Below are 72,089 nucleotides of genomic sequence, written 5' to 3'. Positions count from 1 at the left end.
GTCCATTGGATGAGATCTTGATGCAAATTAGTACCACATGGAGGTTCTATCTATTGTATGTACAGAAAAAGTAGATATGCTATGGGTTTTGCTTGAAACTTTGCACAAGTATCCAACATATGGAGACATAATGTGTGAAAGGTTTCATGTCCATGGTAATAGGCGGGATTTATATGACCCATTGGGGGACTTTTGGACTAAAAAAGGGCCTCAAAACTAGTGGATTAAGGAAATGGATTACGGACTAAGAGGGAATGAGTCCCAAGACTTTTATAAAGTGCACTTCTTCAGGCATGGGTGGACAAAGGCCATTGTCCCTCAAAATGTGCATTTATAGATCGAATAGGCCCAATTTCTCATGCGCCCATAGCAATTTTTTGAACTCTAGAGATGGAGCATTTGGACCCAACCATTTGATGTTACTAAGTGGCCATAAAAATTGTGTAAAAGACCCTTGCAAAGTTTCAAGGCCATTACAAATGTTGCATGGGTCAATGATTATCCAAACGAGAATCTTACAAAGTGCCATTCCTTAGGCGTGGGGTGAGCTTTTGTCACCACTGCAAGTCAGTAGGATTGTGATTTCTTGGCAGGATTGTTATGAGCCTGTGCTTGGCTCCCTTGTCTTCTCTTGTGCATGATTTTTGCATGGTTGGTTCTTTTTGCGTAGCCTTCTCACTCTTGGGGTGCTTAATAGCTTTCCTTGCTATGTGATTCCTTATTTTGCTTCTCCTTTGTTATGATCTAGATGCTCTCACAGTGTTCGATTGTTTTCTGCATAGCCTTCTTCTTTCAATTCTTTGATCTATTTCTTAATAAGTTGTCAGTTGAGCTGCTAGCTATTACCTTTCTTCTCAAAGATGCTTTATTTTGCTGGCTTCATCTTGAGGCTAGCCTATGCTTCATTTCATGAGTTGATTATTAATAGTTTTGCATGGTTAGTTAGAGTTGGTATCCTTCATCATAGGATCTGTGTAATGCCTTTTTTGTAGCTGGCTTATTATTATTGCTTGTGTTTCTCTTGCGTAGCTAATAAGTGCTTTATTGGGACATCATTCATCTTCTCCTACCTTCAATGTTTTCATGGGTATTATATCTTTCCATTGTCCCAAACTTGTTTCCATTGATGCTATTTTATTCTTTGAACTGATCCAAGGCCTTATTTCTAAATCCCTCTCATGGCTCCATTGGAAGATCGCACCAACAAGCCACGAAAAAGCACCTTGCACATCGAAGTTGCACCAGAGTATGCCACAACCACTCGTCAATGTTATGGCCACAAGGTTGCTGGCAAAGATACACTAGATCAATTACGACAACAAGGAACAAAGCATGTCGACTTATGGAGTGTTGGTGGACTCTATCCAGTGGATCCTTTGATAGGTGCTCCACCTTTGTTTGAAAATGTGACGAGTTTGATTCAATACGTAGGTGATGGTCTTCAACGCTTACTAGGATATTGTAAACGCATCGGCCATTCCAATGTTGAAGCACACTTTGTGAAGGTTCACTTGTTGAGAATGGAAGGAGAGACAAAGATACTTAGAGTTACCATGCATAACTTCCAAGAACAACTAACCCAAGAACAAAAAAAACTTGCTGACTCAGAAATTGCAAAAGAGAGGTCACAGGAGACAATCACAAGATTAATAGATGACAAGAACAAATTGTTGAAAAAGGCTTGGTGTATCCAACAAGAGCTTGCTACATTGACTAGGAGATTATAAAGCATAGGATCAAAGCCCGTGCAACCAATGGAGAGCTTGGCATATGGTGGTGGAGCAAGGAAATGCAAGGTGAAAGCTACAAGGTATGTATATTTGGACTATTTTGTAATTATGAAGCATTACTTACAAATGAGTCATTTATTTTTCTAATGCTATCATGATTTCTGCAGAAATTTTATGGAGGAGGTTATTGGAAGAAATTCCTCTGACAAACTTTGTGCTGTAAAGAGTGTAATTAAGAAGAAAGAATTCATTTCTCTTCTTAGGGACCCTCATTGGCGTGCATTGCGACATGCAATATTACAAGACGTTGCAACTGATTTAGAGAATCTTGTAGATCCATTGGAAGTTGTCCATGCATGTGATGCTACTGGCATTAGTCAGCAAGGGTACTTAGCTGTGTATAATGTCTTTGTAAATGCACTTCGAGGTCAAAGCATTAAGAACCCTCTATTGCCGAGACCAGTATACGTTAGAAATGCAAGGAAAGAAACAAATTTTGCTGTTCAAGATTTGTTGGGTGGATTTATACACATCTCAGAAAGCATGACGTTGGAAGCACAAACAAGAGAAATGTCCAACATAGCAAAAAGAAAGGAGGACCAAATACCAAAGGGGCAAAGCAAGGACCAAGAACCTTTGAGTACACAAAGCATAATAATGCTTTTTTGGATGTACGTAGGGTCCAAGTTGCAATGGCGGAGTTTTACAACATGAAAGCATGGGGTATGTTAAATTTATATTGTTTAGAGAGCTCGAATTTTTATTGAAATCTTTTCTAATCATGTAAATCTTTTAATCTTTTAGATTGTGAAGGAAAGTTAGTATTTATTATCAAATTGGATGAGTGTGAGGTTGTAAAAGACTATAAGTTGGAGAGGGTTAGTATTACTTTGATGAATAAAGCCCTCGGACATGCCAAAGATAAGGAAATTAGGGAAGATTTTAGTGTGCAATCAGAAAAGCACATTTGGTGGCTTGCCACGTTTGAACTTCCTAAAGAGACACACTCATTCTTGAAATGGGTATTTGATAGATCTCCAATTCCAAGTGTGATAGATGTGCAAAGGAAAGGAGAGTTGCTTCAAGTTGAAGGGTTCAGATCATTTAAAGTTGAATGGCACATGGCAGGAGATCTTAAGACATTGAAGTGTATGTTTGGAATGGAATTGAGTGCAAATGCGACATATCAGTGACTTTATTGTATGCACTCACACCAAACTCGAGGTAGTAACATAGGAGCACATAGAGGGAAAGAGCAAGTAAAAAGAGGAAAAGACTTTGGGAATGCTAAAGATGTAATGAATGACATCACAGATGATGAGGCTAACAAACGGATGTATTGGAGCAATGGAGTAATGAGCTACAATCAGGATGCTGCACCCAACAGAGATCAGAACGATAAAAATTGGGATCCAATTTTAAACATTCCATTACAAAGAGTGCTTTTCTGTGTGTTACATGCGGAGATGCGGCTCATTGATAAATTGCTTTACTTGCACATTGTATATGCATGGAACATGAAACCAGAGGAGAGAGCGGCATCATGTATAGCAAGGGTCAAAGCTTTACTCTCGAGCATGGGTCTACATGGGGGGAATGTAAAGCTAATCAAAGACGCACAATTGTCAAGAAAATAAGGAAATCTTCCAAATAAAGTGTCCATGGGAGGCTCTAAGGCACGAAGGTTTTGTCCAATCATGGAAAACATCGATTAAATCTGCATTGGAATTATTGGAAAAAGTTATGTGATTGCACGACTAATTTGGAAGTTGATCCTCATGTCAGAACCTTGAGAATACGTGTTTGGAAAGAATTGGATACTCTGGTAAAGATCTTAAGGAAGCCTTCCATAGACGATGATGATGTGCAACTATATAAAGTCATCATGAAAGAGTTCATTGAAGCCATGATAGATGGATGGGGTGAATCACACATTACTCACTACATGGTGTGTTTGGTCTTTGCTATTTTCAAAATTTTAATTGCAATCAATTTATTCTTGTTTACCTCATGTGTTTTTTCTATGTATGCATCACATTCTTTATGCTCATGGTCCATGGTTTCTTTGTCAATATGGTTCCTTGAATGCTTGGAGTGCCCAAGGGATGGAAAAGTCTCATTATAGAGCTTGAGGTGCTTATTTCAAGAGTACGTGACATGGAGGGGGGATTAATGGAAGTAATGCTCTTCATGAGATGTTCGAGTGGTTCTATCGTGGTATAGTCGGGTCCTCCTATGCAAGGAATAAAGCTTTGCAAACAGAGTTAGCTCAAGTAGTTCATCGAACTCAAACGAGTAAAAGAAGGCATTCATGGATATCTTCGCAAGCTTTCCAAAAACATAGAAGTTGGATAGCAACCAGAAGTCGTGTTGGATCACTAAACCAAATGTACTTTGATGTTAATTAAAATTGCACTTAAATATTTCTCGTGGACATTTGATTAATTGGCTCTTTTTTTAAAAAACAAGCATTAAATTTTGTACTTGTGGACCCAACAAGGGCGGGCGATGAGAAAAGGTTGGGGGAGCGACCTCACGGGAGTTCAAGGGAAATTTCAAAAACCCCTTAAATAAGTTTTTTTCCCCAAAACAAACACCCCTCCTCCCATCCTGTGGTCGGGGTCTTCTCCTCGAAATACTTTGATGATCTCATCCATCCTGTGTGAGGAAGGCACCTCTCTTGTGATGTGTCAACCATCAGAAGACTTGCTGTGTCGCACGAGGTGCCAATTGACCCAGGGCTCGCTCTCATGTGAGGTGGGCTCGCGTCTCTCTGCACTCGTTGTCTAACCATAGGTTTTGAGTATCTTCCCATCTCGGGCCCGTGTGGATTGGGTCGTAGGGAAGGATCTAGTGGTGGTGTCCTGTACTACTGAGGCTAGGGTGTCCGAGGCACGGGTGAGGTCTAGATCATCTCCCAGTAGGATCATAAGCTCTCTGGCTAAGGATTCACATATACTGGATCAAGAGCACGGTCAAAGTGGATCTGGATGTGAGCAGGCATGATAGGAGCTCTCTCTGTGAGTGGCATAGTAGCAGAGACACGGAATGCCACATCTGAGTGGTCAGTTCCGAGTGGGGGAGAGGGTATTGTGAGGTCATGTATCCACGAAGCAAAAGCTAATGGGCCTAGTAGGCAGTCCACCGTGCTTGTCCCCTCTCCATATGAGAAACAGGTGAACCCCCCATATGATGGCCATCTCTGAAGGCCATTGTCGATGATGAGATCGTGGAATGCTCCCAACTCAAATAAAAATTGCCCGTATGCTATCACATGTAAGGCATGTGTAGAATGTCTCGAGCTCTGCTGCATCTAGATCTGGAACCATGTGATCTCTCTCGTATATAAAGTCTAGTAGGCCCACTTGTCTATCTCCTGTCCTTGCATTGAAGTCCCCTAGAAGGACGATGTCTCCCTGCCTGGAAAAACTCTGATGTCATCATGTATCATCTCAAATGGGTTGTGTCCCTTTGTAGTGACCTCATGGGCATATGTTGACGTGTTTGGGGGAAGTAGCACAGCACAATGGAGATCGGTTGGGCATCTGGCAGCTAGACTCGTATGTGATCATGAGGATTTATTTTTTATTGAAGAGCTACCACCCTTCTTCCTTTGTTTAGATGTAGATGAGGATGTGTGTGAGGTGACAAACTTTGATGATATGGTCATTAATATCTGGAATATGAGCACCCTTTATCTCCCCATTGCATCAATGTAATCCTCGAATTGAATACAGTAGTGATGGAGACCAATAGCTTCTTCAACCAACTCCAACATCAAAGGTGATGAGCATTTTCGAAAGGAAATGATGAAGCCCCATCCAACATCCCCATTCATAGGTATTTCTTTCTATGCACCTATTTACATAAGTACTCCATGTAAGACTTGATTTTTTTTGGCCATGTGGTGTAATTTCACCTTATGTATAAATGGGACTCCACTATATTTCTCTGTCAAATCCATGAGAGGTGCACAATTTCTAACTACAGGTGGGAATCTATTGATTGATTTACTACTTTACTTTATGTTTTATATCCTTTGTATGGGGGAAAATTGTATTGGGAAATTTGGGAATTCTAAAATGGGACTTGGGAGATTCCCAAATTTGTTCCTTTTGTTCAAAATACTATTGCGCTATTTGTTCCTCTTACAAACAATCAAGACATCGAAAAAATACATTATTCGCGTCAACCTTACACATCTTGTAAGCTCCTTAGCCATCGCTAAAAACATTTCCCATCCAAGTTCAAGCAGCTTTTCCATTTTTTAATGTCATTTGCAAATTTGTAGCATGCTTGGGAGGATATCACTCATGCAGTCAAGTGGTACACATGCAAGGGCAAGGCCTATCATTCCATGGATAACATATTATCTATTGATCATCTTTGCAAGTTGGATTCCCGTATTCTTATGCATTCCACACCGCTCGAGAAGTAGGAAGAAACCAAGGAAGAAGTTTTACCATCTGTGGTGGAAGAAGTGCATTGCCATGATGATTTGGCTAAGATTTGATGGATGAAGCATGCCAAGAATCATGAATGCCAAAAGAGCCAAGAAGAGTTCTCATATATACCCCACTTCCCATCGAATGGAACCCTTGGTTTGGTGAATGGTCCAAACTTCCTTGTGGCAACACAATCTTGGCATGGTCTTGCTAAAGTGCCTCTTGTTGTTTGTGAGTTTCCACCACATGTCTCTTTATATATTGATGATGATCTTCCTTACCTTAGTTGATTCCATTGGTACCCTACATGGTGACCTCATGTCAGATTCATCCCTTCTTTTGGAAGATGCCCCTTGTATTCTCCAGTGGTTTGGATGACCATATCCCTCCTTGATGCTCACTCTTTGTTTCCATGCCTGCCCCATTGTCACATGCATTATGATGCCTTCTCCATAGTTATTTTTCAAGGATGTGTGTAAATTTTCATATGAAAATGGTTGACTGACTATATTCATTTTTGGCTCTACGCATTCATCATTCACGTTGCTAAATACCCCACCTTTCTGAAGGCCCTCCTAGTGCTTTTCAATGTATTTGTAGGATGGACCACATCTTTTCAGAGTGACTAGGGTCCATGCATAATCCACTTGACCATGGTGATCTAGATGTTGTGCCATTGATAGCACATCACGATATAGCAGATGGTAGCACCTCTTTCATATACCCTTCGAATTATCGGCCACCCTGGGTTACTACGTAGCCAGCTCAACTGTCTAACTAGTCCAGCTATCCGGCCTACACACTTGGGATGTGCACTACATGCCCTTTGGTTTTATTTGTTAAGTTTACATGGTTTTCAATGGCTCAAATTATATTTTATGGGTTCTCACCCTTGGCTATTATGTCCTAAATTGATGTACCCCCTTGATTAGTTGGCAATAGGCATCTAACTTCTAATCAAGACTTGTGAGGTTCATGGATTTTCATCCATGCTTTTGGAGTAGAGTTGGAGTGCCAAGTGTTGTAGGTCTAGCTAGTCTAAGAGTGCTAACTGGATCTATCCAAGCATTCAACCATAGAGGTGAGTGTGTCACATAGATGTGGTACCTTTAGAGGGAATATTTTCATTCATGAGGGAATCCACTTATGCACATGGACATTAGAGGAGTTAGAGAGGCATTGGGGTGAACAATAGAGGAGCTAACCTCCTATATTACTGTATGTCCACCTTTTTTAGATGATTGAGAGATGCATGAATAAAGTTGATTCCCGGACTTGGATTCCTCTAGTTTTTTTTGTAAGTCTTTCTCTCTCCCTTTCTTTTACTTGCAATACATATTTTTGTTGAGGCATTATAGCCTCAAGTGTTGAGGATTCCTCAATAGAAATGTGTATCAAAAAAGAAATAAAGGAAGAGAGAGCATTGCAAAAGAATCTAGAGGAGCCCAAGTTCGAACATAAATTCAAGACATTCATCTCTCAATCATTGAAAAGAGGTAGATATATCATAATATAAGAGGCTAGCTCCTCTAATGCTCACCCCAACATCTCTCCAACTCCTCTAACATCCACTTGCATGAGTGGCTCTCTCATAAATGCAAATATTGCCTTCTAAGACACTACTTCTATGTGACTCACTCACCTCTATGGTTATATGCTTCTAGATCTTGTTAACACTCAGGGATGGCTATAGGGTTGGACCATAAGACTTGATGAACCTACAACAATCCTCTATTGCATGATGTCACATTTCAAAAGTGCGTAGAGTTGAAGACTTGTAAAAAAGTAATATAGTTCATGAAGATGCTATGCACTAGAGGATATATGGGAGTGAAATGGAAAGGTGATATATGCTGGCAAAAAGCATGCTCTTGGACAGATATAGGCTCAATCCTTTTAATGGGTAGCATTTTTGTGAAGCTTGAAGAATTGATATGGTAAGGCATTAAAAGGAAACTTGACACTTGATGAAAATTTTCACAAATCAACACTTATTTTTGCCTTATTTTAAGATGACTCCAAGCATATTCTTCAATCAAAAAGGATGAATTTGCTTCCATGTATGATGAAGAGAATCTCAAATTTTTCTCAAGTTCTCACAAAGGTAAGGGAGTAATGGATCAAGTGTGGTAGGCCACTATAAATAAAGGAAGGAGACTTGTAATAGAATCTATGGGAAAATACGGTTACTTCTACTGATGTTTAAAGGGTGTGGGTCAACGTTTGCTTGGGTGTAGCCAATTGCGAAACTATTTTCAGGGCCATTTTGGGGCCGCGACGCGATGTGCTCTTAGGGGAATATTTGAATTTTACGCGGAATTGTGCTCTCACCGAAAATTTTCTCGACGTCATGAAGGCGCATTGGCATAATAATGAGATGCAATCTATTTGTTCAGAATAATGCATAGCTCGACAAATGGCATCTCTGTACTACTTCATGCGGCGCAGTCTCTGGCCTATGCCGCCTGGCCACTTATCATCACGTAGCCTTTCGTTGCAGCTTTGTCGCCTGTCACTAGGCATGCACCCATGGAGATCATTAAAATTGAAGGTTGGCTTGGAGAGACCACCACGCTAGTTCTTGGCATAATAATTAGACGCAATCTGTCATTCTGAACACCACTATAGTGCAGTCTCTGGTGTGACCACCTGTCATTGTGTAGCCTCTTGCCACTTCTTTGCCCGTAGCCCATGCAAATCATAGGTTGGCTTGGAGAGACCACCGCGCTGGTTTTTGGCACAATAATGAGATGCAATCTATCATTCTAAGCATCGCCTCAGTGCAGTCTCTGGCCTGATGACCTATCATCGCCCAAAATTCAAGGTTATCTTGGAGAGACCACCGCGCTGGTTGTTGGAGTTATAGCTCCGTTACCTATTTTTACGTATTATAGGAGGAGGTCTATGATGACCAATGCATTGGCAAATAGAAGGAGATCTATGAAAGCCACCACGCTGGTTCTTGGAGTTATATATTTGTGTACCAAGGAAAATATTTTCCCTTGTGCAACCAAGCAAAATGCAATTGATGATATGGCCCTTGAGGGGTCCACTTTAGGGGCAAGGGCCATATCGACATGCCATTTCTGTCCAATGGGATCTTGGATATTGTATAATGCACATCAACATGGCCCTTGCCCCTAGACTGGACCCCTCAAGGGCCATATTGTCAATTGCATTTTGTGAAAGTTTAATTGTATTTTTATAGATGTATTAGTCCTTGTTGCAATAAATATAAAAGAGGGCAAAAGTACGATTTATCGAGTGAAAATTGAGCAAAAGAGATTACAATGTACATCTACGTCCAATTACAAGTTATATAAAAATTATTAACTTATAATAAGCAAAAATTGAACAGAGGATCTTATCCAAAAGATTACAGGTAGCGGCCATAACCATTCAAATACAAATATAAAAGTTAACAATAGTGCATATTGAGAGCCTCAAATTGAACAAAAAGAGATTACATAAATGCCTTATAGGCCAAAACATTACATCCAGTGAGCCAAAAGATCGTTGAGAGCCCAGAAGATTACATCGAGCCACTGTTGAGAGCCTCATCTGAGCAAGAGGGAATTTGTACAACTCAGTTTTTTGACATTCTAGCTTGTTGCATTATAAATTTTTAGGGAGCCAAAGGAGGATATGATGGAGAGGCCGAAGACCATACACATTGCCAGGACTCAGATTATGTCCCCCCCAGCATGTCGAGAGTACTCTGCTCTGAAAATACTGAGGCCTTCGTCGACATCTAGGGGGGACCCATACAGCACAGCCATAAAGAGGCCCTCTGTGAGCATGTCATCTAAGGTGATGACATTCATATGTGTGAGGAATCACCTGTAGGAACGAAGGGTCTCCACTAGTGCTAGCATTTCTACTCCAGGTGAGTGCAACACAATCATCTTATATGAGAAGGCATATATTATTGGGATCACAGAGCATCAAGGGGAGGTGGTAGTAGGCATGTTAAAGATGAGTGGGTGAGCAGCAGATGAGCAGGGGAGCGGATGCAATGAGGAGAGTTAGAGGGAGCATGGAGCAAAGTAGAGTAGAGGCGGAAAAGAGCTAGAGGGGTGTGGAGCAAAGTAGCAGAGCCTGTAGAGAAAAGTACCAGAGCATGGGTGGATCATAGCAATGTAGTAAAATGCCAAATGCCATGGATCTTATATATATATTATAAAGTTTTGAGCCACCGTAGTGGCTAGAGACTGGGGTTCCATCCATATTAATTTCAGGCCACCGCGGTGGAATCCCCAAGACGAGATGGTAATCATGAAGAAGACACCATGTGGTGCCACTTCGGTGGCTAGTAATTAAGTGCCAACCCAGTGGAATCTTAGCCATGACAGACGTGGCTGATGAGAGCCAACATCACCGGGCAATAATTCCCACAAAGGTAAACCATGAAGCTCTAATAACTTATTACCATGTCTAATCACTCATTACCATGCACTCTAGTTCTCTACTAAACATGCGAGCTTGGTGATTGATACTTTTTACTGCACTCGTAGTAATCATGCATGCTAAAGCGTGGTGGTGGCTAAGAAGTGGCACGGTGGAATCATAGCCATGATAGTTGTGGCTGATAACCACCACCATCGGGCACTAATTCCCACAAAAGTAAATCATGAAGCCTAATCACCTCTAATCCCTCATTGCGATGCACTCTAGTACTCTCCTGAGCATGCAAGCCTTATGACTGGTAATTTACTACATTCGTAGTAATCATGCATGCAAGCCCAGTGGTGGTAGCTGGAAGGTGAGTAATTGCAAGCCACTGCGGTGGCTGGTAATTAATTGCCATCCCGGTGGGTCTTAGCTGCCACCATAGACGTGGCTGGGAATCTTAGATTCCACCACCTCTAATCACTCATTACCATGCAAGGTAGTATTATCGCCTTGAAAGAATCAAAATTCGGGCCAACCATCGCAGTGGCTCTCACCTTGACAGTGTAGTCGGGCTACAAACTTAAGCCTCCGCTATTCCATTCCCTTAACTATTTCGTCCACCATAGATGTGGCTTGGAATCTTAGATGCCACCACCTCTAATCACTCATTACCATGCAAGTCAGTACTGTCGCCTTGAATTATTCAAAATTTGGGCCAACCACTGCGGTGGCTCTCACCTTGACAGTGTAGTTGGGCTACTTAACTGTTTTGTCTTGTATCCCTCTCAAATGTTTCATTCTCCCTTGCAATCTCAAGCCTCCACTATTCCATTTCCTTCACTGATTCATCTTCTATCCCTCTCGACCATTTCTTTCTCCCTTGCAATCGCACTGCAAACTCAAGTCTCCGCTATTCCATTTCCTTCACTGTTTCATCTTCTATCCTTCTTGACCATTTCTATCGCCCTTGCACTCTTCTTGCAACTTCTATCCCCACTTGTAATGGACCTTGCATAGTTTGGGACTCCTCACACAATCTTTCCTCCCCCTCTGGAGCATAGTGCGAGAGCCCCTCCTCCCCTGATCTTGAAATTGTGACATATGGGAGCTCCTCTCTCACTCTTCAAAAGCCCAATTTGGATGCTCTCCAAAACTTCACCAAGTTGGTACAAGAGGTGAACGTGAAGGAGGGGAACTAGTCTGTCAAGGTTAGAAGATTACCATCAATGAAAGCGTGATTGAAAATGCTCTAGGTATTTCTTGAGGTAGTTTGCAAGCACACTTTTTTGCAAAGGAGTGGAAGAGACAGGATATTCTAGACATATACCCAAACGCTCAGATTAGTAAAGATGATGGAGTCAAGATTTCGAGCTTGCCAACAGAAGACCATTCACTTCTTTCCTGATACGAGAGGAACTTGCAAGTTCTGACAGCTTCAAGCAGCAGTAAAGGATGTGATGTATCTTTCTCAAGGGCGATCTCCAAGAGCGTGTTAACTAACAAGGAGCTAGAAAAGATGCGAAAGGATCTTGAAGATCAGAGAGCTGAAAAGGAGGGTCTTTACAAATGGCTTTGTAACATGCAGAATGCATTGAACATTGAAAAAAACCAGATGATGGAGGAGCTTAAATGGGAGAATGCAGAAATCAGAAAGGTCCATCGGCCTTCCAAGTTCCAACTGAACGTCGGAGAAGTTCCATGTCGATGTGGCCTCACCTTCCACGGTTGATCAGTTGGTTGATTTGCTGACGCATCCCAGGCATCATTACATCTTTCCACTCCTGTGAGATGAAGCTCTTATGAATGAAGCTGCTTGATTCTAGAGATGTGTGCTATGGCTTTGGTTCATCATATTCTTTCCACTCCTTTGAGATGAAGGTCCCATGAATGAAAGGTGGGTATCCCACTAAGGCCCTTCATTTTGGAGTGTCATTTTGAAAAGAGAGAAAGCAAGGAAAAGAGGTGTGTGTGTGTGTGGTAGATGGACCATTAAATAAAAGTGGAGACATGCCTATTTTGGCAAAAACAATATAAAGATGGTCTTATACAAGAGACATGGAGAGCCTGAGGCCTAGAGGACTAGAGGACTAGGCCTCCATCTTTAGAGAGAAATACTTAACAAAAGAAAAAAGCATTTAGGATCTCCACAAGAGGTCAAACAAAACACAACAACTTTAGGACCTCCACAAGCAAACAAAAATCGTAAACACTAAATACATTAGAAGCCCTTAAACGACTACTAACCTACACTTAACCTCATACTACCCACAATTTGCATGGTCAAATTGACCAAATGAAATAACTTCAAAACTATGGACCTAATTAGCAACTCACTAACTAAGACTTCCCTTAGGATCCTTGCAGGGCCAATAACAAGCTTATGTATCCATCTACGTATCAGTACTTGAATCAACATCAGTGATTTTACAAGTCTCAATAGGCGAAGATCACTATGTGCAGACCAAGAAAGGTATATATTATCAAACAACGTAGAGTGATTATCATTGTCATGCTGTCTTCTATAATTGATACGATTTCTATCAACAATTAGTTATGATTAGCTGTATCTGGTAGTAGCCGGCAACGTTATTCAAATGATATTCACATCTACTAAAGGCGAATTCCTTGTGTACGTATCGGTTGATGAGCTTGCTCATGTAATCGATCGAGCAAGCATTCAACCCACAATTTAGTGATGGACTTGTGTATCGAGAGACGGTGTTTATAACCAACAATATTGTTGAATTAGGTAGCAAGGGTGTTAGATATCATTGCTCCACTCTCGTGTAACTATGTGGGAACCAGCTAACTCTACTTGTAAGCCCCCCATATGAGGAGAAGGCATTTGAGTAGCTTGGTTATCCGGTAGGACCTGGTTTGGACACTAGATGGGGGCCATGTGTGGCCTGATGGCTGGACGGCTTTAGATAGAGTTGGTACACCACAACCTAGGCTACATGCAAGTGCAGGAAGGCATCCCATGACTGACCGCACTGAGGGTAGACGGAGCATTTCCTGGGGCAGTCCACTCTAGGGTTGCGAGGCCCGTTTGGAGCCTCAGATGATCCCGGATGGCTCTGGGCTGAACGTTGACCATACGTCAGTTGCTCTATTTTGCGCACCAGTTCTATCGTGTGGTTGGTGGCCTATTTTGGGACCGACCCCCAATCGACCGTTTTGGGCGGACTGGGTCGGTCACCCAATTGGCTCCAACCAACTACTTGTGGTGGCTATATAAGAGCAAGCCCGTGAAGCCCATTTCATCACTGGCTACAGCAACCCTAATTCCTTAGCATCCAGCCTCCGTTTTCTACTGTTTCTAGCACGCCATCGAAGCTTCTTTCATAGGAGCGCACGGCTGGGAGGCAGCGCCATCTATTGTATCAGTTTTACAGTAATCAAATTTTTGATTCTCCATACTATCTATTTTCTCTCTTGCATACGAGATCCTGTTATCTGTTGAGCACAGACGTTGTATTGTTTTCTTACATTGTATTAGAGCTTGGACTCTAGCAAGAAGATTTGGTAGTGTGTTTCTGTTTGCGAGCAGATTGTGAGAGATGGCCCAGCCCACAAGACTGCGAATCCCACCGTTTGGCGAAAGCGGAAAGTTGGACGGTACTAACTACCCACTCTGGAAGTTCAAGATGAAGACCATCCTAAGCGCATATGAGCTTTGGGATACTGCTACTGGGGTGGATTTGAAACCGGTTCTGAGATCGAATCCGGCCAATGCAGCACAACAGATGTACCAACTGTGGATGAGATTCTCGTGTGGACAAGAAGAAATGCAGATGCACTGTGTTCTATTGTCTGCAGTGTAAGTGACTCTGTCATGGCGTTAATTCAACATGTCACCATGGCGGAGGAGGCATGGACGGTCTTGAAAAATCAGTACGAGACCACGAATCAGATGTAGATTCAAAATCTAGAGACTCAACTCGCAAACGAGAAACTGCCTGAGTCTAAAACGATAGAGTTGTTCATCACCAGGGTGAAGAATCTGCGCGATCAGATGACTACGATTGGCATCACCATCACCAGCGAGAATCTAGCATGGAGGTGCATACAGATTCTCCCACCACAGTACGATGGTCTTGTTACAGCGTTGAATACGCAGAACAGAAATCCACCCCTCAACTTTGAGGATTTCAGCACGACGCTTCTGGAGGAGGAGATGCGTCAAAAGACGAGGACTAGAGAAGATTCGGAAATTCATCTTTCTATGCTGGATCAAAGAAAGGTAAGGGTAAGGACTATAGTAACCCATCTTCTTCTGATGATAAAAAGAGAAAGAAGAAGATCAAGTGCTTCTATTGCAACAAGGCAGGGCACAAGCAGAATGAGTGCCGAAAGAAGATTGCAGATGAGAAGAACGGAGTAAAGAAAGAGTCCAACAACAGCACGCAAGCAGTACCAGTAGAGCTGTTCATAGCAATTGAGGAGATTTGCATGGAGGCAGTTCATGTACCTGCGGATGAATCGTGGATTATTGACAGTGGTGCATCACGCCACATGACCAGTTGGAAGGATTGGTATACCTCTCTACAGCCAGTAGGGAATGACATCCTGGTAGCAATCGGCAATGATGCAAAATGTCCAGCAAAAGGAAAAGGTACGATTGCTCTCAAGTCAGATGGAGTTGTAAAATAGTTGTCCGATGTTCTTTATGTACCAGATATCAAGAGGAACTTGTTGTCCGTTTTTGCGATCACAGATCGGGACCTCAAAGTTCACTTAGATAAGAATGGCACACAGATTTTGGATCTTCAAGGGAAGGTCATTGGTAAAGGTACACGGTGCAACAACATCTACGAATTCTCAGCTTTCAGTGCTCGAGCCGATGTGAAGAACACTAAGCTGTGGCATGAGAGGTTTGGTCATCTAAACCTTAGTTCTTCAAAGGAGATGCATAAAAGTGGAATGATTGCAGACCTACCAGAAATTGCAGATTTGCCCGATGTATGTGAAGCTTGCATGATGGGCAAGCAGCATCGGCATCCCTTTCCTAAAGAGGCCAGCAGGGCAAAGGCTCCTCTAGAGCTCATTCACATGGACCTCTGTGGAAAGATGGAGATGGAAGCTTTGGGTGGTTCCTACTACTTCATGACGCTGATCGATGACTACAGTAGAAGGATATGGATATACATTCTGAAGACTAAAGACGAGGCTTTTAGTAAGTTCAAGAAATGGCATGTAATGGTCGAGAAAGAATCGGGGAGGAAGGTGAAGAAGTTGAGATTAGACAGAGGTGGAGAGTTCACATCAAGTGAATTCGAAAGTTACTGCAAAAGTCACGGGATCAAGAGGCAGAAACCCCCGCCACATACATCACAGCAAAATGGAGTAGCAGAACGCAAGATGCGTGTCATCTGCGAAATGGGTAGGAGTATGATGAAAGGGAAAGATTTGCCAAAGACTTTCTGGGCTGAAGCATGTAACACTGCACTTACATTCTGAATCGTAGCTACACGAAGGCTATGAACGAGACCCGAGGGGTCCACTAGGGTTTATCGTATGGTACCACGTGAGTGTAAGGGAGGGGGGTTATATAAGGGAAGGAAGGTACATTTTATAGGGTAAGGTCCCGTAAATAGGGGTAGATAAGGGGAATTTTCATATATTTATTACACGCAGGTGACGTCTCCTTATTACTACTAGTGAATCCCCCGTGGAACGGGATGACTCCACTGCAGGCCTTTTCTAGTAAGAAACCTTCAGCTGCACATTTCAGAGTTTTTGGATGTGACTGTTTTGTGCATGTCCATGCTAATAGGACCAAATGGGAACCGAAGAGCCGGAAGTGTATTTTCTTGGGCTACAGTGAAGAGGCGAAGGGTTACCATCTCTATAACCCTGTTACCAAGAAGGTAATTGTAAGTCGCGATGTGGTCTTCTCAGAATAGCCGCATCAATTGGAGGAGGATGCTTCCTTCCTAGACAACTAGGACCAGGATATCCATCCAGTACCACCACCAACAGTAGGCCGAACTCCCCCAACGGTGCTTGGGAGGATTCAAGATAAAGAAGAGGAAGAAGAGCCTGCAAAACCACAATGGCAACGGCCATTCCCAAAGTGGGTAAAGCAGCTTTTGGACAGCAGAGAACCTCCAGGCATTGAGGAGGAACCATTCGAACACCACCGGTCCAAGAGATTAGAGGAGCAAAGAAGGGCCAGGAACACTTGGTCAACTACGCTTTGATGACAGAGGTGATCCGTGCTGAAGAACCCAAGTGTCTTGAAGAGGCACAGGGTGATGATAGGTGGATGGAGGCTATGCAGTCGGAGTATGGCTCCATAATGAAGAACAACACTTGGGACCTTGTGGATCGACCACCAAAATGCAAGGTAATCGACACCAAGTGGGTGTACAAGACCAAGTACAAGTCCGATGGCACGTTGGATAAGTACAAGGCTCGGCTCATGGCAAAAGGATTCGCATAGGTACATGGTTTTGATTATCAGGATACTTTTGCTCCCACAGCTCGACTAACCACAATTCGCAGTGTTTTGGCTTTAGCTGCCCAGGGAAGTTGGCCCATGTTTCAGATGGATGTAAAGTCTGCCTTTCTGAATGGAGATCTCAAGAAGGACGTATACGTGGAACAACCACCAGGTTTTGAGATCCCCGGTTCAGAAGGTAAAGTTTGTAAACTGAAGAAGGCACTTTACGGGCTGAAACACGCCCCACGAGCATGGTACCAGCGAATTGATGCCTACTTTCTGCAAAACGGGTTTAGGAGGAGCCCATCTGAAGCAAATTTGTATATCTTTAGAGAAGGAGGCAGGTGTATGATCGTGGTCCTTTATGTGGACGACCTTGTCATAATAGGGAACCATGAAGGGAAGATCTCGCAGACAAAGCATTTGCTAGGAAGAGAGTTTGAAATGATAGACCTCGGACTGATGCATTTCTATTTGGGGATTGAAGTTTGGCAAGAGGCGAAACAGATCTTCATTTCATAGCTGAAGTATGCTGGAGAGATACTGAAGGCATTTGGCATGGCTAAGTGCAAGATAGTTGGTACCCGTATGGAGGTTGACGTAAAGCTCTCAAACGAGGATTCATCACCACTGGTGGACGGCGGAGCGAAGTACAGAAGGCTTGTGGGCAACTTGATTTACTTATGCAACATGTGGCCGGACATCAGCTTTGCGACTGGTGTACTAAGCAGGTTTTCCAATAAGCCCCGGGAGAACCATTGGACGGTAGGGATGCGGGTGCTGAAATACATCAAAGGCACACTTGATTATGGCATCACCTTTACCAAGGGCAACATCTTGACCAGATTCTGTGACTTGGATTGGGCAGGAGACATGGACAGCAAGAGATCAGTGACAAGTTACTGTTTCTCACTTGGATCTGGAGTTGTGTCATGGGTCAGCAAGAAGTAACGCACAGTTGCTCTTTCTTCTACCGAGGCCGAGTACAAATCAGCATGCTTTGCTTCTTGTGAGGCAGTGTGGTGGAGGAGGATTTTAGGGGACATGGGTGCAGTGCAAAACAAGCCTACGCAGTTATCATGTGACAATCAGAGTTGCATGGCGATTGCAAAGAACCCTGTGTTCCACGCTCGTACAAAACACATTGAGATTCAATATCACTTTGTATGCGAGCTCATCATGGATGGAGAGTTCGACTTGGTGTACTATTCGACTACAGAGAATGCTGCGGACATCTTCACAAAGGCTCTTGGAAGAGACTTGCTGGAGAGGCATCTTCATCGACTTGGCATTGGACCAAAAAAGTAAGTTCACTTGCGGGTGGACATTGAGTGGGGGTGTTAGATATCAATGCTCCACTCTCGTGTAACTACGCGGGAACCAGCACCTTAGATGATCCTGGATGGCTCTGGACCGAACGGAAACCGTAGGTCAGTTGCTCTATTTTGCACACCGGTTCTATCGTGTGGTCGGTGGCCTATTTCAGGCCGACCCCTAGTCGACCATTTTGGGCGGACTGGGTCGGTCACCCAATTGGCTCCAACCGACTACTTGTGGTGGCTATATAAGAGCAAGCCCGTGAAGCCCATTTCATCACTGGCTACAACAACCCTAATTCCTTAGCATCCAGCCTCTGTTTTCTAATGTTTCCAGCACACCAGCGAAGCTTCTTTCACAGGAGCACACGGCTGGGAGGTAGCGCCATCTATTGTATCAGTTTTACAGTAATCAAATTTTTGATTCTCCATACTATCTATTTTCTCTCTTGCATACGAGATCTTGTTATCTGTTGAGCATAGACATTGTATTGTTTTCTTACAAAGGGAAGAGCAGCATACAAATACCAGTGAATTGACAAATTTCTTCAATTGATGAATGTCTCTCTCCCAAAACTACTTGTTGCAAACAATTGAAACAATGGCTCCACTTTTCATACACTAAGAGCAATTGTTCAATGCCCTCTGTCATTTTCGAGCACTATCTTTGTATAAATGAGAAGCATGACCCGTCTACACCGACTTAGAGATCCACCTCTTAGTGTCACATGGCACTATCTTAGGAAAAAAATAAGGACATATAGAGATTGTGTTGCATGAGTAAATTTTTAGTAATGTTGTGCACTTGTCTTTATTTATCTCTGTGTGTATAGCCATGTATGTACATGTATGTGTGTGTAGCCACATGTGTGTGTGTATGAGAGAGAGAGAGAGAGAGAGAGAGAGAGAGAGAGAGAGAGAGAGATCTTTTCTTTTCTACTCATTTAGCATAGACAAAATGAGGACACATGGCAGTTGATAATTGCCCACGTGTCCTGTAGATGCTTGATTTGTGATGCTTCATATTTGTGGCACTTCTTAGAAGGAAGTAATGTGACATTTGAAACCTTTACGAGATCTTGAAGTTTGTGGGGTGTGCCTGTGCAAGAGAGTGAAAGGTGGATTTGATGCTACGAATATCGAAGTTTATGAGTTGCTTGTGTGAGAGAGCAAAATGTGGATTTCTTGATACAAATATTCAAGTAAAGATTTAGAAGTTGAGAGATGGATGATGATGGGTTTACGGGGACTAGAGCGGTAGAAATTAGAACCTCTGGCTTCCATTGCTAACAAAACACTTGATTTTTAAAATCATCTCCTTGGGTATGGTGCCTGCTTTCTTCCATCACATGTGCCATTGCCAAGCTAGTGTTCATGCATTTTGACTTTAATGTTCAAGAAAATAATTTAATTTCTCAGAAACAACATTGATTTCCTAGATAACGATGCAATGTCATGTTAGATATGCTCAATGCCCCACCCTCTTGGTAACCACCAGTGGTCCAAGGTGCTCAAGTTGTAAGGCTCCCATATGAGGAGAAGCCATGCGTGAGCCCAAGACACTGGATGGATCCTAACTTGCATGTCAAATGAGGTCTATCAATGAGACTATTGATGGTAGAAAGGTGATTGTGTGGGAACCCCTTGCTCTCGCTGGGGTCTGGAGGCCAACTGGCCCCTAGCTGGGGAGTCGTAGGGGGGCCAGCGGCCCCCCTGGTGGGGGTTCGGGGACGAGAGCCCCAGAGGCGACAGTATAGGAAATATTCCTTGAATATTCCACGGACGACTAGTCGGTTCCACCGACTAGGTTGACTGGTCGGCTCCACCGACTAGGTTGACTGGTTGACTCCACCGCGACTACGTTGATCCGACTATCGCCCTCATAGCTATAAAGAGGCGACCTCCCCAGTCCATTGTATCAGATCAGCTCAAATCAGATTAGATCTTCTAGCTAGTAGCTCTTCACCTAGTATCTGTCTAAATCGCCATCTAAGCTCCACTGTGGGAGCGCACGGGTGGACGGAGCCATCATCTGTACTACATCAATATTGAAGGAAAAGTTTGTTCATCTCTAGTTTGCTGTGTACTCTATTCTTTGTTCAGTTTTTGTTCCGCTACGTCGTGTAATTTAACATGGTATCAACGGCTCTAAGGATCGAAGAGTAGAAGAGAGGCGAGGGCTTCAACAGCATACAGAGTGATGGCAACAAGAAGTGGCTCGAGTTCAGTAGCTGCAGCTGCACCAACAATCCAGGCATTGAGGACTCACCCACCAACCTTCACTGAAGGCAAGCTAGATGGTACGAACTACACTCTGTGGAAGTTTAAAATTACTGCTATTCTGGATTCATATGAGCTTCTGGAGGGACTAACCCAGAACCACAAGGAACCCTCAACCCAGCAAATCCGGGGAGTACGATATCTTGTAATGCTAACCTTCTACGAGCTTGGAAACACAAGAATGCAGATGCTCTATGTGCCCTGGTTACAAGTACTACTGATAGTGTTTTGACCTTGATTCAGCATACATCTAAGGCAACTGTGGTCTAGAACATATTGAAGAGTCAATATGAGACGCGAAATCAAACAAGGATCCAGAACCTGGAGAATCAGCTCACAGCTGAGAAGTTTAATGAAGGAGAGACAGTAGAGGTGTTCATAACCCGAATCAAAAATCTATGTGACTAGATGGCTGGTGCTGGGATACAAAAGACTAGCAAAGAGCTAGCTTGGCAGTGTCTCCGAATATGTCCACCAAGGTTTGATGGACTGGTAACAGCGCTTAACACTCAGGTGAGACCCCAACCATTGTCATTTGAGGAGTTCTGTGCTTTACTTATGGAGGAGGAATTGAGGCTTAAAGCTCAAGATGGAGGCGGCAATGGGAATGCTGCGTTCTCTACCACTGCGAAAGGCAAAGGTGGTTCCTCCATCAAAGGTGACTCCTCTACTAGTGGTGACAAAAAGAAGAAGGGCAGCAAGAAGAAGTTTCAGGGCGAATGCTTCTACTGCAAGAAGAAGGGCCATGTGATTGTAGATTGCTGGGCTAAGAAAGTAGAGCAAAACACCCTAATATTCTATGCCATCCATATATATGTGTGTTTGAGTTTTGTACATACCTAGGGTTAAGGCACAATGGCCTTTGACCCCCACACTAAGTGCATGGAGCTTTCCCTCAGAATGTGTGAAATAGTGTCAAACACGTTTGAGAGGACAACTAAGAACATGGACCAATTGCATCTTTTGTTTCATGTAGCATCTGATTCTTCTTTGGATTCTGATTCGGTGAGTCATATTTACAAGCTCCTATTTCACTCTCAGTGCTTTTGAGACATGATATCTCACTTTTTGCCAATAGGTTGATTGTGCCTTGCCTTTGGGGATCACTTTATTAATTATCGTACTGTGCTCTTCTTTGTCTTGCAGGTGATGAGACTCCACAATGACCGAGTTGCAATAATTCTTTGTGAGCAGGAACAGTCGCTTCTCTATGCTGTGGGACCCCACTTGGTGGTCTACAGATATGAAACTTTGATGGAGACTGTTAATTGCCCAAGGAGACACAAGGAGAAACAATGGGGAGGACCCTTAATTGCCCAATGAGTTTACCTTTGGGGGCAAGCAACTAAGGCTATTAGCTCAAAGTCTTGAGGGAGGAGTCTCAATGAGATTACCTTTGAGGCACAGCAATTAAGGGGAGACACAACTAGAGATAGAAAGAATTTGGAAAGAGAGGTTGTATGTGAAAATAAAGGCAATGACAAGGAGAATGAGAGGATGCATGGTTGGAAGGTTGTGGAGAGAATTATACAGGAAACTGGGGCATTAGAAGAGCTTGAAGTTATTTTCTTGCAACCTTTGCCAAGTGGTCATTTTGTGGGAAATAGCACAAGTTTCCCTGTATCTCTAAATGAAATTGCATGTTGTATCTATATCAAAATTAAAATCAAATAGTTATTGAAGGTTGTGGAAATCCACACATAGGTGTATTGAAGCCTGGACCTTGACGAGCCTCTACAAAATTGCACAGACATGAATACATTTGTTTGGTTTCACAACCACATAAATGGAGCAATTTGATGTCAGGTCACTCGTGCATCTTACATGTACACTATAAGGCTGCACTCTGAAAAGAGCAAAAATGTGGTGAAAGACAACAACACAAACATGGTAGCCTTTCAATCATCCCTCTCTCTCTCCAAGCTGGGTGCTACCATGGCTTGGACTACCTCCAAATCATGTGCATTGTCACATGTGTCAGATAGGGAGGTGGTGGTCACACAAGAGAGGGGTGGTTTCTATCTCTGTGACACACTCATGACACATCTCAACATGGTCAGGGAAGACTGTCTTTTTTTGCTATATATCCATGTCCACTTCATAGCGTTTGGAGTGTAGAGTAGCGCCCAAGTTTCATTACCCATGGACTTCTTTGTTCTTTCCATAGCATTGTGGTGGGTACTTGGAAACTCTTGAAACTCAAATATAGTGTGTCCTCACAACATCTCAAACAGCAAGACATTGTGTAAGATGCAAAAAAGAAGCAAGTTTTTCTTTTGGAAGAGCATCAGGAAGGAAGATGTAAAGCAATTCTATGAAGCTAATTTCTAGATCGACCATAGTTTCTGACATGTGGTGTTGGCTGAAAGTGCACACCAGGCCACCCATGTTGTAAGGGAAGCAGATGAGATACCAAGGTTAGTCAGTTTACGTAGAAGGCATTAAATAGATTGTATATGCAAGATAAAATTGTAATGAGAGAGTTGTGAGCAAGTTTGTAGATGCTATGGTGTTGATGGACCAATATTGTTGCTTTTATGGCATTTAAAGTCAAAGACAAAGCTGAAGAAGTTGTGAGTTACCACATCGACACAACCCTACGTAAACCGACTAACCCTCATATCTCATCTCCTTCCCTTACAACATGGGTGACCTGGTGTGCACTTTCAGCCAACAAAAAATGTAAGAAACTATGGCTGATCCAAAAATTAGCTTCATAGAATTGCTTTACTTCTTCCTTCTCGATTCTCTTCCAAAAGAAAAACTTGCTTCTTTTTTGCAACTTATACAATGTCCTGCTGATTGAGATGTTGTGAGGACACACTGTATTTGAGTTCAATAGTTTCCAAGTGTCCACCACAATGCTATGGAAAGCACAAGGAAGTCCATTGGTAGTGAACTTGGTTGATTCTCTACTCTCCAAACGCCATGAAGTGGACATAGATATACAATAGAAAAAGATAGTCTTCCCTGACCACGTTGCGACTTGTCATCATAGAGATAGAAACCACCCCTCTCTTGTCTGACTACCACCTCCCTATCTGACCCATGTGACAATGTACATGATTTGGAGGCAGTCCAAGTCATGGTAGCACCCAGCTTGGAGAGAGAGAGGGATGATTGAAAGGCTGCCATGTTCTTCTTGTTGTCTTTCACCATAGTTTTGCACTTCTTAGAGTGTAACCCTATAGTGTACATGTAAGATGCACGAGTGACCTGGCATTGAATTGCCCCATTTATGTGGTTACAAAACCAACCAAAGGTATTCATGTCTATCATGTCTGTGCAATTTTGTAGGGGCTCGGCAGGGGCCACTAGGCTACAATGCACCTTTGTGTGGATTTACACAACCTTGAGTAACCCTTTGATTGTTTCAAAACAGCCTACCACAATGCTCACAAATACTCTCCCCCAATTGATCCCTACTCCTATGATGAAGCTCATGAGCTGGGAGGAGGAGAAAAGGAACTCAACCTTGGACTTGTCATATCTGTACACCACCAAGTGGGGTTCTATAGCACAGAGAAGTGACTGTTCCTACTCACAAAGAATTGTTGCAACTCATTCGTTGTGGAGTCTCATCACCTACAAGCCAAAAGAGAGCACAATATGATAATTAATAAAGCATCCCCCAAAAGCAAGGCACAATCAACCGATTGGCAAAAAGCGAGATATCTTGTCTCAAAAGCACTGCGAGTGAAATAGGAGCTTGCTAATGTGACTCATTGAATCATAATCCAAAGAAGAATGAGATGTTTCATAAAATAGAAGATGCGATTGGCCCATGTTCTTAGTTGTCCTCTCAAATGCATTTGACACTGTTTAACACATCCTGAGGGCAAGCTCCATGTGCTTAGTTGTGAGATCTTTTGTTGTGTTGCTTCTGGCTTTCACAATTATGTCTCGAGTTCTAAAAAAGAGAGCGTGAATTTAATAGTCCGAGGAGCCAAAGGGAAACATAAATCATACGATTGATTAATCGATCATTGCTCACCTATTTACAACCCCGTTGGGTGTATTGAAGTAATGCAACTGCAATGTCTTGAAGATGGGAACAATAGGCTTCAATTGAATGCAGCTGGGACAAGCAAAAGCCATCATGAGTGTCTGCTTCCAAAACGTTGTTGAATCTAGATTCCAAGCCACTTCTAGGGTTCTCATTCGGAACTCTCCCTTGCATGGAACTCTCCTTTGCCTCGTCAAGCTTTTTTTGGTGCCTCAGGCCCTTGCACAACTTTATTATTATTATTACTTTTTACAAAAAAAGAAGAGCTCCATTGATTATGCTCATATGTCAAGGGAGATAAGAGGTAAGTTTGATGCCAAGAGTGAGAAATGCATTTTTGGCTACATAGAGGAACATAAAGCTTATAAGTTATATAACCTTGCAACACACAGAATGATGGTGTTTGATGAAAAGGTAAAGCAAGCTACTTGCCATCATGTTTATGTGAATCTGATGGGAGAGTAGAGAATCAAGTGGTTGACAATGATAGAGATTCAAATTTGATAGACATCCATGGAATTGTTTGATGACATGCTACCTAACAAGAGTAGGAGTAGACCATGGAATGGAGGAGTATCTTTTAGAAATTCTGCAAATTCTTAGGTGGAGAATGCATCTCATGATCAACATGAACAAGAAGCCACATCATCCAAGTAGATGCCAAAGTGGCCAAAGAAGCTAGTGGATGATGTAGATGATGTAGTCAAGGACATGAAGCCTAGAACGATGCAAATAGCCTATATGTGATGTGTGATACAAGTCAAAGAACCTAACAACTTTTGAGAGGCAATAAAGTCCAAGGAATGGGCTGATGCCATGGAAGAGGAGTATAATGAGATTCTAGAAAATGAAGTTTGGGAGTTGGTACGTGACAACCTGAAAACCTAGCCACGTCGACAGTGGAAACCCAATCTCAGCAGCTAGCTTATTAGCTCATGTGTGCAGCTGCGCCTCCCCATCGATGATCTGATGGACTCAACTCTTAGTGAAATCGTTAGTGTCTTGATCAACATTTAGCCATTGGAGCCATCCAGAAGCATGTCATAAAAGGTCAGCTTGTTGTTGAGTACGAGTAGCATGACCCATCTATGACGAGTTAGAGACCCGCTCCGCTGGGTCTCAAGGTGGGATCGGATGCACTCCCAGGTACAAAGGTCACTAGGCTTAGATAATTCTAAAATTTCCAAGTCATTAGGAAAAAGTGAGGACTCTAGTAGCATCTACACCAGCTACAAAAATTTAATAGTATACGTTATAGAGGGAGGTGACAGATGTCATGGTCCTCTTCAAACTTAAGGTCACCGCTGCTAGAAAGACCATTGCTAGGATGGTATGTGCATGTGGATTAGATTAACAATGTAAGTAGGTGGAAGGGGGTTGGTGAGATCTAAGTGGTACTGAATGGAAGAAATCCTAAGAATGTTAAAGTGAAAGTGGAAGGTGTCTTTCACTGTGAGGGACTCTAGGGTGTGATTGCTAAGGTTGACAGATGCTTCCAGTACCGAGTCCTACTCTACCTCCCTCTAACTTTACATTTCAACCTCCTTGATGGGCTGACTTTGCACTAGCTCAAGCTGATGGTATAATTGGTTGTATTTCTCCAATTTCTCTCAATTGTAGGCAATTACGTCTTGGATTTGGTGGTGAATGGCCTTGTAGGTCTTCTCTACCTCTTGTCTATACCAAAAATGGCTACACCCAAGCAAACAATGACCCGTGTAGTGTAGCCAAGTCCCCAGGATCTAAAAACCACTATTGTAATAGAAAGACTATATTCCCATTGTTTTTCATGAGGAACCAATCTTTTAGTTGTGTATCATGGACGTTTGTATAGTGTACTGTGTATGAAATAGGGAAGATATCCAACAAGGCACCCATGCATGCAATAAGTTACAAGAAAGTAATAATAAGAGAAACGTCTACTATTTGGTGACTACCACAAAGGTTCTTCCTGATAAACTAACAAACAAGATATGCTAGAAGATCCTTAATGGTGACTATTTCTTGGTAAAGAAGAGAAAGCATAGCCACTTAGATGAAATGGTCACCCAATTGGTCAAAGACGAAACCGCTCTCTTGGTATTACTATGTTTACTAACTTCAAATGAGGAGTTAGTCAGTAGGATAGTTATGTCGATACTGGCCTTGGTCAAATGGTTGACAAGTAGTGGACTTTAAAGTGGGTGAAAACATGGGATGCTAATGCCACACTAATGAACAATATAAGAGTGAAAATGCCAAAGGTTTTAGAGACATTATATCTCCATTATATGTAGAGATTAAGAAGAAAACCTTTGAGCATACCATGTAGGGTACTTGTAACTGGTTCTACTTCTAGCTTCTCATATGGTACCTTATTGTGAAAGGATGATACAAAATCCATGCAAAGGATGATACAAAAGCTCATATAATATCTTATTATGAAAAGATGATACAAAATCTCATATGATATCTTATTGTGAAAGGAAGATACAAAATCCACATACATCAATGGCAATGATGCAGAGCACTTCATGAGAATGACCATTGATGCATAGGAGAAGTCGTCTGTAATCTTCTTTGATAAGTTACAAGACCTTGGAGTGTCAAGGATTGTTGATCTTGTACAATTTGTCATAAAAGTTCTTTGGCAGACCAAAAAAGACCAACGTTTCTCCTTTTCATCCTCAAAAGCACAAAGGGTTCCCTTGTATGCTAGTTGGACATTTGTAGTTGTGTATCCACTTGCAGAAGTATATCACCATGGGTCCTTTTCATGCTTAGCAGCACAAAGAGTGCTAGTCAGATATTTGTAGTGGGGCATCCACTTTCAAAATTATATCATGCTCTAGTTATGTGCTATGACATGATCTTGCTAGATGCAGTGTCATTCAATTCTTTTAGCCTTTCTAGGTTTGTTTTCTAGGAAAGGGTGGCGGTCGTCTAATACAAAATCCTAGGAAGTATCTGGAGCTAAAGAGAAAGCAAAGCCTAAATTGAGTGTGGCACTGGTAGACTATCAAAAGCCAAAGAATAGACCCTAAAAGCTAAAGAATGGACCTTCCCTAATAGACAATATGAGAGAAGTCTTATTGAATGATGGATGGATGGTAGCAATGTACCGAATGGGTTTTGTTGTTGAAACATTGCTATGAAGGACATTACTTTAAATATTATTGATACCAAATATCAAGTGGACTACTTTGATACATATTTTGGTTGCACTAGTTTTTTAAAGATGAAGATGCCGAAGAAATAAAGAGCAATGTTCAAGAGAAAGTTAGAGGCTCATAGGAAGAAAAAAAGAGAGACATGATAAAGAATAAAAGAAGAGGACATGATAAAAAAGATAGTGATTCAAATAATGATGACTCTATCTCAAGTGATATGGATGATAGCTCTACATTTGATGAGGAGCAACAAAAGGAAATGCACACAAAGATGTGGGGGATCCACAATCACAAAGAGTCAAGAAAGTTGCACTCATCATATAGGAAGGCCAAAGGCAAGAAGTAATCCATCACCTCAATGGAAAAGGGAAGGCTATAGAAGTGGAAACAATAGAGAAATAAAAACCCATTAAGCTAACCAATGTCTCTTTTGAAGCACAGGGAAGTGGAGAAGGTGAGGCAAGCAAGGAAGGCTTACATATAGGAGGCAATGATGAGCTAGAACCTCAAACCTTAAAGATTGAGCAAAAGGCTCCTAGTAAAGAGTAGTTTGCAGTAGTAGACAATGTGACGAGCCTGCACCTCAAACCTCACAGACCAGTCCAGAGCGGCCTATTAGTCAAGACCCTAGTAGGCAAGGTCCTAGTATGAAAGACATTGTTGCTCAAGCACATGGCAGTAAGAGCTTGGTAGTCAATGTAAAACAAATATTGGAATAAATTAATCTATCTTATGTCACTCATTAATGTATATGATCATGTACATTGTTTTTAGTCTATTTGATCTCCTTACTCTCATTAAGGTGTATAAAAATTGTTTATGAGTTTCATTTTTCACTTAAAAGGAGTATTTTTAGGTGCAACTTATGCCACAAAAGGAACATTCACAAAATTAAGGGTCCATTGATACTCACTTCCTTGCAAATCACCACACCGTTATCCTCTTCACAGTGAGATCTTCATAAGAAAATGAAAAAAGAAGCGAAACATAGGCGTACATTTCCTTAGACAAAACCCAAAAGTCTAATTTCACAAAGAAGCTGCAATTAAGGATGTAAATTGTAGTATTGACCTAGCCCAAAAGTGGTTTGGCAGTCCAGCACCTTTTAACATACACCTCCCCATCTCCACGATGGTCCACATTCAGCGTTCAACAATAGAATTTTGCTGAGGCGTATGTGATGTCATTGTTTGTCGCTTAATCCCTTTGCTCTTGCAAAACTCTCCAAACTCTGTAGAAACAAACTCACCACCACCATCTGATCTGATTTTCTTCACTTTTCTCCATGTTTCATTTTCAACAAGCTGTACCCATTCTTTCAATTTACCAAAAGCTTGAGCCTTTTCGCGAAGAAAGTACACCCACATCTTCCTGCTATAGTTGTCGATGATCAATAAAAAATAGGAAGATCCCCCCAAGGCATGTGTAGGCATCTTACCGCACAAGTCAACATGGACCAACTCTAGAGGAGCATTTGCTCTATTCTTGCTTTCTTGTGGCAATGCCTTTCTCTGTTGCTTGCCCATCATGCAAGCTTCACACGGTTCTTTGATTTCTACTACTGCAGGTAAGTGAGCAACCATACCTTGCTTCTGCATCTCCTTTAGCACTGCAAATCCGATGTGGCCGAATCTTTCGTGCCAAAGTCTACTTGTGCCCACTCCAGCGGTGGCTGTAAGAGCACTTAGCTCATATAGGTTGTTCCTCCTCACTCCTGTGCCAACAAGATTGCCTGCACCATCTAGAATTTTTGCTCGTGTCTTATTGAACCTCACCTCATGGTTAAGGTTAGTTATGGAAGCAACTGATAGCAGATTTCTCTTGATTTGTGGAACATACAACACATTAGATAGTTTCTTAACATCTCCATTTATAGAAACAAATGAAATCGTACTTGTACCCTCAACAGGGCATTTTGCGTTATTTCCAACCGTCACGGTGATGGGTTCCTGTAGAGGCTGCATATAACAATATAGACCCTTCTTGCAAGTCATGTGACGGGAGGCACCACTATCCAACACCCATGAATTAGTGGTTGAAGCTTCTTGAACTCAGGACCACTCTTCCTCAATGGCTAGAAATAGATCCAACTCTGCTTCCACTGTGTTAGCTGTCTCTTTCCCCTTATCCGTCTTCTTTAGGGTACCATTCTTTTAATGATTGCTAACTTGCATGTATTTATTATATATCGAATAATAGGTTTTCTCGTTGTATGTTGCCAAGAATTTTCGCTTTGGTATTCATTGAATGATTGCTGACGTGCATGGATTTATGAGTTATCCAATAGTAAGTTTAATCTTTGTAAGTTGCCGAGAATCATACAAAAAATAATTAAAAACAATCTGTAATAGTGTCATGTATATTCAACCATTTTTAGTAAAATTTTATTGCTCCTACAGGTTTAGATAAAGTTCCTCATAAGCATCGCTCAAACTTTGGGCTCGCTCGAACGCAGTCGCTCCATGTTTTGACTTACCTTGGAAGAGTAACGAAGGAGCCTGTTGCTACTGAAGAGAAGAGGAAGAGAAGGAGCATACCCCCGTGAGTAGTATGAAGGAGCAGGGGGTAAGGAAACCATCATAGTTGAGGACAATCCAAGCTTTTCAGTGAGGGCCATCATCGACATACAGAGGATCCATGATGAGTAGCCTCATCCTAGCCTCCTTCACATCAGCCTCATGAGCAGCCTTAGCCTAATCAACAGCCTCCTTCATAGTAGCCTGATGAGTAGCCTTGATAGTAGCCTCTGACTTCATCTGCATAGGCGTATATATTGTCATCATAGTTGGACTTTATATTTTGATTATGACTCACTCATTCTATTGATACAATACCTACAATATGAGTTTTTATTTATCTCAACAGTCCCATTTTGGATGTCTCTGCTTATGTATCATTGATTTTTGTATTGATACAGTTTACATGTAATATGAGTTTTGATTTCTCTCAACGATTAATCCCATTTGGGATGTCTTTACATTCAATTATTATTTATCTTATTTACAGTGCGTATAACATGTAGCATTAGTCTATGGTAGAAATATTGAATTCAAATCAAGACTCAAGGGTACCTTCTTACAAGGCTTTAAGGATAGCATATGGGAAATCAATAAAATTAACAAAGATCGAGACGTTCTCACTTGTAAAAACCATAAGCTTTCCATTATGAATAATTCATGTACAAAAGTTTCATATAGGATTAAAAAAATTCAGTTTGCATTACTATTTGTTACAACTGAAGGAGGAATGTTACAATTCAAAGTATGTATACAACTTTAGACCTAGACTAGTAGCATAGCTTCTCCAGTATGTTTCCCCAATAATTGAGGATATAGAGCTAGATGTGTCCACCTCATGGTGGATACATAGCTATGACCCACAACTAAAAAAACAACATGCAAATGAAAGCGTACATGCATAATAGATGAATGCATATGCTTCTCCAATAGCTCAAGAAGAGATGATGATGAGATGTTTGACCAGATGTTAGAGGAGAAAATGGTACAGGAGGACCTGGTACACGAGGAGAAGATAGAGGATCGTGCAAGTGCATCACATGCTGTAGCTACATTAGAGTCCTCTTGAGGAGTGCAGAAGCTGAAAGTATACACCGCCGCTAGAAATAGAAATTGCATTTAGAATAAGTTCCAGAAAAGCAGCAGACTGTGAATGAGGATGAGCCTTCTCTATGAGTTCCAGAAAAGCAGCAGATTGTGAATGAGAATGAGCCTTCTATATGAGTTGGACCATGGTAGATATCTACATATGTACACAATCACTAAGATCAGTGTGGCTGTTGGTCACTAAATCGTTGAAAAGTACTGTACATATACAAAAATCATGAGAAATCTTATACATTGTTATTGAGAAGTAATATAAATAGTCACTCCAGCGATATTTTTGCATTGAATGGTCCTCTCCCCCCTACGCAATAGATGTTGTAATGTTTTGTTAGTAACAAGTGAAGACAATGAATGAATCATGTAAATATAACAAATGAAGATAATAAAGAACCGATTTGTAAACATTCTATGCACCTTTTTGTTGTTGATAATGAATGTGAATTCTTTCAAAATACTGTCCTCTGTCTCCACACAAATGTCATGACGCAATTAGGCTAGCGTACAACATTGTCCTATTGCGATTACACTTACCAATATTCCATCTTAATAGACCTTGATCTCCGATACTTTATTTTCAAGGCCAAACAAGTTAACTTCTTGGTCTATTGGAACTAATTTATCCACAATGAACCTACTGCATTTGTAGTAAAAAGAAAATATAAAATTATGGCTTGCAATCATATACTTAATGGGGTAACCGTACTTGGCACCACCTCATAGTAGAACTTGTTCGATATTGATTTATCCCAACCATCATCCAAGAGCTCAAGGTTCTCTTCATTTATAGTTGCTTTCTAAGTGAGCATTGTTTTGCACACCTTGACTGGATACTTATTAAACAGGTCAACAAAAATAGTGATTGACATGCATACATTGATTTTTACAATTCTTGTAGCAATGCCTAGATGTAAAGATCATTGATCTTCTGCAAATAGCTTAGCCATGTATGTCTTTGTCACACTACTAGGGGGCACTGGCCAATCTATTGTATTCCATGGCAGAAGATCTTGTTTTCTCAACTTGCTCCATGCAAGAGAACCAATAATCCCAAAATGCACTCCACCGCCACCGGCTGCCATTCTTCATATGACAATGGATATAGATATGAAAACCAAAATGTGTTTTAGTTTACACAAAAAATAGGAATGTTCGAAACTACCATTCTGAAACTAAAAAGTTTAAAAACTCACAATTGGGCCTGTGCCCTACAAGAAAATATGGATAATCACGTAGCACAAGTTCATTGTGCATATATACATGCTCGACTAGTATTTCCTTAATACCTTTCTTACCATCTATTGTTCTAAAATCTTTGACCTTGCCTTTCCAAGAGGCCTAAAATATATTATTCAACTGTGTTTTTTTCCTCCTCGTTGGCTACATTAGCACCCAACTTCCTTTCAACACAACCATATTTTGCGAGTGACCATCTGTATTCACCCTATTGGCAAACTCTATAAATGATATGGATGTTGTAGGTCGCCGAGAAACAACTCACCTCTATGTCTTGGTCTTTTGCATTCTAAGTTACACACCACTTTGCATTGGGATGCTCTGGGTTGCCTGTTGCCATGGATGATTCTTGAAAGAGAACCAAACTTGAAAATGGGTGAAATGGAAGCAAGAGAACTAGGAGGAAAAGTAGGAATGCAAGCAACAAATCCCATTAAGGAAAGAAAGAAACTTTGGGGTGCCTATTGCCATGGATGGAAAGTGCAAGAAGAAGAACTAGGGGGGGAAATAGGCCCAATCCTAGACTCAAGAAAGCACATTTGAATCTTTGATTCGTACAAGCGGGAAAACTTGTTTAGGAGGGAATCATATTTGAGTACATGATCTTTTTTGAAAATGACTCCTTGTCAGGTTTATACAGTTGTACAGATTCGTAAAGTTTTGTCTCTCTCTTATTATGTGGAACTATTTTGTATTTTCTCTATTTTCTCAATGTTACATTGGCCCTCTTATGATTGGTGGAGAGGTATTTTTCATTTTGGCCAAAAGGCCCCAAAATGAGTTCCCTTTTTTCCTAATGAGGATCTCTCTCCAACCCTGGTGCTTGCCCCAGATAAGGGCATAATAATACCAACCCAAAATTTCCCAGCCAGGCCTCATGTCCCCTAACACGGTTCATAGGAATGCGCTGCCTTTTTCAACATTAATAACCTCATAAGAAGTTAGTCACAACCCTTCAATACCATGGGGACCAAACAAAAACAACAAAATCTACTATCAGATTTGGTTTTTGTATCACCATGTTACTTAATGAATTCAAGAAATTATACACGTTTGGAACAATTAGAGAGACACTAATCAATGACATATTGAGAAAATGAAGCATAGTATCACTAAACTAGACTCATTTTATTGGTAGAGAGCTTACACTAAAGAACGCACTAGCCACATTAGCGATCATTTCTACTGTTTTTTGCATTGAAAACCTCAGAGAACTTAAAACAGAATGCTTATCGCAACTTGACTTGGCATCAACTTCAAATGAACCCGAGTCATTTGTAGCAAGCACCATATCTGTGGCCCTATTCTCAGCCTTAGGGTCCACCTTAGGGAGCCTCCTTGCTTCATAAAATCCATTCTTCACATTGACATGTGCATACTTTTGAGGCTCCTTTTGTTGGCCTGCACTGTCACTAACTGGCTTCACTCCATCCTCTATTGTAGTTGGCATAGTGTCATTAGTCTTCTCCTTGAATAAAATTTTCAAAATTCTTGAAGGGCTCATTCCATCTTCTCATTGCATGTTAAAAAATTTACAGTCCATATTTCAATCTTTAAAGAAACTTTTGGAAAAACTATCTGTCCCGAGACAACTTTTCGATGTAGGAAATTCATGCATCACCTCGTGTTCATCTTGGGGTGAATTCTGGAAAAATATTTGGAAGAGAAAAAACTCTGGCACATCGCGTTCATCAAGACTCCTTGTACCTTTCTCCTCTTCCTCTTCATCAAGACCCATTATACCTTTGCACAAGCATGAAGCAAAGCTGGACAAGATAGTCCTCAATCTCGGACAATGGTAGTATGTACATGCTATTGCAGAGATAATCTCTAACATTCTGGTGTTTATGCTTAAACAAGTAGCTAACTACGATCCGTTCACAAAAAAGGGCCAAATCAAAGAAATGAATGAGCCATCCATGTTAGATATGCTCAATGCCCCACCCTCCTGGTAACCACCAGTGATCCAAGGTGCTCAAGTTGTAAGGCCCCCATATGAGGAGAAGCCATGTCTGAGCCCGGGACACTAGATGGATCCTGACTTGCATGTCAGATGAGGTCTATCAATGAGACTGTTGATGGTAGAAAGGTGATTGTGTGGTCCGAGCCCCTTATTCTTGCTGGGGCCTGGGGGTTCCAGGGGGGGTAGCGGCCCCCTGGTGGGGGTTCGGGGATGAGAGCCCTCGAGGCGATGGTATAGGGAATATTCCATAAATATTCCATGGACGACTAGTCGGTTCCACTAACTAAGTTGATTGGTCGACTTTACCGACTAGGTTAGGTGATCGGTTCCACCAACTACGTTGATCCGACTACTGCCCTCATAGCTATAAAGAGGCGACCTCCCTAGTCCATTGTACCAGATCAGATCTTCCAGCAGAGATCTTCCAGCTAGTAGCTCTTCACCTAGTATCTGTCTAGATCACCATCTAAGCTCCACTATGGGAGCACACGAGTGGACGGAGCCATCATTTGTACTAAATCAGTATTGAAGGAAAATTTTGTTCATCCCTAGTTTGCTGTGTACTCTCTATTCTTTGTTTAGTTTCTGTTCCGCTGTGCCGTGTAATTTAACATGGTATTAGAGCCTAGATAGCCCCAGATAGCTCTAAGGATCGATGAATAGAATAGAGGTGAGGGCTTCAACAGCATATGGAGTGATGGCAATAGGAAGCGGCTCAAGTTCAGAAGTTGTTGCTGCACCAACAATCGAGATGTTGAGGATTCGCCCACCAGCCTTCACTAAAGGCAAGCTAGATGGTACGAACTACACTCGGTGGAAGTTTAAAATTACAGCTATTCTAGATTCATATGAGCTTCTGGAGACAGTATTAGGGACTGACCTAGAACCATAAGGAACCCCCAACCCAGCAAATCCGAGGAGTACGATACCTCCTAATGCCAATCTTCTATGAGCTTGAAAACGTAGGAATGTAGATGCTCTATGTGCCCTGGTTACAAGTACTATTGATAGTGTTTTGACCTTGATTCATCATACATCTAAGGCAACTGTGGCCTAGAACAAATTGAAGAGTCAGTATGAGGCGCGGAATCAGACAAGGATCCAAAACTTGGAGAATCAGCTCGCAGTTGAGAAGTTTAATGAAGGAGAGACAGTGGAGGCATTCATAACCCAAATCAAAAGTATATGTGACCAGATGGCTGGTGCTCGGATACAAAAGACTAGCAAAGAGCTAGCTCGGCGATGTCTCCGGATATGTCCACTAAGGTTTGATGGACTAGTAACAGTGCTTAACACTCAAGTGAGACCCCAACCATTGTCATTTGAGGAGTTATGTCCTTTACTTATGGAGGAGGAATTGAGGTTTAAAGCTCGAGATGGAGGTAGCAATGGGGATGCTGCGTTCTCTGCCACTACAAAAGGCAAAGGTGGTTCCTCCAGCAAAGGTGAGTCCTCTACTAGTGGTGACAAAAAGAAGAAGGGCGGCAAGAAGAAGTTTCAGGGAGAATGCTTCTACTACAAGAAGAAGGGCTGGATGATGTTGTGGGCGATCCAAACATGCAAAAAATTTGATGATGTGGAAGATCCACATATGCAAAATTGGAAGATGATGATGTTGAACACTACTATGGATCAACCAAAGGGTGACCAAAAGTTGCTTTCAAGCCTCACAAGGAAAGATGTACATAAAGACCAATTTGTGCTAGTGCGGCCACATGAGAAGATCTATTCAGTTTGGTTAGGCTATGCACTTTTTGATGTTGAACAAGACAAAGCTTCAGTCCAATATTGGGCCCCAATAGTAAAGGGTAATGTTCCTAATGTACAAATTTAAGATATAAGGATTGTGATCCAGAACGTTGGAAGCCACCAGTATTGGTAATAGTACAGAGTCAGAGACAAAGATGATATCCAAATTTGTTAAAGGGCATGAAAATTCCAAAGTAATGGATGTCATTAGGGGGTGACACTCACAAAGAGGTTCAATTAGTCGAAGAATAGAAGTGTTGTAATAGTTCCTCTATAACCTACCAGTTTACCCAGTACGATTATATTGTAAATGTAAAAACTTATTGCAAATGTAACCTAAGTTGCCATCATTGGTCAAAATTGCAAGTTTGGATTTGATACTTACAAATGTGGAAGGAGGGTTGGATTTGTGCCGACGGCCAACTGTGCCATGAATTTGAATCTGTGACAACTAGATGCAAAATGTTAGCAAGGACATAATACATATGAAACATGGCTAGAACCGACTTCACGAGTGTCATCTATTTGCAATAGTATGGAAGAATTGTCATATTGTCGAGGAGAGAGAGCGGAGCGAAGAGCTGTCTAGCATTCACAACTCACGTGTGATGTGGCATTTGCCCACAATAACATAAAGCTAGTTGTGTCTTCATGGTCTCTTGGTTAAGGCTTGCTATAGGGTCCTTAGTTGTGTCTTCATGGCTTCTATTACCTCATGTTATATTTCATGGCTTCTATTACCTCATCTTATATTGCATGTGAAAAGTTAATAGGGTTGTATAAGACGTGGCATGCATTCGAGATTCATCGTTTTAACCAAGGTTAACTTTTAACTGTCCCATATTTCTAGAGACCACTAAATGAGCAATACTTTGGCATCATTTCTAACGAAGAATCATCTTTTTTGGAAAACTATTATTAAGCCCAATTATTGCCATTTAAGAAGCTTTCTCAAGAGAAATCCCGATACCTTATTAAAACTTATCAAAAATTGAGGTGTATCTTTACCATCATCTTCAACACACAATAGTCAAAACAATTTCTACCATAGAAGCTTTATCACATGAGATGTTTTGAGTACACATGGGAAATCCTTATAACATGCTTTAATAGGTAGAGAGATTTTTTTCTTTTTGCATAGTTGATTAATGTCCTTACCTCATGTTTTGGGTAATTAAGATAATACTTAGAATCTCTGTACAATCTCGGAACTCCGAAACGTCAGATGCCCCTAGAACATCAACTTTCCTATCCCCCTAGAGGACTATAATGAGAAGTAACATGGTCAAGACTAAACAAAGTTCCCCACTGTTTTGTAATCAATGACAAGCTTGAATTGATGGATGTCTCAAAAGCATAGGACATCTATGCCGAGAAAACATGCAACGACGGTACTGAAGACTATATGAATGGGGCTACTTTGGAATGTTTGTGGTGTGCTTTCCATCAACTCAACATTAAGAAATTTGTAAACAGTGTAATACTGCCCTTGCTAAAGTTTACAAGGAAAAGGTTAACCTTCCCATGGAGCGTCTATATAGGGAGCACAATAGGTTACATGAATGTGGACTTTTCTTATTGTTTATGGGCAAGATCCCCACTAAGAAGGAATTTGTATGTTGGTTTTCACACATGATTGAAGATTGTTGCAACCTCACGGATTCCTGTTTCATAAGGAGAGGATTCCTTCAAGCCTCAATCGCCTCCAATGCAGCGAGGTTGTGGTTTTGTCATGTACAATGGGACTTTGTGGAATTTGGTTTACTTCAATTCCTGGAGAGTTTGACCAGCCCAGTTTGCTGATTTGCAAGGATAGGTAATTTCCAAGTCGAGGTAAGAACATAGCTTGGACAAGGGGTGTGTAAGCAGAATCCGCCAATCGAGTTAAAACTGTACCCGAGTCGAGAATAGTGCCTCCCCTAGCAGAAGCATCGGACCGGAAAGCGGAAGCCGGAATATTCAGAAGTTCCTTCCCGAGACTGATTCCTTGAAGATCGACGTAGTAGAATACATGTCCCAGTGGAGAGAAGGGAGGGACCAGGGGGGTGTATGCCAATTTTGAGGGAAGTTTATAGTCACCAAATAGAATGACTCCGGAAGTATTCAAGTTGGTGACGCGATCAGGAAGACAGTATGCAAACTTCTTCGACGAGTAGCCGCTGCCGGCCAGCAGCTGGGAGGCGAATGAGAAGGGACCTGGATTGAGACCCAAGAGGCCGGAAGTGGGCAAGGGTACAGATTCCACCTCGACCACGACACACCCAATAACGAAGGGCTTGGCAAGCTTGCCGATGTGCAAAACGTCGGCAGACAGGTAGCCAACGTCATGCGAGCTGTCTCCGTATTGCAGCTCAAACAAGCAAGACTTAGCCGAGTCATTGCTGCACTGTCCCCCAGTGAAGCCTAAGCTGTTCAAGCAGAGGGGGGACGTGCACGGCACTCGCTTGTAGGAGGAGGAGTGGGCGGGGCGAAAGAGCGGGCCACGGAGGTCACACTGTTTGCAACTAGGCGAGCAGCCGGTCCAACAGAGCTCGCTACCGGTGTCGAGGGTGAAGATGAGTTCTTGGGGGGGGGAGCCGACGAGGGCAGAGAGGTAGACTTCGCCGCCAGAATTGTCGAGGTAGGAGACATGACCCAAGATAGGAGAAGGGCGGTGGGAGCGGCGAGGGCGTAGGCGTTTGCGAAGCGCGAGACCGGAGGTGACGAAGTGATGGAGGGGGGAGTCGGGGGGGAAGGAGGAGGGGACGAGGGAGGGGGAGCGGAGGGGGGAGGAGGGGGATTGACGGTGGAAGACGGGGAAGCGCAGGAAGGAGGAGGAGGAGGAGGAGGAGGAGGGCGATGCCGAGGAACAAGTTGACGAAGAGGAGAGGAGCAGCCATGGATGGCTATGGTTGCAGAAAAGAAAGGTGGAAGCATTTTTACATCGAAAACTCGAGCTTGGGTGTTGTTGACGAAGAGAGAGAGAGAGAGAGAGAGAGAGAGAGAGAGAAAGGGGGGAGAAAAAAGTGGAGGATTGAAGGGATGAAGAAGAGAGAGAGAAAAAAAGGTGGAGAATTTCATGGGATTCTCACATGCCCTCCAATCAATGGATGCCAAAAAAAAGTGAACATAAAAAGAACTAAATACTTTTTTTTCTCTATCCTCTCTCTTTTAGATAGGGTAGGAGCCTGGTGTGCGGGTATTATCTATTATTATTATTTTCTAATAGAGAACGTTCCACGTGGCACTCAGAGGAGAGTTCGGTTCTAGGCAAAGGAGGGCTCCACATGGCGAAGAGAGAGAGAGGAGAGTCTATCTCGTAGACGGGTCCATTTACTTGTGGAGGTTAAACTTAGCAGTCCATGGGGAAGAATTATCGAGAGCTAAGGTTAAATTCACATGACGGCATCATTCTCTTTATGGCGTATTGTGGGCGGGTATTATGGAGGGCTAACTTTTAAAATGGGGGAAGAATTATTACATAAAATACTATGAGAGCTAAGGCTTAGGTCACATGATGTCATGTTTCAATATAAGAAAGTTGTCAGTGGCATGAGGGCCAATACCATGCTTTTAAGTCACATTAGGGGAGCATTAGGGCCACTACCATGTTTAGATCACATGATGGCAAGTACACAGAAGCAAAAAGGGAGAAGGGCGATGGCGAGGAAGAAGAGGAGGGAGGAGCCATGGCTATGACATGTAGACGAAAAGGTGGTGGGCAGATGCGCGAGTACCTCATATAGGAAAAGGGGCATATGTTTTTGTGTGTGATTGTCTCCATCTTATATATACGGCAGGTATACTACTGGAGGGCTAGTACTAATCCATGGGGGACATGGCTTTCATGATTTCTAATTACAAATCCAAAGGTGTCCCATCATCCATGATAGTAATAGGGGCTAATTTTTATTTTTAATGTTCACTAAGATTTTGGGAGCCAATGCTTAGGTTACATCACAGCCACTATTAAGCAAGTGTTAAGCCAAAAAATGGAGAAAGACGTCATCTTTTTCTCCTGGGGCGCCAACTCAATATGTAATATGTTACTACCCTCGTCCAAAATCTAGGGTATGGGGGGGCAAGGTCCATATATAATATGCATGGATTTCCTTTAAAATTTTAAAAAATGCAAGGGAAAAATATGAAAATTTCATGTCCCTCCTCCCACAAAATATGAGGTATATACCTTGAAAAATATGCAAGATTTTTAGATTTGTACATATTTTTCATAATATGTGAGGCCCAAGGGGGGGGGGGGGGTCTTTTGGATGAGGGGGCGTAAAACAAAAGATACACTAAAATATGAAAACCTATCTCCTTTCAAATTAATGTAACCTTTTCATGTGTTACCCAAATTTCAAGGTGTAAAGACATATTTGAAGCTCTTTTAGTGTAAAACACAACCATGTCAATTTGAATAATTTTTACTCATGGCATATTATTAAATTCATCTCATACTCAAGATTTTGATAGGTTTTCTTACTAAAGGGAGTTGGTGCCCGAGGCTTTTTCTATGAGGAGTAGTGGGTGGCATGTGTTGTTCTATTGGCCCCTCCTTCCACATTTGTAAGTATCAAATCCAAACTTGCAATTTTGACCAATGATGGCAACTTAGGTTACATTTGCAATAAGTTTTTACATTTACAATATAATCCTGCTTGGGAAAATGGTAGGTTATAGAAGAACTATTACAACACTTCTATTCATCAACTAATTGAACCTCTTTGTGAGTGTCACCCCCTAATGACATCCATTACTTTGGAATTTTCATGCCCTTTAACAAATTTGGATGTCATCTTGTTCTCCGACTCCGTACTATTACCAGTATTGGTGGCTTCCAACGTTCTGGATCACAATCCTTATATCTTAAATTTGTACATTAGGAACATTACCCTTGACTATTAGGGCCCAATATTGGACTGAAGCTAATTTGTCTTGTTCAACATCAAAAAGTGCATAGCCTTAACCAAACTGAATAGATCTTCTCATGTGGCCACACTAGCACAAATTGGTCTTTATGTACATCTTTCCTTGTGAGGCTTGAAAGCAACTTTTGGTCACCCTTTGGTTGATCCATAGTAGTGTTCAACATCATCATCTTCCACTTTTGCATATGTGGATCTTCCACATCATCATCCATCCGTTTTTTTTTCAGGTCAATTTTTTTGCATGTTTGGATCTTCCACAACATCATCCATCCAATCTTTTAAAGGTAAAAAGTCATCTATGAATTGTGTGTTGTTGCTAATGCTACCATTTGAAGCAAGTAGAATTGTAATGTCCTCTAAATATGCAATAATCAAAGAAATGAAGTTTTTACAAGTTTCTTTCTATACATTTTTTCCAAAAGCCAAGGTAAACCATCCATGATGGTATTTCAATCGTTTAGAGTACTAGCAAAAAGCAGCACTGCAAGTGGATCTCCTTTTGGTACCATTGTGGGATTCATCATATATTGCATCATAGCTGGAATGCAACCTCTAACAAAAAGCAAACCTATAGAGGCTTTCTATGTCCAACTAGTGCTTCTATCCCACCACATATGTACCCCTACATAAATAAAGTGACTTTGGTAGCTTTTGCATCAGTATGGCACTAGAAAAAAGAATGGACTCTCAATCCCCTGGCAAAAAGAGAACACACAATTGATTAAAGCCTTTTGGAAAGCCTATTCAACATTGCACCAACATCCTCATGTGTGTGGCCAACCATTAAAAATCCCAGATGTACAATCTAAAATATGCCTCTTATTGTGTGAAGGAAGAGAAATGCGAAAAGCTATATCAATTGCGGGATTCATCATATATTTCACGATAGGAATCCCAACTCTAACAAAAAGCAAACCTATAGAGGCTTTGTATGTCCAACCGGTGCAATCTATCCCACCACATATGTACCCCTATCTGAGGGGGGTCACTTAGTGTAACATTTCTATATCACGTGCATTCAAGACTTCTTTTCTAAATCCCTATGCAACCTATTTTTAGCATTTCCTTACACCCCCTCTGTAAATTTTCTCAAAATTTATATATCCCATAATGTAAATTTTTTTTTTTCCTAGACGAATTTTAAAGTCCTTATATGAGAGATACATTACTACTTATTGGAGTCATTTTGGAGGAAATATGAGAGATATAGAGCGTATCATGCATGTTATATGAGTCTACACGCATGAAGAGTAAACAAGGCAATTCATGTATACCTGAAAATAAGAGAAACATATAGCAAAGAAGCTAAAAACACACTATTCAAATAATTTGGACTTTCTTGATTCGTTTGGAATGTTTTTCTGAAATGGTCACCTTTGCTCTCGAGGGGTTCACCTCAAAAAATTTTAGTATACTACGTGCATTCAAAAGGAGAGGTATTTTAATACCACTTTTGGAAAAAAATTAACAAGATTACAATAACAGAGAGGGCTTTTTTAATTCATCTTTTTTTTAAAATCCATTAGTTCATAAGTAAAGGGGGTAGTTTTATTGGGGAAAATTTTTTAGTTGAGGGGTTCTTAAAATACCCCTTGAACACACGTGATACCTAGGGTTTCTTTGTAGTGCACCCCCCGAGCCTTTGCTCAATACTCGCTCAATATCACTTAGTAGACTCATAAATTGGGTATTTTGGTAACACTAGATGTGTATGTTCCACATAATAAACCTAAAAATTACCCAAGGTTGTAAGTGGTGACTCTACTCAATACATCATTGGTAAATTTGCAAAAAAATGGATCATCCCTAGTCAAGTATGGTCTAATAAAGCTTTAAATGTTGTGCACCTCCACTCAATATGCAATATATAGAAAGAGTTGGTTGAATTAAATATATAGGGGGTGTATAGATATATTATTTGATTGTATGAAAAAGAGTTTGTTGAATTCAATATATAGGGGGTGTATAGATACACCACCATTTGATTGAATAATATATTTAATAGTGGTGTAAAGATACAACATTTTTCAAGAACAAGGCATACAATATATTATCCTATGCTTCCGAATCTGGTATTACATTTTTCAGTTGATGGATTAAGCCTAGCCAAATGATGTTTAATATGTGCAAGGCTAGGATCAAGAATTGTGATACATTTTTCAACATTATAGCCATGCTTCTTTTTGTAAATTCGAGTCCTTGATTTCTAGCAATGAATAATGCTACTCATTTCCACCTCTGTAAAGCACTATTCATTTGTAATCCATTCATGTTTCATTTGCAAGCAACCCTCATATAGTTGTTTCATTATAGTTTTTTGGGGGAAGGCTTTGGTTCATACCATAAAGTTGTGAATGTTATAGGCATTCCCTTCTCATCCCTTGCTATATGAGAAACCTTTGCCACCCAAATTGACGAAGAGGAGAGGAGTAGCCATGGCTATGGTTGCAAAAGAGGAGAGGAGAGGAGTAACTATGGCTATAGTTGCAAAAGAGGGTGATGGCGAGGAACAAGTTGACGAAGAGGAGAGGAGTAGCCATGGCTATGGTTGCAGAAGAATTAAGGTGGTAGTACCTATGTGTTTGTGTGCGCATGTTCCGTGAGTCTCTCTCATCTCTCTTTTATACAAGGTAGGAGCTTGGAGTGCGGGTATTATTTCTTATTTATTATTATTATTTTCTAATAGAGAAGGTTCCACGTGGCACTTAGAGGAGAGTCAGGTTCTAGGCAAAGGAGGGCTCCATGTGGCAAAGAAAGAGAGAGTAGAGAGAGGAGAGCCTACCTCGTAGACGGGTCCATTTACTAGTGGAGGTTAAAGGAGCAGTCCATGGGGGAAGAATTATTGAGAGCTAAGGCTTAGGCCACATGATGTCATCGTTTTCTTTGTGGGTATTATGGGTGGGTATTATGGAGGGCTAACTTTTTAAATGGGGGAAGAATTATTACATATTAAAATACTATGAGAGCTAAGGCCTAGGTAGCACCTTATATAGTAGGAGCCTCGAGGGTGGGTATTCTGGAGGTTAAAGGAGCAGTCCATGGGGGAAGAATTACACGAGAGCTAAGGCTTAGGTCACATGATGTCATCCCTCTCTTTGTGGGTATTATTATGGAGGGCTAGAATTACATAGAAAACTATGAGAGCTAAGGCTTAGTTCACATGATATCATCTTTCACTATAAGAAGTTATGGGTGGCATGAGGGTCAATACCATGCTTTCAAGTCACATGAGGGCCACTACCATGTTTAGGTCACATGCGGGCAAGTACACAGAAGCACAAAGGGAGAAGGGCGATGGCGAGGAAGAAGAGGGAGGAGCCATGGGTATAACCTATAAACAAAAAGGTGGTGGGCAAATGTGTGAGTACTTGATGTAAGAAAACAATACAACGTCTGTGCTCAACAGATAACAGGGTCTCGTATGCAAGAGAGAAAAGTAGATAGTATGGAGAATAAAAAATTTGATTACTATAAAACTGATAAAATAGATGGCGCTGCCTCCCAACCGTGCGCTCCTGTGAGAGAAGCTTCGATGGTGATCTAGAAACAGTAGAGGACAGAGGCTGGATGCTAAGGAATCAGGGTTGCTGTAGCTAGTGATGATGATGGGCTTCACGGGCTTCCTCTTATATAGCCACCACTCGTAGTCGGTTAGACTCAATTGGGTGACTGACCTAGTCTGCCCAAAATGGCCGATTGGGGGTCGGTCCCGAAATAGGCCACCGACCACACGATAGAACCGGTGCACAAAATAAAGCAATTGACATACGGAAACCATTCCGCCCATAACCATCTGGGATCATCTGGGGCTCCAAACAAGCCCCACAACCTGAGAGTGGGCTGCCCCGCAAAATGCTCCATCTACCCTCAGTGCGGTCAGTCGTGGGATGCCTTCCCGCATTTGCATGTAGCCTAGTTGGCAGTGTGCCAACTCCGCGTCCAGCCATCAGGCCACACATGGCCCCCCATCTGGTGTCCAAACTAGGACCTACCGGATAACCGAGCTACTCAAATGCCTTCTCCTCATATGGGGGGCTTACAAGTAGAGTTAGTTGGTTCCCACATAGTTACACGAGAGTGGAGCATTGATATCTAACACCCCCCCTCAATGTCCACCCGCAAGTGAACTTACTTTTTCGGGCCAATGCCAAGTTGATGAAGATGCCTCTCCAGCAAGTCTCTTCCAAGAGCCTTCGTGAAGATGTCCGCAACATTCTCTATAGTCGGACAGTACACCAAGTCGACCTCTCCATCCATGATGAGCTCACATACAAAGTGATATTGAATCTCAATGTGTTTTGTGCGAGCGTGGAACACAGGGTTCTTTGCAATCGCCATGCAACTCTGATTGTCACATGATAACTACGTAGGCTTGTTCTGCACTGCACCCATGTCCCCCAAAATCCTCCTCAACCACACTGCCTCACAAGAAGCAAAACATGCTGATTTGTACTCAGCCTCGGTAGAAGAAAGAGCAACTCTAGGTTGCTTCTTGCTGACCCATGACACAGCTCCAGATCCGAGTGAGAAACAGTAACCTATCACTGATCTCCTGCTGTCCATGTCTCCTGCCCAATCCGAGTCATAGAATCCAGTCAAGATGTTGCCCTTGGTATAGGTGATGCCATAATCAAGTGTGCCTTTAATGTATTTCAGCACCCGCATCCCTACCCTCTAATGGTTCTCCCGAGGCTTATTGGAAAACCTGCTTAGTACACCAGTCGCAAAGCTGATGTTCGGCCGCGTGTTGCATAAGTAAATAAAACTGCCCACAGACTTCTGTACTTCGCTTCGTCCACCAGTGGTGATGAATCCTCGTTTGAGAGCTTCACATCAACCTCCATAGGGGTGCCAACTGTCTTGCACTAAGTCATGCCAAATGCCTTCAGTATCTCTCCAGCATACTTTAGCTGTGAGATGAAGATCTGTTTTGGCTCTTGCCAAACTTCAATCCCCAAACGGAAATGCATCAGTCCAGGTCTGTCATTTCAAACTCTCTTCCTAGCAAATGCTTTGTCTGTGAGATCTTCTCTTCATGGTTCCCTGTTATGACAAGGTCGTCCACATAAAGGACCACGATCATACACCTACCTCCTTCTCTATAGATATACAAATTTGCATCAGATGGCTCCTCCTAAACCCGTTTTGTGGAAAGTAGGCATCAATCCGCTGGTACCACGCTCGTGGGGCCTGTTTCAGCTCGTAAAGTGCCTTCTTCAGTTTACAGACTTTACCTTCTGAACCGGGGATCACAAAACCTGGTGGTTGTTCCACGTATACCTCCTCCTTGAGATCTCCATTCAGAAAGGCGGATTTTACATCCATCTGAAACACGGGCCAACTTCCCTGGGCTACTAAAGCCAAAACACTACGAATTGTGGTAAGTCGAGCTGTGGGAGCAAAAGTATCCTGATAATCAAGACCATGTACCTGTGCGAATCCTTTTGCCACGAGCCGAGCCTTGTACTTATCCAACGTGCCATCGGACTTGTACTTGGTCTTGTACACCCACTTGGTGCCGATTACCTTGCGTTTTGGTGGTCGATCCACAAGGTCCCAAGTGTTGTTCTTTATTATGGAGCCATACTCTAATTGCATAGCCTCCATCCACCTATCATCACCCTGTGCCTCTTCAAGACACTTGGGTTCTTCAGCACGGATCACCTCTGTCATCAAAGCATAGTTGACCAAGTGTTCCTGCACCCTTCTTTGCTCCTCTAATGTCTTGGACCGGCGGTTTTCGGATGGTTCCTCCTCAATGGTTGGAGGTTCTGTGTCATCCAAAAGCTGCTTTACCCACTTTGGGAATGGCTATTGTCATTGTGGTTCTACAGGCTCTTCTTCCTCTTCTTTATCTTGAATCCTCCCAAGCACCGTTGGGGGAGTTCGGTCTACTGTTGGTGGTTGTACTGGATGGATATCTTGGTCTTGGTTGTCTGGGAAGGAAGCATCCTCCTCCAATTGATGCGGCTATTTTGAGAAGACCACATCGCGACTTACTATTACCTTCTTGGTAACAGGGTTATAGAGACGATAACCCTTCGCCTCTTCACTGTAGCCCAAGATAATACATTTTCAGCTCTTCGGTTCCCATTTGGTCCTGTAAGCATCAGGGACATGCACAAAACAGTCACATCCAAAAACTCTGAAATGTGCAGCTAAAGGTTTCTTACTAGAAAAGGCATGCAGTGGAGTCATCCCGTTCACAGCCTTTCGTGTAGCTACGATTCAGAATGTAAACTGTCTTGTAACATGCTTTAGCCAAGAAAGTCTTTGGTAAATCTTTCCCTTTCATCATACTCCTGCTGATTTCGCAGATGATGAGCATTTTGCACTCTGCTACTCCATTTTGCTGTGGTGTATGTGGCGGGGGTTTTTGCCTCTTGATCCCGTGACTTTTGCAGTAACTTTCGAATTCACTTGATGTGAACTCACCTCCTCTGTCTGATCTCAACTTCTTCACCTTCCTCCCATTTTCTTTCTCGACCATTACATGCCATTCTTTGAACTTACTAAAAGCCTCATCTTTAGTCTTCAGGAAGTATATCCAAATCCTTCTACTGTAGTCATCGATCAGCGTCATGAAGTAGTAGGAACCACCCAAAGCTTCCATCTCCATCTTTCCGCAGAGGTCCGTGTGAACGAGCTCTAGAGGAGCCTTTGCCTTGCTCGCCTCTTTAGGAAAGGGCTGCCGATGTTGCTTGCCCATCATGCAAGCTTCACATACATCGGGCAGATCTGTAATTTCTGGTAGGTCTACAATCATTCCACTTTTATGCATCTCCTTTAAAGAACTAAGGTTTAGATGACCAAACCTCTCATGCCACAGCTTAGTGTTGCTCACATCGGCTCGAGCACTGAAAGCTAAGAGTTCATAAATGTTGTTGCGCCGTGTACCTTTACCAACGACCTTCCCTTGAAGATCCAAAATCTGTGCGCCATTCTTATTGAAGTGAACTTTGAGGTCCCGATCCGTGATTGCAGAAATGGACAACAAGTTCCTCTTGATATCTGGCACATAAAGAACATCGGACAAGTGTTTTACAACTCCATCTAACTTGAGAGCAATTGTACCTTTTCCTTTTGCTGGACATTTTGCATCATTGCCGACTGCTACCAGGATGTCATTCCCTACCAGATGTAGAGAGGTATACCAATCCTTCCGACTAGGCATGTGGCGCGATGCACCACTGTCAATAATCGAAGGTTCATCCACAGGTACATGAGCTGCCTCTGTGCAAATCTCCTCAATTGCTACGAATAGCTCTACTGGTACTGCCTGTGCACTGTTGCTGGACTCTTTCTTTACTCTGTTCTTCTCAACTGTAATCTTCTTCCAGTACTCATTCTGCTTGTGCCCTGCCTTGTTGCAATAGAAGCACTTGATCTTCTTCTTTCTCTTTTTATCATCAGAAGAAGATGGGTTACCAGAGTCCTTACCCTTACCTTTCTTTGATCCAGCGTAGAAAGCTGAATCTTCTCCAGTCCTCGTCTTTTGACGCATCTCCTCCTCTAGAAGCATTGTGCTGAAATCCTCAAAATTGAGGGGCAGATTTCTGTTCTGTGTATTCAGCGCCATAACAAGACCGTCGTACTTTGGTGGGAGAATCTGTATGCACCTTCATGCTAGATTCTCGTTGGAAATGGTGATGCCAATTGCACTCATCTGATCGCGCAGATTGTTCACCCTGGTGATGAACTTCTCTGTCGGTTCAGACTCAGACAATTTCTCGTTCGCGAGTTGAGTCTCCAGATTTTGAATCTGCGTCTGATTCGTGGTCTCGTACTGATTTTTCAAGACCGTCCATGCCTCCTCCGCTGTGGTGACATGTTGAATTAACGCCATGACGGAGTCACTTACACTGCAGACAATAGAACATAGTCATATGCATTTCTTCTTGTCCACACGAGAATCTCATCCGTAGTTGGTACTATCTGTTGTGCTGCATTGGCCGGATTCGGTCGGCTTCATGTCCACCCTAGTAGCAATATCCCAAAGCTCGTATGCGCTTAGGATGATCTTCATCTTGAACTTCTAGAGTGGATAGTTAGTGCCGACCAACTTTTCGCTTTCGCCGAACGGTGGGATTCGCAGTCTTACGCGCTGGGCCATCTCTCACAATCTTCTCGCAAACAGAAACACACTACCAAACCTTCTTGCTAGAGCCCAAGCTTTGATACCATGTAAGAAAGCAATACAACGTCTGTGCTCAACAGATAACCGGATCTCGTATGCAAGAGAGAAAAGTAGATAGTATGGAGAATCAAAAATTTGATTACTATAAAACTGATACAATAGATGGCACTGCCTCCCAGCCATGTGCTCCTGTGAGAGAAGCTTCAATGGCGATCTAGAAACAGTAAAAGACGGAGGCTGGATGCTAAGGAATCAGGGTTACTGTAGTCAGTGATGATGATGGGCTTCACGGGCTTGCTCTTATATAGCCACCAGTCGTAGTCGGTTAGACTCAATTGGGTGACCTAGTCTACCCAAAATGGCCGACTGGGGGTCGGTCCCAAAATAGGCCACCGACCACACGATAGAATCGATGCGCAAAATAGAGCAACTAACCTATGATCACTGTTCGGCCCACACCCATCCGGGATCATCTGGGGCTCCAAACGGGCCCCGCAACTCGAGAGTGTGGGCTGCCCCGAGAAATGCTCCGTCTACCCTCAGTGCAGTCAGTCATGGGATGCCTTCCCGCACTTGCATGTAGCCTAGTTGGCAGTGTGCCAACTCCATCCAGCCATCAGGCCACACATGGCCCCCATCTGGTGTCCAAACCAGGACCTACCGGATAACCGAGCTACTCAAATGCCTTCTCCTCATATGGGGGGCTTACAAGTAGAGTTAGCTGGTTCCCGCGTAGTTACACGAGAGAGGAACATTGATATCTAACACTTGATACAGGAAAAGGGGAATATGTTTTTGTGTGTGTTTGTCTCCATCTTATATAGGGCGGGTATAGTACTGGAGGGCTAGTACTAATCCATGGGGGGCATGGCTTTCACGAATTCTAATTACAAATCCGAAGGTGTCCCATCATCCATGATAGTAATAGGGGCTAATTTTTATTTGAAATTTCTCCAAGATATTGTGAGCCAATGCTTAGGTTACATCATGGCCAATATTAAGAGAGTGTTAAGCCAAAAAATAGAGAAGGACATCATCTTTTTCTATGAGGAGTAGTGGGTGGCACGTGTTGTCCTATTGGCCCCTCCTTTTGACTCCTTGCACCTTTGTAAGTATCAAATCCAAACTTACAATTATGACCAATGATGAATCCCACTCTTTTTGCATTTCTCTTCCTTCACACAATAAGGGGCATATTTGAGATTGTATAGCTGGGATTCCTAATGGTTAGCCACACACATGAGCATGTTGGTGCAATGTTCAATAGGCTTTAATCAATTGTGTGCTCTCTTTTTGCGAGGGGATGATGCCTTTATTGAGAGTCCATTCTTTTGTCTAGTGCCATACTGATGCAAAAGATACTAAACTTCAAATTATTTATGTAGGGGTCTCGGTGGGGGGTCACTCGTCACATGTTACCCTATCACATGAGTTCTCAACAGATGGGTTTTTATTAATTCAATTACTTATAGATTTATACATACATAAGGAAGTAATTTAATACCCACATGTCAATATACAAAAGGGTGTTTTATATTAAAAATTGTCTAGAAGCTCCCATCGTGTGACATGGATATTTGGGTAGAGTGGCTTATGTCATGGGACAGTCTGAAATGCTATCAAGCTGGCATTTTCCTTTTGAAATGAGTAAGCGCTCTACTCGCATTTTCTTAAATTCTAGAAAATTCTAAAAAAGTTTCTCTCTTTATTGCTCTTTTTGACCTTTGCATTAGGACCCCGAGGGGTCCACCTCCCAATATGTAAAGTAGCACATGGTTCAATATAGGGGTATTTATTTTTGGTTTGACTTTATCGAATATATTTACATTAGGCATTCAAATTATAGATATAGGCATCCTTATAAAAGGGACCCCTATTTGAAGCTCAAAATTAATTAATTAATAGGATTTCTCCAACGTTAAGGGGCCCTATTTGCTAGAAGCTCAAAATTATATGTTTCAAATTGTTGCAATGAGTATACATTGGGGATGCTTCAACGTATGCATGGCCATTGGCAAAGTTGATGAATATTTCTATTGATATGACATTATGCTATATTCTTTATCATAATATAAAGTTCCATTTTGCAAAAAAGAAGAAGAGATTTTGTTATTTCTTAAGGAGAATATAACGTGACTTTAAGGACCTTTAAGGATGAGTGTGCACAAAATTTGTGTATAAAATAGCGGTGGGTAAATAGAGATTTAGGATTTAAGACCATTTTTTTATATAGAGTTCGCACATAGCTACGATTAGCACATCTTGATAATGATTGGGGAAAGTGTTTCAACTAAAAATTAAGGTGGTTTTGAAAAGTTTTGATACTACTTAGCCTAAAACTTATGTGGTGGAAGGAAGGCAAGGGATTTTGTGGACAAAGCTTGCAAAAAAAGAAAAGCGCATTGCAAGTTATAAAACAAGCGAGTACAAGTACTCGTGAGCACTGCCCTTAGAGGGACGAGTTAATTTGGGAAGAGAGAGAGAGAGAGAGAGAGAGAGAGAGAGAGAAGTGCGCCCACACACATACCCAAACACACACTTTAAAAGAGAATTGAACCCCATACACAATTGAAGAAGAGAGAGAGAGAGAGAGAGAGAGAGGTGGGCCCACACACATACACAAACACACACTTTAAAAGAGAATTGAACCCCACACACAATTGAAGAAGAGAGACAGAGAGAGAGAGAGAGAGATAGAGATTTGACGTCCCATCCAAGCCTTTGTTTTGGGGGGAATCAAGGAAAGGGGAGAGGGATTTTTACCTGGATTTACACATGCAACAGGAGGGCCATGTCCTATAAAGGGGAGTCAGGGAATGCCATGTGGGAGTTAGTGGATGCCACATGGCAGAGACAATGGGAAAAAAAAGGGACCAAATTTAAAATAGCTAAAGGCTTTCGCAGCAGTTGGTGGGCTTAAAATTTAAATTGAGGGTAGATTTCATGAAAGAAAAACAATTGAGGGAAAAAGGTGAGGGGGGGGAAGAAAATTTGCATTTTGGCCTCATAACAATCCCCCCCCCCCCATTCCCTTTTCTTCTTCTTCTTCTTCTTCTTCGGCTTCATCATCCCTGTCTCCTTCTTTGGTTTCATTTTTGTGGAGCTTTTTGGGCTTCCGGACTTTGAAAACAACACCTCCTCAAGCACTCCCCCGCTCCATCGCCATCACCATCTCCATCCCTCCACCTCCCTCCAACTCCCTTAGCAGCACTCCTTCCCGCACTAGAGCACTTGCACCAGCTCCATCCATCCATCCTTCATTAGCAGTAGGAGAAACATCATTATCGTCATCATCCTTGACATCTTCCTCCCTTAGTTTATGCTCTCTCTCCACCTTGTCCTACCCACGCAGCTCTCCTTCCCTGTTTCCTATGTGCCCCGCCCCCTCACATTTCCTTCCCTCAATTCAATACAATTTACCGTTCAACGCTCTCCCCCTCCTGTGATTTGCATGACTCTCTTTCTGCATCAGCACATTGCTTACCAAGCGATGCCATTGTCTAAGAAACTCTAAATCTCCCTAGTGCCTTGCATCGTATTATGTAACGATCAACAAGGCAGAAGCGTTGTTGCTAGTTTTCAGTGATCGTCATGCGACAACACAATCATAGGCTTTTTACTTTCTAGAAATCTTGTTGATCATTGCAGCAGCGTGCTTAGGGGCGCTTGTTTGAACGGAAGCAAAATCCAATTACTTATGATCTATAGAGTTGCCAATCATGCACCCAATTCTACCTTTAATAGTTCTATGCGAGCCGAATGAAATGTGTAGTCATGATGATATCAACCACAAAGGATGAAAGGACGTGATGTGGCTTCCATCTTTGGTGGCGTGAGACAGGTTACTTCAGGATCCCATGCAAAATGGGTCCATGGTGCGTCTTCTCGGCTGTAACTAACAAATACGGTTAGATACTGAAGAATCTCCTAGAGAGATACTAAAGACACCAATCCCAGTGGGGGACAATGGATGGCTCATTCATTTCTTTGATTTGGGCTTTTTTTGTGAATGGATCGTAGTTAGCTACTTGTTTAAGCATGAGCACTAGAGTGTTAGAGATTATCTCTACAATAGCATGTACATACTACCACTATCCGAGATTGAGGACTATCTTGTCCAGCTTTGCTTCATGCTTGTGGAAAGGTACAACGGGTCTTGATGAAGAGGAAGAGGAGAAAGGTACAAGGAGTCTTGATGAACGCGCTGTACCAGAGTTTTTTCTCTTCCAAAGATTTTTCAGAGTTCACCTCAAAGATGAACACGAGGCGATGCATGAATTTCCTACATCGAAAAGCTGGATAGTTTTTCCAAAAGGTTCTTTAAAGATCAAAATATGGAGGACTCTAAATTTTTTAACATGCGATGAGAAGATGGAATGAGCCCTTCAAGAATTTTAAAAAATTTATTCAAGGAGAGGACTGATGACACTATGCCAACTACAGTAGAGGATGGAGTGAAGCCAGTTAGTGATAGTGCAGGCCAACAAAAGGAGCCTCAAAAGTATGCACATGTCAATGTGAAGAATGGCTTTTATGAAGCAAGGAGGCTCCCTGAGGTGGACCCTAAGGTTGAGAATAGGGCCACAGATATGGTGCTTGCTACAAATGACTCAGCTTCATTTGAAGTTGATGCCAAGTCAAGTTGCAATGAGCATTCTGTTTTAAGTTCTCTGAGGTTTTCAACTCAAACAACAGTAGAAATGATCGCTAATGTGGCTAGTGGCTTCTTCAGTGTAAGGTCTCTACCAATAAAATGAGTCTAGTTTAATGATACTATGCTTCATTTTCTCAATGTCATTGATTAGTGTCTCTCTAATTGTTCCAAACTTGTATAATTTCTTGTATTCATTAAGTAACATGCTGATACAAAAACCAAATATGACTTAGTAGATTTTGTTGTTTTTTTTTCGTCCCCATGGTATTGAAGGGTTGTGACTAGTTTTGTTGTCTTTATTGCACAAGTCATATAGTAACTTCATATGAGGTTATTAATGTTGCAAAAGGCAACACCTTCCTATGAACCATGTTAGGGGACATGAAGCCTGGATAGGAAATTCTGGGTTGGTATTATTATGCCCTTATCTGGGGCAGGCACTAGGGTTGGAGAGAGATCCTCATTAGGAAAAAAGGGAACTCATTTTGGGGCCTTTTGGCCAAAATGAAAAATCCCTTTCCACCAGTCACAAGAGGGCCAATGTAACATTGAGAAAATAGAGGAAATACAAAATAGTTCCACATAATAAGAGAGAGACAAAACTTTACGGATCTGTACAACTGTATAAACCTAACAAGGAGTCATTTTCAAAAAAGATCATGCATTCAAATATGATTTCCCTCCTAAACAAGTTTTCCTACTTGTACGAATCAAAGATTCAAATGTGCTTTCTTGAGATTAGGATTGGGCCTATTTTCCCCCTAGTTCTCCTTCTTGCACTTTCCATCCATGGCAATAGGCACCCCAAAGTGTCTTTCTTTCATTAATGGGCTTTGTTGCTTGCATTCCTACTTTTCCTCCTAGTTCTCTCACTTTCATTTCACCCATTTTCAAGTTTGGTTCTCTTTCAAGAATCATCCATGGCAACAGGCAACCCAAGGCATCCCAATGCAAAGTGGTGTGTAACTTAGAATGCAAAAGACCAAGACATAGAGGTGAGTTGTTTCTTGGTGACCTACAACATGCATATCATCTATAGAGTTTGCCAATAGGGTGAATACAGATGGTCACTCACAAAATATGGTTGTGTTGAAAGGAAGTTGGGTGCTAATGTAGCCAATGAGGAGGAAAAAACCACAGTTGAATAATATATTTTAGGCCTCTTGGAAAGGCAGGGTCAAAGATTTTAGAACAATAGATGGTAAGAAAGGTATTAAGGAAATACTAGTCGAGCATGTATATATGCACAATGAACTTGTGCTCCGTGATTATCCATATTTTCTTGCAGGGAACAAGCCCAATTGTGAGTTTTTAAACCTTTTAGTTTCAAAATGGTAGTTTTGAAAATTGCTATTTTTTGCGTAAACTAAAACGCATTTTGGTTTTCAGATCTATATCCATCGTCATATGAAGAATGGCAGCCGATGGAGTGCCTTTTGGGATTATTGGTTGTCTTGCATGGAGAAAGTTGAGGAAACAAGATCTTCTACCATGGAATACGATAGATTGGCCAGTGCCCCCTAGTAGTGTGACAGAGACATACATGGCTAAGCTATTTGCAGAAGATCAACGATCTTTACATCCAGCATTGCTACAAGAAATAATAAATAAGATAAATAATAATTCTATGTAAAGACATCCCAAATGGGATTAATCGTTGAGAGAAATCAAAACTCATACTCGAGGGGTCCATTTGGGAAACGTAGGTATACTATGAGAGTTCAAAATGTTCATCTTTGGGGTGAACTCTAAAAAATCTCGGATAGTGGTAGTATGTACATTCTATTGCAGAGATAGTCTCTAACACTCTAGTGCTCATGCTTAAACAAGTAGCTAACTACGATTTATTCACAAAAAAAGGCCAAATCAAAGAAATGAATGAGCCATCCATTGTCCCCCACTGGGATTGCTGTCTTTAGTATCTCTCTAGGAGACTCTTCAGTATCTAACCCTATTTGTTAGTTACAGCCGAGAAGATGCACCATGGACCTGTTTTGCATGGGATCCTGAAGTAACCTGTCTCAGGCCACCAAAGATGGAAGCCACATCGCGCCCTTTCATCCTTTGCAGTTGATATCATCATGACTACACATTTCATCCAGCTCGCGTAGAAGAACTATTAAAGGTAGAGTTGGGTGCATGAATGGCAACTCTATAGATCGTAAGTAATTGGATTTTGCTTTCATTCAAATAAGCGACCCTAAGCACGTTGCTGCAATGATCAATAAGATTTCCAAAAAGTAAAAAGCTTGTGATTGTGTTGTCGCATGACGATCACTGAAAACTAGCAACAACGCTTCTGCCTTGTTGATCATTACATAATACGATGCGAGGCACTAGGGAGATTTAGAGTTTCTTAGACAACGGCATCGCTTGGCAAGCAATGTGTTGATGCAGAAAGAGAGTCATGCAAATCACAGGAGCGTTGAACGGTAAATCGTATTGAATTGAGGGAAGGAAATGTGAGGGGGCGAGGCACGTAGAAAACAGGGAAGGAGAGCTGCACGGGTAGGACAAGGGGAGAGAGAGCACAAACTAAGGGAGGAAGATGTCAACGATGATGATGGTGGTGGATCCCTGGATTGTTGGGAAGACTTCAACAACCTGGAGACTTTGGAGAACCAGCAGCAGGGATGCGGGAGGGAGTTTGAGGCATTGCACGTGGGGAGTAGACAGCTTGGGAGGCCTTTCTCTTTGCGACAAGTGGTAGGGATTGCTGGAGGGACCTAGCCTTCAGGAGAGTGCCATGCAATTTGGATTTCTCATGGGGTTACCGGTAGCAAGAGAGCAAGAGAGGCTCAACAGATTCTCTGTTGGTGACTGGGCCACTCTGAGAGGTGGCCACAGGGGCATTGCTTGGACCACTGTTTCAGGCCATGCTCTAGTTTTGCTCGCCTTGGATTCCCCCCCACAGTCTCTTGCTCCACGATCGTGTCGAGATTGATGAGGTGAGGCGGGGGCATCACAGAGCTATGGTCGTGGGTGTGGTCATATTCGAAGGAGATTGCGGAGTAGGTGGTGTAGGCACTTGAGGAGTCAGCGTGATTTGCCAGGCTCGACAGGATGCATGGGAGAGAGAGTGTGCCCTACGTAGTGACAACCCCGTAGGATCCGATCCTATCACTGACCTAGAATCTTGTCCTCAATACAACCAGAATCATAGCGTAGGTGCCTCGATCCTCCCGACCACCCCCGAGCATGTGGGCTACAGCTCGACTCATCCATAGGCCCGTATCTAACCCAGGCATCCCATACCACCTGAGCCCGCCGTCCAGAGGACCTTCGATACACCACCTATGATTTGCCATGTAGATGGCCAGAGTCCCGGCCTGGGTCCAAGTTCCATCCATCATTTGAGGAGCGCTCAACTGATCTACACAATAGCACTGGCCCTCCCTCTATATAGAAGGAAACTTGCTATAGATAGCACAATGCTATGAATAGCTCCCTCCATATAAAGCGAGCACTGTATATGAATCAATCTCTATATATAGCAATCTCGGCTAAAAATAGCCATCTAGCCCTATGCTATCCCATAACCCACGTTAACCTGCTATGCAACCCTAGGTACACCATGTACATGACATACTCCCCTTCCTCTAAGAACTCACTCTTGAGCTCACTAGAAAGCCTGAAAACTCTCTGTAAAGATGAGTCAATGCCAATAACTATACTCTGACTATCAGTTTGAGTGTGCTATACTTTCCATGAGATTCAAATCAAAGAAAATCTAAGGCCAAAGCCACAATCTTTGATAACTAACCCAAGGAAAGTAAATCTCTCAATCCAAACAAGTTTGCGTATCGTCGAGTATTCTCCTCGAGAAATCCAATAATGCCTGAATCCACAGAGTTAATTCCGTTGACATATCCGTACCCAAGCATGGTAAAATCCATACCTGAAGGTAAATGATTCTATCAACCTTATCTATTGAGTATCCTTGAACTCAAAATCTTTGGTTGAGATCGAGGAATCATTGTTCAAACAACCCCATCAATTGAACCCCTCGAGGTCAATTTTTGGGTTGCAATTTCTGTCAACCCTAATGTCCCGAATTACTTAGTATTCAAAAAATCCCTCAGACTTAAGACGCCGGTGATCCATTGCCTTGGGAAGCCCATCAATAGGGGCATCCATTTGGTGGTTCTGTTGAATTCCTCACAGGTAGACGATGCGCTATCTTGGTTTCCCAAGTCGCATTGGATATCATGCCTGCTCAGAAGTTCCTTTCTGTGCTCGACTCCATTTGTAGGAAGCTCGCCTTCTGAGCGCCTTCTGGAGTTGTGCGAAGCTCTCCCTAGCTAGTTGCACTAGCTAGTTGCACTCTGGTGGTGAACCAAGTTGTTCTTGCCATAGCATGGTATGTGGCCTCTTATTGGTGCTTCTCTTGGTCATGTGTGGTGTAGCTGAGGTAGTTAATCCGCAATTTTCTTTGGGCGGGTTCGGATGGATATCAAGACACCAGAGCTTGCGTTGCTTGGTAGTCACAGTCTGCAAGTGGCCTTGAAATCATTGATCCGGAGCTGCAGAGTCAGTCCCTTTTGTGCAAGTTGATTTTTGGGGCCATATGTCTAGTGAGCACCGTTGGAAGCTTCTCCTATAAGAGGGGCTTTCATTATGCCACCCCCAGTGCAGTGGGGTGTGGCGGTCATCACTGAGATGGATGTTCATTGCGGCCTCGGCAGTTCAGGCCTGCCCCTTTACATCTTGCTCTCGGTTTGACAGTGCCTCTTCTAGAGCCTATGACTGATAGCTAGATGACGAGCGGTCCCACATCACATGGTCCTATTGGGATAATGGACCGGCTCAATCAATCAGAGTTTGGCAAGGACAGGTAAACCCCCATGGTCCAGCATCCACATGAAGTACGTGATCTGCCTAGGCCGCTAGCTGTCCCACAAAGACCTCCAAAAGGAACAAAGGAATAAAACAGAAGGGCCTGCTCATACCAGTGATGATCTCGGAAAGGAGCTCAAGCCTACAACCTGTGCATTATAGGAGAAGAAAGAAAGCTAGCTCTGAGAGGACTCGGGCCACTGCCACTCCCCCGACTCCCAATCCAACTCTACTACAGCGCAACCCTCCCAAACCCACAGTCGCCAAGAAGGATCAATGTGCCAAGCCTTGCTAAAGGCCCACCACCTTGACACACCGCCAAGGACAATCTGGAACATCATTAACTTGTGAATCTGTAGTCTGCCAACCATCCAACCACTAGAAGTGGAATACCGCGAGGGAAGAACTGGCCTAACTAGCACGAGTCTTCGAAGTCCAAAAGGCCTTGGAAGAGCCCACTGCAACTGCAAGAGTCTCCAAGTCAACATCGCGGAAAACTTGGGTCCTGGTTGGCCCAAACAGGCTACTCTGGAGAGTGCCACCGTTGCTAGGGTCAACGGATGGAAACCCCAAAACATTGCCTTGGGGTTGTCTTGCAGTGCAACGCATCTAGCGAGGCACCTTCAGAATCTTGGTCAAGGTCACACCTGACTCGGGTTCTCTCTCTTGGGGGGCTTTCTGTTGGGTTCAGGAAGCAATTGAACGTGAGTGGAGTGCGGGAAGCAAACAACAAGCTGGAGCAAAACGTAGTACTTCTCAAATGGATAAGAGGAAAATACAAAGGGTGGCTTATATGGCCCTCAAGTCAACCATATGGTTGACCAAAGAAGTCAACTCATAGAGTTGACCTGACCTACAAGGCTCATACTAGGGCTAAGTACTAACAAAACCCCCTCCATGGTATGGTTGAAGTATCTTGGAAATATCTCAGGAATATCTAGAAACTACATCATGGTTGCACATATTCGTCCTAGAGGGATATAGCAACCTATGATATGTACAGAGTGATCCCTCACGTGACAAAAGGAGCCAAGTGTAAAGCATGTCGAAATGCCTCAAATTTGGGACACGGTAAGTCTTTCGTGAAAAGATCTGCCAAGTTGTCCTCGGTGAGAACATAGGACAACTGGATGTCTCCACCAGATAGTCGCTCTCGAACATAGTGATAGTGGACTTCAATGTGCTTTGTGTGCGCATGAAACACTAGGTTTCTAGCAACCACCAAAGAACTCTGGCTATCGGTGTAGATCGTAGTAGAGTCGGAATGAATGATATCAAGATCTACAAGTAACTTGCAAAGCCAAACACACTCTACTGTAGCTGTGAAAGCTGCTCTGTACTCAGCCTCACAGCTGGATGTGGCAACTGTACGTTGCTTCTTGCTGAACCAAGAGATGCATGAAGCTCTAAGCATAAAGCAGTTGCCGCTATGTGACACCCTAGTGTCGTAACATCCTGCCCAGTCGCTGTCTGTGAATGCATGCAAAACAAGTGGGTCCTCTGAACCATAGAGTAAACCCAAATGCTGTCTGGCCTTCAAGTATCGAAAGACCCGCTTCATTGCTTGCCAATGCTGTGTACTAGGCTTGTGCGTGTACCTGCTGAGCTGGGAAATGGCATACTGAAGATCGGGCGGGGTATGACAAAGGTATATGAGGCAACCAACAGCCTGCTGATAAAGGGATGCATCAAATGGTGGACTTCCATCCTTGGAGACGATCCTCCCTTGGGCACTTCTGATCATCCTGCTTTCGGTACTTGCACCCTCTCAGAGAAACCTCCGCCTAAAAAAGCTATATGTAAAAGTATGTAGCAAACTCTAGCACCTCCTCCGGTCGTGTCCTCAAGGTGTCATCTAGTGACCTCACACACCGCACCTACTCTCATGCCAATCTCGGCCCATGGGTCCGGAAAAACTCCATATTCATATGATCGCCATGCTTGGCCCAAAATGCTGAATGTGAACTCCGACCACTAACTAATAGTCTCATCCAAAGCTGTCCGAGCTCGAAGCTCCTGCACCCTAATGGAGTCAAATCATAGATCCGCTTGTTGGAGCCGATGGATGGATGCCGAATATCTCTGTATGCAGCGCTTCGTCTCCCAAACCTCTTGCCGAGAGCAAAGAGGGCCGCTGCTTGGCAAAGACTACTGGACTCTGTCAAGGCATATATCATCTGTGCAACAATCTCCTCACCTGTAGTCCAATCCTTTGACCATAAGGACTGTATCGCCCATTGGACCTCCTCATCCTGGACAATAGAATTAAGAATATGGCAGCCTCTGTGGATAGCCATCTATACTGAAGCATCCATGTTTGGGAATGTCCTGATAGAACCTTCTCATATCAAGATGTCAGTGGAAAGGACAACTTAGGTTCCTCTAACAACAAAATATCGTTAAGCCAACCAAGGCCGATTGAAGCTCCTGCCTGAATGCCAGTTTCTTGGGTCCACAAGTCTCGCTATTGTGGATCATGTTCACATTCTAGGAGACTATTTGGAAACACGTGAGGAAGGCTCCAAACAGTTGTCTAATCGGAGCTACCAAAGTCGTAGAAGAAGACGAGGAGGGGAACTAGCATGCATCGTACTCCTAAGAGTGCGTTTTTGCTCTGGCAAATATGCTACATCCTAGCTAAGGCTTGCAGCGTTCTCACAAATACCTATGCTAAACTCTCTGTCAAACTTTGGCATTTCAATGCCGCGGGGGAGACGGGGAAAAGCGCTCTCCCCCCGAGCATTTTGGGGCCAAGCTATGGATATGAAATGCAATTTTCTTTGAAGGTTTCTGTCACTTGTTGCAGGTTTTTCTGGCCGAGCGGATCGTGGGAACAAGCTGTCGCAAATGCTAGCTTACGTCCATGATCGCTGTGTGAGCATTCCAGAGCATTCCATGGGAACTTGCTCTAAATCCATTTTGCCACTGGTTTGGATGGTGATAATAAGTCCTCCATCAAACTAAATAACGAATCATAGGTGACAAACGTCCCCCATGTGCCGCAAACAGGGCCGTCAGTGCTGTCACCAACCTGGAGAAACTTGGTAGAATCAAGCTAGCTCAGTGGAAGACCAAGCTCTGACATCCATTGGCAAATGCCAACAAGTAGGTGTCTGTTACACAAGTCAAGCCTCTTGGACTAAGTCAACCATTTGGCCTTTGCCCTGCACTCTGTCCACTGCTTTTGAAGAAGCTTTAGGCCAGTAAGGGTGTTTACACACTTTGCCCACCGTGGGCATGCTCAAGGTTCATGGACGGGAAAGATTGCTCACCCATTGCCCGCCCACGGTGGAGATGCATTTAATGAACGTTGGGCAGTGGGCTTGGGCGCCCATAGTGTGTAAACACCCTAAAACCAATCTAGTCCTCAATGTGATGGGTCGACGACTCTAGCATGCAGTCCTTTATCAAACTCCTTGACCATATCTCATCCCCCATGCACCACAAACCGAATAAGGTAAATGGGCTATCAAGAGAAGAGAAACAGACAGGCTGGAATCTGGGTCCCTTCTGAGAATGAAAATATTGATTTGATCTGTGACCTAGATCTAGCGCTGTGAAGAACTCCTGGGAGAAGGTATGCAATGTATGTTTGGGCTGCCGAGTCTCACTCCCTATGGAAGCAGGTTGAGAGGAGAACCTTGCAAATGAGGAGGTGGTTGCCGGCGAAGTGGATGCCTAGGGAGCCAAGTGGGGAAGCATTTGTCTGAGGAGAAACGAAAGAAAGAAAGCCATATATTAACGTACTTGGGAGGCCTCACGGGCCTATGGGACAAAACACACACCAAAAGGTAAACACCAAACATCAGTTATAGACTGAGAGTCTCTTGGGAGTGTGTATAGCACTGACAAAGTTATTATAGGTTAACTATGGTCTACTACAAAAGATGATTGGCCTGCCTTACATCAGTTTAAGACTAAAAGTCTTTATGTTTGGATTCGAAATCTCTGATTATTGCTTTTCAATCTCTGTAAATAGCCCATTTTCCTTCCTTTCAAGCATCCTTCATTTGGAGAGGGTGGCGGCACCAGCATAGGTAGATGGTGTGGCAAGGATAAGGATGAAGTGGGGGGCAGAACTCGAAGACGAGGGTAAGATCCCCACGATAGGGAGGGGGGTTTGGAGTGGTGGGGCTCGAGTGAGGGGGTGGACCATCAAAAATGAAAGAGGAAGGATGTGAGGATGGTCCAACGGAATCTGCATTTAGATCAGAGTATCTACAGATCCTACTTTTCCTCTACCAACACCTATTTCATTAATTTTGGACTCTTGCACTGTCCAAATTCATTTTGTGAGATAATTCTGGATAAAACATTTCAAAAAAAGAGGCTCTTATAAAACAAAACATTGAGTCAAAAAGGAAGATTTAAAAAAATCAAATTAGAAAAAATGACGTGAGATGTTAAAAATAGAGTACATCACATTGTTAAAAGAGACAAAAAAGTAAGATTTTAAAAAATCAAATTAGAAAAAATGGCGTGACATGTTATGAAAACTAGAGTACATTTCAAAAAGAGCACATCACATTTGTAAAGAAGTAGATCATATTACTCAAAGCCATATGGTGCCAAAAAACACCTTAATACAGTCTCTCTTAACATCATCTTAACATCACATTTGTACAAGAAGTAGATCATATTACTCAAAGCCATATGGTGTCAAAAAACACCTTAATACAAGGCCATATGGTGTCAAAAAACACCTTAATACAAAGCCATATGGTGTCAAAAAACACCTTAATACAGTCTCTCTTATCTAAGTCTAGAAGATCTCATCATTGGTCTCTCTTATCTTCTCAACAACCCAATCCTTCACTGCCTCCACAGCTGTATCCTCAACATAATTACATGAGAAGAAGAAGTTTAAGCAATCACAAATTGTTTCTTTATAATTTCTCTGAGAGGCTCTTATTGTTCTCTCAGCATCCGCATCAAATCGCCCATGACGAGAGCTACGATAACGCAGGTTACTTAAGAAATCTAATAGATCTTGTCATGCTTTTATCATACGTCTTAGAATTCTTTCACTGTCTGCTATCTTGAGAGTCTCCTCCCTCTCTGCGTGCCTTTGTGCAGCAAATTCCTCTCTCTCCATGTGTGTCAAAGGAGAACCTTGTCGAATTCTGGCCTCTCTCTGTGCTCCTTGGTCAGCAATCCATTCTTTGAGATTGTTAATTCCGAACTCCACGTCTTCGACAATGCCAAGGACATCCATGGGTGGGGAGATGATAAAGAAAGGGAGATGGACTACGATGCAAGAAAGAAGAGAGTGTCTGCGGAGGAAGAACTAGGATAGAAGATTACTTGGTTATCAAGATGGATGAAAGAAGACTCTGAGAGTGTTTGCGGAAGGACTAGGATAGAAGAATACAAGTTAATGAGAAGCACTAGGATGCAAGAAAGAAGAGAGTGTCTGCAAAAGAACTAGGATAGAAGAATACTTGGTTATCAGGATGGATGAAAGAAGACTCTGAGAGTGTTTGCGGAAGGACTAGGATAGAAGAATACAAGAAGAATACAAGTTAATGAGAAGCACTAGGATGGATGAAAGAAGAGAGTGTTTGTGGAAGAACTAGGATAGAAGAATACTTGGTTATCAAGATGGATGAAAGAAGACTCTGAGAGTGTTTGCGGAAGGACTAGGATAGAAGAATACAAGTTACTCAGAAGGATACTTGGTTATCAGGATGGATGAAAGAAGACTCTGAGAGTGTTTGCGGAAGGACTAGGATAGAAGAATACAAGTTACTCAGAAGGACTAGGATGTAAGAAATAAGAGAGTGTTTGTGGAAAGACTAGGATGGAAGAATACAAGTGCACTAAGGCACGATGTGTTCACTACGATAAGGATAAGGGTTGGAATAAAGTGAGTGGCACGATGTGTTCACTATGATAAGGGTTGGAATAAAGCGAGTGGAGATTGAATGCTCTACTTTAAGTGAGTGGAGATGATAAGGATAAGGGTTGGAATAAAGTGAGAGAAGCATTGCGAATGCTCTACTTTAAGTGAGTGGAGACTGTCCAACTGAATAAAATTCTCATTACACAAGGATTTATTTCCAAATAATCACATCATCACACATTCATATCATAAAATTGTGTGCATGAAGAAATATATTACAAATATTACATCATCACATATTCATATCAAAATTCTCATCACACAAGGATTTATTTTCAAATAATCACATCATCACACATTCATATCATAAAATTGTGTGCATGAAATAAATATATTACAAATATTACATCATCAAATATTCATATCAGAATTCCCATCACACAAGGATTTATTTCCAAATAATCACATCATCACACATTCATATCATAAAATTGTGTGCATAAAGAAATTATATAAATATCATGATTATGCCACTTAAGTAATAAGTCACAAATTGGTGTATAATCAACAAAAACTACAAACACAACATCATACATGCATCACAACTCTTGTGATGCTTCTAGTGGAGACTCTGGCAACTCTTCGGACGCTTCCAATGGAGGCTGTGGTACTGTAGATGTACACTCGGTCTCTACTTCTTTTGTAGTATGTAGTGCTTTCGGAGTAGACTCAGTATCCTCTTCCTTAAATGCAAGCGGAGGCGGTGGCAACTCTTCTGATGCTTCCAGTGGAGGCTGTGGTGCTGTAGGTGTACATTGGGTCTCTACTTCTTCTGTAGTATGCAGTGCTTTCATAGTAGACTCAGTCTCCTCTTCCTTAAAGGGAAGCTCTGGTATTGCTTCAGTTGCACGTTGTATTCTAATGGTAGCAATTAGGTCTCGAATGATTTCAGCCCTAAACAATTGTATATCCTCCTCTGAATATTTGAGCTCCAAAGAGTCTTCCGATGAGATCTGTGGCATAAGTGAGAAAATTTCTTTGAAAATCAACATGCAGTTGTAGGCAACTCTCCACCCACAACTATGCCCATCTTCCTGCTCTACTACTAAACGCTTTTGGAAGTCTACCGAGTCTTTGTACTGTCCTGTTTCTCTGATAGCAGATACCAACTTCTCAATCGACCTACTCATCGTGACATATTAAAAAAACTTAGTGTATCTATCACATAAGGTACATAATATAGAAGTAACAACAGATTAATAGAATACTTACGTTTGCACTGAGCCATGAAAGCCTGCAATGGAGTTAACAAACCAACAATAGTTGTCTTCAAGGTTCCAAACCACCAGACTCCAATGTTCCCTACATGAATAATTAAGAACCATTATTATTTAACACAATGTTGCCAGTACAAGATGAAAATAAAGGTTGCCATGATACTTACATCTCATGATATGCCATAAATAGGACTCGCACGCCATGTAAATGTAAAGGCTGTAATAATTTACAAACATCGGCTATTGTCTTTCTGCTATCGCTAAGTATAGGAGAAAGGAGGGAATCCAACATATACGCACGATTTTGTACGACTCTACCAAATCGTGAGATAACTATACTGCACCAACAAATAAATGAATATTAGCTTATTAGATTTAATCAAAATAAATGAATATTAGCTTATTAGCTTATTAGATTAAATCAAAATATTGAATTATCAAGTAGAGAAAAAGTTTGTATCAAACCTGAGAATGGCCATCATAACGTTGTTATTGACCTCATTTGAAGCTCTAGAGAGAATTGAAATCTCTTCTCCCCCAAATTCAAGATACTGAGGTCTATGTTGAATCATAACCCTAACATTAAAAGAGCTTCCCAATTCTTTTAATGAGGCCATGTTTGTAGAGTTGAGGTCATCTATCCTCTTTGACTCTTTGATGGCATTCATTTCGCAATCAATGATTGCTCGAATGGTACATGTTATAAATGCATAGAGATGCAAATCCGTATATGTTGATAGTGTGGTGTCATTTTGCATCTCAAAAATTTGACCAAGTACCAAAAAGCAATTGTAGCCCACCCTCCATCCACAATTATAGATGTGGCTATTATCTTGATGTGATACCTGACATGTTATATACTCTATTTGTTGTGCCAAGTCACATTGCCGCATTACTATGTCGATAGCATCTACTAATTTTCGAGCTGATCTGCATATCAAAACATATAACAACAGTGAATATGTGCATTGCATATCAATCTACATGTCAAGAAGTGACAACAAGTGTAGTCTGTAACACATTGCCATGGACGGATGTCATTGAGTTTGCAAAGAAGCACTTCTTCGCAAGGATGTCCACGACTACCAGACTCCAATGTGAGCTGCATTATCAATAAAGAATAATTACTGTGTTTGAGACAATTCTAGCAAATGCAATAGGAAAAACAAGTAGGGTTTGATGCTTACTTCTCATAATATGCTGTAAAAATAACTCGTGCGTCATTCATAGGAATGTGCTTCAACCACTTGCAAACATTCTCTATGGTTTCTTCTTTGTTGATAAGCACTTCCGAAATACGAGGATCGAGCATATATGAAACGCTTTGTATATTTTGCAGAAAATTTGCTATAACATTGCTATATTTTAAAAAAAAGTATTAGCTTCTTGGGTTTAATCAAAAAAAGCAAAGTATAAAGCCAAGGAAAAGGCTGCATCAAACCTGAGGATGGTTGTAATGACTTTGACATTAACCTCATTCTTAGGATTCAAGAGGATTGAAATCTCTTCTTCACCAAATTCAAAAAAATGAGGTTGTTGTCGAATTAACAACATAGCAGTGAATGAACTTCCAATCTGCTCCAATAGATTCATATTTTTATGACTCATCTTATTGAGGAAGTAGTCTACATCGTATTCTTCTTCACTTGCTATGTCCTCCACATCCTCCTTCTGCCATAAAAATATAAAAAAGTTATGCGATGTACACATCCCAAATAAAGGCTTAAACAAGCAGATAAGGTTTCATATATGCTTTCATTAGTGTAAGTCTCTCCTCTGCTTGGCGCAAAAATTTAAAAAGGTTTCATACACGCTTTCATTAGAGTGAGTCTCTCCTTCTCTTGGATGAAAAATTTAAAAAGTTATGAGATTTACACATCCCAAATAAAAATAATGGTTTAAATAATCATAGAAGTATAAAGATAGCATGCTTTCATTAGACAAGTTATGAGATTTATACATCCCAAATAAAATTAATGGTTTAAATAATTATAAAAGTATAAAGATAGTATGCTTTCATTAAACTCATTCTCTTCTCCTTTTGGAGGAAAATATAAAAAAGTTATGAGATTTATACATCCCACTTAAAGGCTGGAACAAGTATACAAGTATAAAGATAAGGTTTTATACATGCTGCAATGTAGTCATATTTTCATGTTGTTTCCCAATGGTAGTAATTAGATGCTGAATACTCTCAGCCCGAAATGCTAGCAGATCAGCTTCTGTATATGATTCCATTTTGACTGGTAACTCCAGATCAAAAATCTCTCTAAGAAACAACATGCAGTTGTAGGCGACTCTCCACCCACAACTCTGTCCATCTTTTTGCTCCACTGGCAGACGTCTTTTGAATTCTACTTGATCTTGTTGCTCCGTGGTTGTTCTGACAGCAGATACTAGCCGATATGCAGCACTGTCCAGCATGACATATGAAATATATTAATATGTCATGATCATAAGATACAAAATAAGAAAGTATCAAAAATATTAAGAGAATAATTACCTTGGGGAGTTGGCATGATAGCCTTCTATTGAATTCACAAACCATAAATGGTTGAGTTCAAGGTCCCAAAAGATCAGACTCCAATGTGAGCTACACGACCAGAATAAAAATGATTATTGTTTTACACAAACTTGCCAAAGAAATAGTAAAAATAAGGTTAGAGTTGATACTTACGCCTCATGATAAGGCATTAAGATGACTCGCACCCCATCTAAATTCAAAGGGCTTAACCAGGTACAGACATCTTCTATAGTCTTTTGAGGAGAGCTAAGAATAGAAGAAAGGAGAGCATCGAGCATGTAGACACGATGCTGCACTGTACTAGGAAGTTGAGAAATAACTACACTGCACCAAGAAATAAACAAACATTAGCTCATAGAATTGATTTGCATTCTGCACTAGGAAACTGATATATAACTGAACTGTGAATAAATAAACAAATGTTAGCTTATTGAAGTAGCAATAAATAAATAAACATTACCTGAGAATGGCCAAGATAACATTGTCATTAACCTCTTTTAAAGGATTGGAGAGGATTGAAACCTCCTCTCTACCAAAGCTTAAATACTGAGGTTCTCGTTTCAAAACGATCTTAACTTGAAATGAGCTCTCCATTTTATCTAATGCAGCTAAATTTGATTTTTCAATCAAATTTAGAGGTGGTTGCATTGTTGAAGTGGAAGGGAGTGCCTCCGTATTGACTTCATCCATTTCTTCTCCCTCTATTGCCTGTAAATAAATATGAGAGATTAGAGTCATTATCTTTAAATTTAAATCTTATTTAAAAAATTGTATTTAGTTGAGAAATAGAGAGTTCATACCGCTAAGTATTGTCGTAGTGGCCTTTTTTCATAACCCTGCGAGCCATAATTATCAAAGAGGGCATCATCATATTTGTCTTCATCCACCAACCTCTCTGTGAATGGGTCATGTAAGTCCATCTTTTCATCATTAACAACTGGGACATTATGATCTTCAAGGTAATCATCCATGTCATCGGTGTCCTTGTGGTCTATCTCTTTTTCATAGCCTGTGGTTAGATCTGCTTGAAGCTGGAAATAGGCCATGAAATGCTTATTTTCAATAATATTGGTGGAGTTGCCTTTTCTTAGGAGATCCTCAAATAAATATCCCATCCTGCACAAGGTGACCTCCCAACCTGCCGGCAGCAAATTCTCCATCATGGTAAGCAAGAGACTCCCACTTTTTGCAGGACTTCCGTAGTTGTTTTTTTGATAATGTATGGACCTGGGAATATCTTGCTCTTCTAGCATCAATCTCAAATTATTTGAATTCCCTCTTATGTTCTTTTGTAAAGAGTGATCAGGGTTGGGACTCCGCATACATAGAAAGAATGATTCAAGAGTTTGAATCGCTATGCCACATTCTCTCTTGCCTCTCTTTGCTGCATAAACACCACTATAGATCTTCAAATCTGATGAATATGCTCGCTCTAGAGTAACCTGCATGGCTTCTTTGTCTTTTTTATCAACAAATATGACAATGTTACAAATCGCCACTTTGCTAATGGTGGTATATACTATTCTATCAATGAAGTTATGGATATCATCGCTAGAAACTTCATTGATAAAGAATAGTTGTGGCTTATCCCATGCTGACTCATTCTTAAAGAAGTCATCTTCTGAGACTCCCCTGAAGTTGACAAGCTTTCCAGACTCTGCCGTAACCTCTACATTGAATTGAAAGCTTTGGTGCATATCTGTTGGCATTCTTATCTCGCTGATTAATCTTTCCACATATGCAACCACCTGTTGTGGGATCTCTTTTCTCATATAAGAGGTTACTATTTCCGACCCATCTTCATCCTTTTTAATCCACCTGTTGGCCCATAGCTTTACCTTGGGTGTTGACAAAGAAGCTATATGCTTCACCACATTATAGTCAATGTTGCAATGAGTAAGTGGAATTTGTTTCTCTGACAGCAAATACTTGATGGCACTATGCACTGCATCACGCCTCACCTGTACATTGATGCATTCTTCCATGCAGTGGTCTTTGTCTTTTTTTCCAAAAAACCATTCTTCTCCCATTCTTTCTTTAAAATTCTTTGTGCTGCCATGGATGCATACTTATCAAGTAAGTACTTTACAGGCCTCCACATCCTTGCCGTCAACTCCTTCTTATCCATTACCTTTGACTTGCCGGAGATAAACAAAGGAGCTTCATAGGTCAGCTGTCCACGCTCACAAGCAATGCACGTTTCAAGCATCTCATTGAACACTTCAACAGGACGAAAGATGATAGAAGTATAGTCGGCATATTTGTCCCTCACCACCTTGAGGCTTGTCATACTTTCTTCCCGCTCTTGGGTTCCCCTAGGCACAACTGCACTCAAAGAAGTATAAAAGTTTGTGAGTGTGTCGGCGTCTGCTTTTGTGACCTTTCGCTTCAAATCAGGATTTGGGGAACCAAATGTTGTCCATGTCACCCTTGCCTTCTGTAAGACCTCTGATGTTGAGGATATCTTACGCTTTCCATGGACATAATGATTAAGTCTTTCGGACTCAATCAAATACTTAATCTCATGCTTGAATATACAGATCGTTGCAGGATAATAATGGAATGAGCTTATCTTTACAAATTGTTCTGGAGTGAGTCTTTTGCCCTCCTTTGCTTCCCTTGCGATCTGATTACAAGCATAAGCCCAATGTTGACCATCAATGGGCTGGAATCTGCAATGAAGGAGAAATTCCTTCTTGACTTCCTTTAGCATATTCTCTCCTTGTGCCTCTTCGCCTTGTTCATGTGGAATATTTTTTAGAGTGTTTTTAAAGAATTGACTGAAGATCTCCTCGAAATGTGTAGGCCCTGTAAATGTTATTTGATCCAGAAAACTATTTTTGGTTGGACAAAACATTATTGGGCGCAAGACCACATTACTTGCCACAGGTTTCTTACCATCTCTCAAAGCCTCGTATATTTGCATTGCATAGGATATATCAAGGCTTCGGCTATTAGTAAACAGAGCTGCAGCTTCCACATCTTTGGCATTCACAAACCACGTCCTTTGACCCCAGATATATCCCACATCATCATCTGTAACTGCTTCATTAAGACGCAGATTAAGATTTTTAATTGATGTGAGTTCATCTTGATCATCTTCAGCCTCGGATTCTGAGTCTTCTTCATCTTTCTCTTTTTTTGACCGTTTTTCATCCACATTATCTTTCTCTACAGTGGGACGATGTCTTTTCTTACTGCTTGGAACCGTGGCTCTTGCAGTACTAGCCTTTTGCATTTCACGTCGTGGCTTGCTAGCAAGAGCTTCTAGCATAACTGCAGTGGATCGACCTTGATCTTCTTCAATTTTTGCTAATTCCCGTGCACTCAAGGCTTGTTTTACATCATCCTTAGTTACATTCACCATTTCTGGCTCTACAAGTTTGCGCTCATGTTCTACAGGTTTGTGACAGTGTGCCTGTTCTTCTTGTCCCTGCATTGAAGTCTGAGCTTTTTGATCTCCTTCATGTGATGATTCTTGCATATGGAGAGCATATTCTGCATCCTGAAAGTATTCAAGCATTATCTTTGCATGCATCCTTTTTGCCACCACACTAGGAAATTGCTCCCAAGTATAT

The 72,089-nt window shown here is 41.9% G+C and overlaps 1 protein-coding gene across 1 annotated transcript; it reads right to left on the bottom strand.

Moving 5' to 3' along the window:
• Positions 1 to 38,000: 38,000 nt before the first annotated feature.
• LOC147880258 (aspartyl protease family protein 2-like) lies at positions 38,001 to 52,875 on the bottom strand. Its single transcript, XM_087370391.1, has 2 exons — positions 52,799 to 52,875; positions 38,001 to 39,216 (listed from the first exon to the last, which is right to left on the bottom strand). The coding sequence occupies exons 1-2, from the start codon at positions 52,873 to 52,875 to the stop codon at positions 38,001 to 38,003; spliced, it is 1,293 nt and encodes a 430-aa protein (XP_087226517.1).
• Positions 52,876 to 72,089: the final 19,214 nt, after the last annotated feature.

This window comes from Dipteris shenzhenensis, chromosome 32 (genome assembly GCF_047967505.1).
Source record: "Dipteris shenzhenensis isolate YYH24624 ecotype China chromosome 32, Dip_SZ_1.0, whole genome shotgun sequence".
NCBI classification, from domain to species: Eukaryota; Viridiplantae; Streptophyta; class Polypodiopsida; order Gleicheniales; family Dipteridaceae; genus Dipteris; species Dipteris shenzhenensis.
Note: the sequence above shows the minus strand (reverse complement) of the source record. Positions and strands in the feature narration are given on the sequence as shown.

Excerpts from the sequence above, each read along its gene's own strand:
- LOC147880258 (XM_087370391.1), bottom strand. The coding sequence starts at position 52,875 with ATGGCATCGCTTGGTAAGCAATGTGCTGATGCAGAAAGAGAGTCATGC. Across the intron at positions 39,217-52,798 it reads GAGGGGGAGAGCGTTGAACG|CCATCCATGGCTGCTCCTCT; the intron begins GTAAATTGTATT and ends CTGCAACCATAG.